Consider the following 72,089-nt stretch of genomic DNA (forward strand, 5'->3'; position numbering starts at 1 on the left):
GCCAATAGGCTCAGGTAAAGATGGGCTGAGGTAAGTGTAAAGACAGCTCAATAGTATGCTCTGTTTGGAGTGGTTCCAAAAGGTTTCTTAGACATCAAAATGCTTCAGTATGTTTTATATTATTTCATATTAAAGAGTAAAAGCACATTTCTCCCAGTTTTCCTTTTACAGAGGTTTATGTGAAAATATACTATGAATGCCAACTTAACTCTTAGGCCTAGAGGCCTTGAAGCTTCACAGAACAGTTTTGGAAGATATGTAGAATTATTGTGGAGCTTTTTCATTGTTCTTGTATGAAGTAAATCCTGTTGGTAGTTATGTAATATGATTTTTTTTTACAGGCAACGATTGAAAAATACAAAAAAAATACCATGTATGAGCTGATGTGGTTTACGTTGGGTTGTAGTCACCACTACAGCGTATGTAGGTGTATTTTAACACCACTTAAATACGAGTATTCCTTCAGTCATCGATATTAATGCAATACATACATTGTATTCTTACATCTAACACTAAATGCAGGCACAGACACTAAGAAAAGAATCCTGTCTTACATAAAACCTTTTACTTTCCATTCTTTCTTTCAGAGGAGGGAAAAAGTGGAACTGCGGTTAAGTCCTGAAAACAAAGTGGTTTTGACCCTCAAAGGATTTAAAAGGATGAGTAAGATGGAATATGGCAACCCATTCATCGTCACAAACTGTAATGAGTGAGCAAGAGTGATTTACAATGAAGATGACATCATAATGAGTGGGCACGGTGGTGATTTGTAAAGGGAAAGGGAAGTGGGAAGCTCAGGCTGCCATACATGACCTTTAAATTCAGCTACTGATGTGATGTCATCAGCTTGGTTTTATTTATCTACGTTTCTCTTTTAAGTGACACTCGGTTTCAAATCTTCACTGTCTACTTCTGGATCTGAACAGTCAGAGTTAACGTGGCTGCATGCAGGACTTTCAGCACAGTAAGAGGAGGAGAAGAAGAGCCACTCATGTAGTTTCACTTCCAAGATTTGTCCAGCCGAAGTAATTAAGCTTTTGGCAGCTGTTCCCAGATGTTTACCTTATATTTATCTAGTGTGGAGCATTGATTGAACCACAAGTTTTCAGATGCTGATTGGAAAAGTAGACAGGTTCTGGTTCAATAGAGGGCAGAGTGAGGCTTAGTCTATTGGCTGGGCTTTTAAGAACTGAATCTAATGTTGTCTGCTGATTAACAGTGCAGACCAGGTTGTAATCATGCTTAACTGGTGCTGATAGTGCAGGTTATCTACTGCCTGCAGCAAGGCTTGTATCGTCCACGAATTTCGTTATTTATAAGCTCCCATTACCCCTGAATGTACCATGTACATGTGCATTTACGACACTGGCAAATTAAATTATTTTTTTGTCACCTTATGTTTTATGAACCTGTTCAGTTAGTACAGTGGTTCTACATAGTCCATAATGCCTCAGTGGCTCTTACCAGGAAGTAGTGCACATATCGGATTCTAGTTTGGTATGTTTTAATCTTCTTTCTGGGAGAATAAGGTAAACAGGTAAACAGGAAAAATGTAAATGTACAAGACTGTGATATTAGCAAGTGATGCCCATCGTACAAACATCTTCAATTTTTATCCTGTGAGGTAATCGAGTTTTAATACATGTACATGAATGTGTTTACAATTTCTGTTTTTGTCATGATTTCTTTGCAACAAACACATTATCTTCCTGGTGACAAAGATGAACCTGCTATGAACAAGTCGCCACTAGTTGTGTAAAATAATTGGACACTGCTCTCTACAGTACCTGCAGCCGCTGTCAGACATATTGAGAGAATGCTTTTAAAGCATGTATCAAAAATGAATTTTAACTCTCTAGATGACAGCTGTGCAAATATTTTTACAGACTATTGATCACAGACTTCTTCCACCTGCTTCCTCCATAAGATTCTGCCTCAGTAGTAAAAGCACATCTGTCCAGACAAATGCTCAGAGGGAGGATACATGACACGCTCCTATAAATCACATCCTGTACATTCATCCTTTAACGCCAATATTTTATTGAGCAACATAGTCATGTCCTACATCCCTTTTTACCATTTATAACCCACGTTAAATGTGAACAGAAAATATACTGTGACAATATGGAGCGATCAGCCATCAGCCTGTTCTGAACATAAATGTGAATCATATGAAATCATAACTCTCCCTTAGAGGCAACACAAGTCCTGTTTGTGAAGACTGACCACTTTTAGTCTGAGCACAGTTGGAAAACCCCGGTCTGAAATGTTCCCAGTGACCCTCACAAAAGCTTCTGTTCATACGCCGCACACAGCGGTTAACTGGGCGGCTGGAGACATCAAACAGTCGGCGGACTGGAGTTCGAGTGCGTGAGCGTCAAAGAGAGTTGTTCAGTCTCGTGTAGCACTGAGAATGGAAGAGAAGGGTCGATCATGACACTACTGACTCAACACTGCTCTCTATCGTTGAGTTTATGTGTTACAGTTGAAATGGTCAAGCTTAGTTTAAAAACAAATCGACCGAAACAAATGAATGAAAGCTGAAAAAAAACATAACCTTCAATACGTTTTTTTTATTTAAATAGTTTTTGCAGTTTGTCACCACACACAGGTGCAACAATCCACAATGAGAACAACTAAGTCTGGATCGGACAGTAACAAATATTGAAGATCAGGGTTTGAGTTTTCCATCCTTTTACATTCCTTATTAAAACAATGGTATCCCACCAGATTTAACAGTACTGGAATATTTAACAGCCAGTAAAGATTAATATATGGGAAAACATAAAACATAATTTTATGGGATACATAATGTCCTATGAGTTCCCAGTATGTTTCCTAAAAAGAGTCCTGTAATTTGGTACTAACTGTTAAGCAAATAGAGATAATCAAACCCTTAGGAAATACACAGTTAGCACATAGAAAGCTGTACCACTATAATCTTAATGACTGGAGAAACTTTCAATGATCCATTTAAAACCATGTAAATATCCATTGACTGTATCGGCAGCTTTATTCTCTAAATTTGTTGAGTTGTATGTTGTAGTGTTGACAATTTTAATATTGGTTCATGCGGAGCAGATCCACTGTCAAGGGATTACTAGAAAATTATCAGAATTAATTGGAAGTGCATCAGTTGAGCACTGCCCACATTTTACTACAGTCAGTGCCAAATGTCATAGTCCTCTTCAGGAACTTCCCAGAGAACTTACAGTGGTGTATCAGTTCTTTTCTAGGACATTATTACAACAATTATAATTTACTTCCTAAAACCCATACAATGCTTTGCTTTTCATCCAGTTACAATCCATTTTCATAGCCTGCATTACTGGTTTTGACTGGCTATAAATTTTTGTTGCCATTTTAATGGCTCATCTACCACAGTTTTATTTAACAGCATGTCTGTAGAGCACCTCGTGACTCAAGGAGCAGTGAGGTTTCAAACACAGTAAGCAGGCAGGAGAGTTATTGCACAATAGCCATGTGTAGTCGCCATCTTGTTTTTCTTCCAGCAGATCTTGAGTTTCTCAGCCCAGCACCTGTCTATGGTGATGGGCCAGTGGGTGTGTGGATGGATCTGATGTCTGCATGGCCTGTTTGCCAACTGCAACTTCGACAATGTGTGACTGTGTCAACACAAATACCACTATGCCTCTCTCTTCCTCCTCCTCGCTCAACCCCCAAAGCAGGAGACGACAGCATGGAGCCCCAGTCAGTGGCTTTCATTTCTTCCTTTACCATGTTGTTTTTTTGCCTGTAGAAAAAGGTGGAACATACTTTATAATAAAATAACTTCAAGCTCTTTAAACTAAAGTTTAAAGTTTACCACAGTCACTCTGCAGATAATGACTCATTGTACTGTTTCAGTTTATGTTAAGTAAAGGATAATCTAATTCAAATCAGTATGTCTATCGGGGAAGGAGTGAAAGGTTTGAAGCTCCCACCTTCAGCCTGAGTGTCAGCTAAACATTTTCTTTAGTTTAGAGAAGAAGCCTCCCTCCTCCTTCTGCTCCTGCTGTTTTTCCCTTCCCTCGTCTGAGCTGGTCGTCTTCGCACCAGTTGCTGAAGTGCTGCTGCCGCTGCTGCTGCTGCTGCTGCTACTGCTGCTGCCCCCTCCTGGACACAGACACAAACTCCATCAGTTCAAATACTGATACCAATTGCAACATAGGCCCTGAGAGCAGAGGGAGGGACTGACTGACTGACTGACTGACTGACTGACTGACTGACTGACTGACTACAGGTGCATCTGCAGACTAGGGTGGAGTGATGTTTGGATTGAATGGTGGAGTTGAACTGTAGCCCTGACCTGCAGAAGGATTGACACCGTTGACGGTTCCCTGCACGTCCGTCTCCTCCTCAGCATAACTCAGCAACAGAGAGCGCTGCTTTCGAGTCAGCTTCCTGCAAGAAGAACACACCACAAACAATTCAGGAACACAAACCATTTATAATTCTTCACATATCCACTTCACAGTGTAAGACATAATCAGATGACAGTTATTTGACTGCCTTTGACTTGCATTGTTGATGAAGACAAACCTGAGACACTTTACACATTACACGGAAAATTCTGGATGCCTTACAGATTAAGTGATACACATATCATGATAATTTAAAATAAAATATTTTCAAAATCTAAAATGAATCACAGTTGTGATTTAACATGCTAATAGTGCAGTCATATTAATCTAGGACAACAAGCAATTACAGCATGTCTTTGTATGTGTGTCTTACTTGGGCACTCTGATCTTGATGTGAACGTAATGATCTCCGTAGCTGTAACTGTTCATCCTCCGAATGCCTTTCCCCTGCAGCCGGATCACCTGATCAGCCTGGCAACTGGCAGGAATCTGAAAACACAGACAATAAACATTGAAACAGAGAACAGACTTAGCTGAAACTCTGCTGGCAGTGAATTCTAGGAAACAAGAGAAAAAAAAGGCAGTTCTCAGATGCTTTCACCTCTGCTGTCATTAAAGCTCCCCCTGCTGGCTGGTCACAAATCAAATTCAGTCCTGGTTTACAATCACAGCTCACGCAGGGAGAAATTATCTGTCCTTGTCTTTAGACTCAGGAAATCACACTATTTTAATTCTCTCTGCTGCCTTCAGTACAGTCGATCACTCCGTCCTCTCGGACCACCGTCAGCATGTTACTGACATTCAGGGACAGGCCCTTCAGTAGTTTGCCTCCTATCTCCAATACAGATCAACCCCTGTTAAAATTGATAATATCTCCACTCTCTCTCCACCTATCTCCATCTCCTGTGGGGTGCAGCAAGGCTCCATATTAGGCCTTATTTTAATTTCCTTGTATATGTTTCCTTTCGTGGTCTATTTTAAGAAAATTTAATACCTCCATGTTATGCAGACAACACCCAGCTGTATCCATCACTGCAACCTGGTGATCCCCTCCACCAATATCTTTAAAACTTTTCGATGTGCTTTTTTTATTATATTATCCACATATTCTATGCTTTTATTAAATAACCTACATCCTCTTATTTGTCTTGTTTTTATTTGATTTTAATCAATCTCATAATTCCACCTCTTTGTAAAGCACTTCGGTTAACATTTTGTGTTTATAAATGTGCTCTATAAATGATCTGACCTGACTTGACTTATCTATCTAAAAGCTGATATTTTAGTGTTCTGAGTGGGAACTTGAGGAATAGTGCTATGTATTATAATCCCTACGCCCTGCTGCTTACTCACCATTATACTGATGGCTTGGTAGAGGCCCTGTGCTGTGGCTGTGCCCCCCAGGATGGCTTGAGCTATGGAAATGGGCACATCTGAGTGGATGTCTGCTCCGTTGCGCCTGAACACTGGGCTCCTCTGGACCTGTACACAGACATTTTTAATATAACACATCAAATACTTTTAAAATCAACCTCCAATGTTATTATAGTATATTTTCTGGCTTTCGGTACTAGCAAATAATTCATTTAATTAAATTCGATTCAAATTTAATCCATTTCTAAATCAGTCACAGACTTAAAAGAACAACTTACCCTGAATGTAATGAGGATTTCTCTTGTGCCTACTGACATGCGTACTGTCTGACCGTTTTCCACTCCTGTAAGAAAATATCAGATACATGATTTTGGCTCAATGTATTTGTCATTACATAACAACTTCCAGATTCAAGTCTGATGAACCTTTTAAAGCAGGGTAAAAACATTCACAGCTTTATTTAGGATTAAATAACACAAAGAATTCCTCAGGATTATTAAATTCAGTAGAAGCTGCTTAAGTTAAGTAGGGTTAAGTTATGCATAAAGACAGATCAATCAAGCTTTTGTCCTTCACTTGTGAGATTTCAGGGTGGAAACCTACCAGCGGGTACAGGTACAGTGACCTTCTGCCTCTTCTTGGTCTGACCTGAACCTCTGCACAGAGCACAGGGCGTAGTTATAATGGATCCCTTCCCACCGCAGCGTCGACAGGTGGTGCGCATCATGAAGGGACCTGTGTTGATCGACTCCTGCAGGGGGCGACACAGACAGTCTTATACTGTGCACAAGCTGATTGATGGTGGAACAGTAAAAACAGCGTGGTAAAGTTCTGAGAGGAAATCCAACCATGGGAGAAATTAAAGCCTGAGGAGCGTAGACCTTGGCTCCACAAGTTAAAGGACAGTGGCCCTGCTAAATACCTCACACACTCATGCTGCTCTGAAACTCACCATGCCAGTGCCGTTGCAGTAGTGACAATGTGACACCTTGGTGCCCGGCTCACTGCCTTTTCCATCACACCTTGGGCAGGCGTCGTCAATGTTCACATTCAGCTCCTTGTTCGCTCCCTTCGCTGCCTCTGCAAATGTAAGCTCCATCACAAACTGAGGAAAGACGAGAAACTTATTTACTTTAGTCCACATTTAATGCATGTATAGTATATTTAATTCTTCATTTAGATAACAATAAAAAGATATAAATATCAAAGTAAAAAACTCACATGTAAAATAATGGTTTAAGGTATAATATCAAAACATGTAGATTCTACAGAGCTGCAAGTTCTCACCTCAGGCCTTTGTTCAAACATGTTGTGGATATCTCCAAAGCCCATTCCTCCGGTAAACTCTCCAAAGATCTTCCTGAAGAGCTCCTCAGGGTCTATACTGGTTCCCCCGGCTCTGTAGTACTGCTGCTGACTTGCCCCAGCTCGACTGGGGTCGAAGCCTGCTGCTCCGTATGTGTCATACTGCTTCCTCTTCACCTCATCACTCAGCACCTAAACAGGAACAGAGCAAATCTGTGGGTTTTTTGCCAAGGTCAGAAGAACATTTGATGATGCTGCTTATCTTCTATCTTGCACATAACTGGAAAAAATTATTCTTGACACCATTCTGCAATCTTATTTTTTACCTCATAGGCTTCAGCCAGTTTGGCAAACTTCTCTTTGGCCTCTGGGTCATCTGGGTTGGTATCCGGGTGGTACTTCTTTGCCAACTGGTGCGAGATGATTAAACATTATGAAGACAGAGCAAAATGTGGGAGAAAAGATAAGGGCAGGGCATCAATTTAACCCCTTTCCAAAGGTATCCAAAACATACTAGATTTCTAACACTTCAGGTATTGGGGCCTCTTGATCCTGTTGTTTTATTACATCTCAAACAAACTCTTTTTAGATACTTTCTGTCTCCATTTAAAATGAGAAAATAGTCATCTATGTAGGTGTTAACAGCTTGGGATCATTAAAAACGTGCGTCTCTGACCTGGTAATAAGCCTTTTTGATGTCCTTTTGAGAGGCAGAGCGGGAGACACCCAAGACCTCATAGAAGTCCTGTTTGTTTGCCAACCTGCTGCTGGTGTGAAAAGAGTGGCAGGTAGTGACATGTGGAAATCGCACCGCTGCAGAGATAAGGATACAAAAAGGGCTTTTTAATCAGGAGTACAACATTCAGATGGTTGGTGAGATATCTGCATTATTCAATGAGGAGTCTTGTCTGTGCCTAGAGATAAAGAAGCATAAAGAAACTAGCTGCTTGTCATAGCAGTCAGTCAACACCAAGGTGCAAACAGCCTTTTCTCACTGCTGTGAAAGTGTTAGACATTTTGGGTGAAGCCTTAACTCTGTCCTTCATCCTATTTCAAACCAGGTCTCGATCAAAACCCACCATGCTCAGACTGGTCAAATCTGCACTAAATTACCCTGGAGAAGTCAGAAACTCAATAAAACATTTTCAGATTTATGAAACATTAATTGTAATGCATTTATTATCATGTCGCCACCACATACACCAGGTCCTGATAAAAAAAAAAAACACTATAAAAGACTAGTCAAATCTGGACTAGATTCTCCCAGAGAGGATAAAGACTGAAAACCAGTTTCAGTTTTATAAAACGTTTGTTCTATTTGTAAAAACGCAAAAAAGGGGAGTTTCATAGCTTTTTCAGGTCTAGAGCACATCAGTCCAGATCTCCCATTTTCACAACTCAGCGTAATAGATGTTCCTAATAAACTGCCAGCTGAGTGTGTTGTCCCGACTTAGATATAAACGTGACCGTGGAAGTCCAAACGATGCTGACACACAGGAGATGTGGCTGCAACAAGGTCAGCGTGCAGACAGGCTGTTACTGATATAACAACACTGCAAACACAGACACGAGTTACATCACTCTGTCATCACGGCTAACCCGCCTCACGGGACTTCGCCAGCTTCACTTTAACTGGCTGTTCACTGTAAAGTTCACATCCGCATCATAACACCAGGGCGACTGAGCTCTGAACCGACTAATGAAGTTATAAAAAAGTGACAAGAGGACTGCTAATATAAGAAACTTTGACTGTTATGCTAACATTTAGCTATCTCACCTGTTAGTCCTTTCAATGTCACGACATTCCCGTGTCTCCAGGAGCTCGTGCTAACCGCTGTCCCACCCCGGTGCACCTGCGATATCGTGGCGGAACAAACTCCAGCATGTCTGGCGGAGACAATTAGAAAGCAGCCGTTACGTTGACGAGGAGAAACTGATGCTGCTAACCAGCGTGTAGTCAACCGGGTAGCGGAGGACGCCATTTTCGCGTCACTACCGGCGTCCGAGCCTCTCTGCGCATGTGCGGGTGATGAAAATTTACCAAATTAAAAGTCGTTATGTTGTGTAATGCGATAAAACTAACTGCACTTACAATTATCAGGCTTCGTGTAGTTTAATTAAGTCTGTCAATCTTGTGCCACTTTATACTAAATTACACTAGAATACAATATCAAAATGCTGCATCATCGTTAACAAATTGGTGAGAAGTCACTCATTTATAAAAAGTTAGTCAGTTAGCATAATAGTCACTTTTAATACTTTTTGTATTTTTCTCATAATAAGTATGTACGTGTATGCTACCTGCAGTAGAAATAAACCACAGGCATTAGCTTTCAATAACTAAAATAAAATTAACATATTTTGCTCTTGAGAGCACAATAAAAATCTCTTTGGTATCTCTACATGAAGGTCAAAGGGCATCAAGACCAAGTACTGATATTTTTCTTTTACTTTTAGAGAAATGATAAAAGAAAAAAAAGTGAGAAACGAATACCTGAAAATAGATATGGAAAATAACCTGCAAACATATTTGTGAGTCAGCTGCAGCTTTTTTGAATGATTTCACTTGGAATTGAATGACCTTACAGTTGGTCTGCCGCCATATAGATTATTAAAAGGCCTTTACTCATGCACTGTAGAGACAGTAGATGGCATCACTGAGCTGTAAATAACAGACACTGCAGTTTGTTGCACTAAATGGACTTTGTTGGGAAACTGATTTGTTTTTGATGAGTGCATATAGAAAAAATATCCCAAGGGTCATTTAGTTCCCCGGAGCCGTGAGATTCTAACGATCTCAAAGCTGTGTTGGGACATTGACCTTTGTGTCCTGGGGCGAGAGTTCAAAGGTCACTGAAAGGGTGTTGGATCGAAGAACAATGTTCCTCTGCATTAGTCAGGTGTCAAGACATGTTTTGTACGGCTGAGTGATTGAAAACCTCCATATAAAATGACAAAATATAGCTTTTTGTGCACAGATATCCCATTACAGTTTCTTCAGCATGAAGAATGTATGTGATGCAGTATATGACAAGCTAAAATGTACTTCATTGGAGATTGCAGTGGCAGCACAAGGCTAAATGGGTCTTTAGCCAACACAGTGTCACAGTTATGAGGTTTAATATTGGCTATTAACTGAATATATATATATAACATATTTGCTTAACCAGACAAAGCAAAGAGACGCAGTCTATTGATCTGACAGGAGGACGGTGTGACAGACAAAAGCAGCGTAGACGGATCAAGACTTTCATGTCTCTGGTTATGTCAGGGTTTTTACGAGGCGGACATGCTGAATGGATGTCAGCGTGTGTGACCCGATGAAAGAGAAGCTCACGCTCCCTTTCAGTTTTCCCCCGCCGTCTCTCTCTCATTCCCCGCCATCTCCATGGTGACCTGCAAAACAGCATCCCAGCTGTGTGTGTGTCTGCGTGGAACGTATTACCAGCGGAGGCTGACATTTGCCACTCAGTAATGTAAATATCACTGCGAGCAACGACTCTTATCTCGAGACTTCCAATATCTGAATGCTAACACAGCATTTTCAGATGTATAATGGTGTGTGCATGTGTGTGTGTGCATGTGAATGTGGACAGGCTCAACACACTAAATGATGGGTTTATGGTCTGAATATTTGACTCATCACATGTGACTGAATACTCTGAGCTGCTGCTACTTATCCTCTTTTTAATCTGTCCAGCTATGGAGCTGAAGGGTTTGAGGTCAAGTCATCAGATCAGTGGGAGGTGGAGCAAGGGTGTCAATCTTCACTCAACTACTTATGCTCCTATAGCCCTGTACCTCTACACACACACACGCACACACACACACACACACACACACACACACACACACACACACACACACACACACACACTTTGTCATAACTTACTGGGTTCAAAGCAGCAGTGCTCATTGCAAGCCTGTGGTTGTAATTAGTGTGTTAGAGTTATGAGCAATGGTAATAGAGCTCCATATATCAGCCCTGCTGCCAGACCTCAGCACGGCTACTTCATACCTCAAGCCAAAACACAGACGCATGGAGGGACACAACACGACTGACCCAGATTGCTCCTGTGCTGCTCAGACAAACCCACAATTGTGAGAAAAACTGACGTGTTTTTGTGTGAATTAACTTTTAGTATAACTGGACAACTATGATGCAGGTGCGCCATCAACTCCTCCCCTCCCCTACTGGTTTGTATTGACTAAAGAGCTGGGGATCATGAGATTGACCCCCCAGTGATCTCTCCCTCACACAACCTCTGCGACGTTTTCGCGTCACAAGTAAACATCGGGCGGAGACGGGAAGAGAGAACACATGAAGCGATTTCATAGCCTCTTGAACATAATCAGTTAGTGTTCTGTGGGCGTCGGTGTCCAGAGAGTGATCTCACAGCCAGAGGAAGCTGAGCATGTCACATTCATCTCTCAGAAACACACAGCTGCTGATATGGCTGGAGGGCAGAGCGAGTATCAACAGCAAGAGAGGGCGAGCAGAAGACAAACCATGTCCAGCATGACACTCCACACTCCCCTCTGTTATGGAGATGATGCGGCTGTTATGGTTACAGACTGTGCTACTGAATTACTGAATGGCCTCACAGTGTCTGCTGTGTTCGCGTTCACTCCCATACAGCCAGCGAGCAGCGTCTGCATGGCTACAATACAAGCAAAGAAAACACCTTTGAATGTTATCTACTGCTGATGACGCAATAGGACACTACAAACCATTCATCGGAATTTGTGTAGAATCTTTGATTGATAATAAACTGCACAGCTTCACAGATTCTGATCTTTAAAAAAGAACAAGTACCTTTAGTTTGTGTCTTGGAAGCTCATAAATTTCCATTCAAATCTAGAGCAAATTTTAACCTAATTTCCAGAATATCTGCAAAAGATGAAATATTTCTTCCTCTGTGGCTATAATGCGCTATAATGCTCCACCGTGCTTCGGTGCATTTTCTCTTTTTTAGATGAAGAACTGTCTTTCAGGATTTAAAATTAAATGTGTAAATGAGAACACAACAAAGCGATCAACCCAGCTGGGATGCGCTTGTTGCTCAGTGCTTTTAAGACTTTTGAAGGTAAAAGCATTGAACAATAAGTGTGCATGAATGTATTATAAAACGTCCTTGTGAGTGCATCCCAGCTGGGTTCATCACTTTTTTTGTGTCCCCTGGAAAACACTCCTGTTGTCGTCTGCCCTACTTGCAGCGCGTTCCTGCATTTGGTTGTGTTGTCAAATAGTGTGTTTTCTTGAGTGGCAGTGCGTTGAGCTCCCAGGGCCACTGCACAGACGGGGGCAGGGCAACAAGCGAAACACGATATCGAATCGAAACTTTATCACCTCATAAAAATTGATATGCTGAGAACGTGTTGCCAAACATAAAGGCATCTTATCATTATCATTAAGATAAGAGGAACTGCAGCCATGTGATATTATTTATCATCATGAGAAACTCCTTTTATATTATTTGCAGTTCATCTATTTCATCTTTTGTTAATGGGAAAATACTGATAACTTTAACCTCTGATCTGCTTGAACTCATTAACTCGTCCTAATCTTTGAAGTATCAAACACCCATGGGTGACTTTGTAAGCCTACAGCTGATAAGAGTTTGATACTTCACGGAGTATCAGCTCTAAATGCTCTTTACTTCTTATCATTTTTATATCACTGTTGAATTCACGGTTCCTTTCATTCTGTTTCCAGTCCTCCCAAATGCACGTAGGTGGTCTCCTCCATCGTTAGATAACATGTTGACTAATAGGAGTCCAGCTCCCTTTGGGAGAACTTGGATCACAGCCCTCTGTCCTTCCCTTAATCACATCATTGTCATGCTTAAGCTGAGCATAAAATGCCAATCAAACAGTGATGAGCTCATGTGTTGAATCGAATTACAGGACGAGAGGAACCAAAGCATGTGAAAGCAAACATGCTGTGAAGAATTGAGGCTTATATACATTACATGGCTTGGGGCTGCTGTTTTGTCTCCCATCAGTATGGTTGATATGAATGAAGGAGTTATTCAGATTCTTTTAGGACCAACAGGAAACAGTGGTGCTGTCAGCGAAGGCCTGGCCAAGGAACTGTGAAAGTCCCTGTTTTTCCCTCAGGACTTGATGCTTGTGGGGCAGGACCACGGCTGTTAGGTCAGCTTTGCAGAAGTGACCAGTCTATATAGCGTGAAACTAAAGTGGACTCCTGACACAGAATTGATAATTATAGGCCGACATGTAATTAAATTCCCTAACCTAGGCATATCTAGGAGGTTTTGTGATTCAAAGTCATTGAAAGATTGTAAACTTTTAACTGTGAAGGAGGACAGAGGGAGCAAGAAGACAAACTTTATTCAAACTCTAAGAACTTTTCCATTCTAGAGGAGCAATTTTCTAAAGGTAAAAGACAGAAATTCATGTGTAAAATGATGCCCAGGTCTTTCAGAATATTTTCATTTGATAAAAAAAAAAACACACACCTCCTTGGGTTTCGATATTTCACTCAGCGTGGATGAAGAGATGGAACAGGCTGATATAGAATATACTTTATATGATACTGGTGGCATACAGTGGAGAGTTAAATGATTTTAAAACTGTATGTTAGTAACAGGAGAATATCTGGATCAATACCTGCCACTATAAAGGTGATATTTTCAAAATAAACACCTTTCGTCATCAGTTGGTTTTAAAGCCACAAAATAAATGCTTTCACAGCATCACTTCAATGAACTGAAAACAGTGAAAACGGGCCGGCATCTTTTCCTGCATTCATTTCAGGTCACATCAGCCTGGAGGTCTGATGTTCACACATGTTCAACAGCTCCTCTCTACGTTTACTTTGCTGTTGTCTTTTATGTCCGCTGTTAAAGTAGAACAAACTGCAGCGGAGCTACTGAGATTGGTGGTAAATGAAAATAGATTATATAACGACTGCGGTCAGTCGTCTGCGCTCCTTCTTCAGCATATTCCCTGAGTGCAGCTGAGAGAAAGGCAGCCTTTGTTTGGATATAAGTCACTAATCTGCGGAGTCAACAGACAAGAGGGTTTCTCTGCCCCTGCGGTTCTGTGGCAGCAGCCCTGTTTGGGTGATGGCTGCCATGGGGCTGCTCATAAATGTCTTTGTGGTTTCCTTTAATTCCTCTTCTTCCCAAGTCAAAGTCAGTGTGTGTGTGTGTGTGTGTGTGTGTGTGTGTGTGTGTGTGTGTGTGTGTGTGTGTGTGTGTGTGTGTGTGTGTGTGTGTAACTGATGTGTATCTGCTGCTTCAATTGAGAGGGTCTCTCCACTGAGTCTAGGGTTTTGGCCCAAAGCAAATTACTGCAACTAATACAGAGAGAGAGAGAGAGAGAGAGAGAGAGAGAGAGAGAGAGAGAGAGATGAAACTAATAAAAATGATGCAAAATTGAAGTCAACATTGTTGTCGTCAGTATTATATCCAATCAGGTAAAACGCTAATGCAGCAATATAAAAGCAGTATACTGTATATACATGACTACACTGAGCACATGTCCAGGCCTGTTGGTTACCACCTCAGGCATCGCTCATACTCGCTTGCGGACACGTACACGCAGAGCTGCATACATCAAAATGGCGACATCCATTCAAGAAGAATTACAACACATTTGATTGTCTGTGTATTCCTTTAAAGATGAACGGTAGAGGTGAAGGTAGTGACAGACCTCCTCACACGGTCTCTTCAAACTCAGCGTCCAGCGACGCACAGTCGGTACCCTGGTAACGTAGTGGACATAACAAACTGGTAGTTACATGGACATCCGTACCAGAAACTCGCACACCGCCTCTGATGATGAAATTTACTTCCCGTGGACCTGGACCCTTACATAGTTTTGCACACTCACAGATGCAGAAAGTGTGACACTGGTTTAACAGCAGGGGTCTCGAATCCAGCTCCTTGTTTGAGATGAATGACCAATGGACAAAACCTGATGATGACTCTTGGTAAGGATTATGTCTACAGCTGATTTAGTTATGCGGCATCAACTTTGGTTTTCACAACCCAGGAAGAATCCCGATATTAAACGATTCAACTCTACAGAGTTTGCAGTGTGGGCCAGAAAACCAACACAGTGAGCTGAAAGACGCTACAATGCTTTGTAGAGCTAAAGAGAATCTGGTGCTAATTCTCTGAGGGTTTGTCAGTATTGTTCATAAACAAGTAGTCTTGTGATTGGTTGATTATAGAAAAGTTTGATCACAGCTGCTTTAGACAGCCTTTATTTGCCAAACTCATGCTCTAAGAAAGCAAACATTTCATTGAACGTGATCTGCAGTGTTCAAAGTGTTCCTGTTACTTTCTCATATAAATATATGATTATTCCCCCCTAAATAAAAATAGCTCATTGACTATGATGAATGAGAACCTTGTGATAGTTTGATGGAAAATCATCTTTCTGCTGAAATCCAGCCCAACTCTCTCCTTCTTTGTTTCTGTTTTTATACCTCTATCACTCTACCAAACCTTATCCCTCTCTCAATCTCAGCCCTAAAGCGCTTTAAACGGCGCTGTGACGTCTTGTGGTTGATTGTTCAAAGCGTTTGCCAGCTGAGCTCCCGGTTTAAGGAGAATTTTTGTGGTTAGCCAATTGGTGGTTTCCACAGGGAAAACATTTTCATATTAACTGATAAAAGCTCTCAATAAGTGGAACACACTGTATTTTTTCTGTATTTTGTGTGTGTTGCCTGTCAGTGTATGCTCATGCGTACTGGAGACACATGGCATATGAAACCATGTGCAGATCTGGAAGAGGCCACCCACTCAGAAACTTGTGGACTGGGCTTTTCCCAAGGCTCTTACACAGGCCAGACTCACCCCGGCCAGTTTGGACGGCTCCATGCTGATCCTGGGAACATGCTGTACCTGCACTAATGAACACTAATGTGTTTTCTCAAGTTGTTTTCATAAGGACTCCCAATGCTATAGTTATGGACTTCATCAAATACTTTTAAAATGCTATGTTGAGAAAATCGTGTTGGCACCATGTTTGGGTTCAGTCACCGCCCTGCTTCATGTCCACACATTTCTACATGAAGGAGCTGCAGCTCAGTCACTCCACTGAGCTCTGCTGAGGCTGCTGTTCTTTCCTCACTAAGATTTCAACATGCACACAGTGTATTCCCTTATAACTGCATTCACAACACAAGATAAGCACTTTGTGAGCAGCAACACACGAGCTGCAGAAGGTGATAACCAGAATTAATTCCATTAACTGACATTTTGGAAACACTGTAGCACAAATAATAAAAATTATTATTATTATTATTATTATTATGATAACATGCTATAAATAGCTTCCAGAGCAATTGGATGAACTCTTTTACAATAAAAATGACAACAGTACAAACATCTATCTATCTATCAATCTTGGATCTACAGGACATGATCCAATAACTGTTTACCCCTGTGCACACTCACACCTATGTGAGAATGGGGTGACATTATGCATTGCAGAACTGCATTGTGGTTCTTGCTGCTTTGCTTTGCTTTGCTTTGCTTGCGTTGCTTGCGTTGCTTACGGTAGAAGTTGAGAAAAGTTAGCCAATCAAATCACATAGACAAGAGAGAGTGGAGTTGGAGCCGGTCCATCCATGCATTCAACCTGTAAATGGAGAAGAGGTTGATTAATGCAGGCCAGGAGAGAGGTGGCCGAGGCAGAGGTATGAAGTGTATTTCCTCTGTACTTCCCTTTAGCACAGTGTGGACAGCTAGCAGAGCAGGTTAGCTACCAAATCAGCATCTATAGCAGACAATGCTTTGGCAGCTTCCTGGAAAGCCAGCTGTGTTGTGTGTCCCGAGCGGAAAACTGTGACTGGTTGCTGTCACTATGGTGATCGCGCCAGCACCAATGGCATCAGGTGCACACAACATCAAGCGTTAACACTAGTGTGTGAGTGCTCTGTTAGACATTTCAGAGTACATGTGCACTGGTTTTGACAGAATCAGTTTCACTAATCTAAGCACTTTCTAAATAAAATGAACTTCAAGCTGCCCAAAGATAAAGATTCTTTCATCTCCTTTGGAGATTTTAAAACTTTATTATCTGATCTTTCTTCTCTGATATCTGTCACTTGACTGTGGTTGTCTGGTCTTGTTCTCGTCTTGTTCTCAAGTCTCTTTTGAATAAGGTCTCAATCTCACAGTAATAGTTTTCTGCATGAAACCCCAATGTTTGCTTGACCCACTTCCTTCTGAGTCACCGCAGCTATTACTGTTATCTGAGGGTAAACTACTACCACCCTCTCTAATTTGTAAAACTGGGTGTGTGTGCGTGTGTGTGCCTAATTTGCACCACTCCCATGCTTCAAACCATCAATTTCCCAGGAAGTCTCTATCTGCCCCATCAGATCTGTAACAAAGAAGCCTGCTGGTTGTTCACACCAAAGGCCCTGAAGCTTGGGGCTCTGTGGTGCTTCATCATTACTACCTCGTCCAGCCTGTCATTTCTGACCTCCCCTCCCCTCAGGTGACAGCTGAACCTTGCAGGGCAGCGGCCCACCTGAGTGCAGCCTCTGGCTATGGGTCAATGACCACCTCTTTGCCGACAGAGGAAGACCTCACGCAGGACAACAAGAAAGTACAGAAAAGGTTAGAAACAAAGCAATACATTGCAGGAAGATGCAGGGTTGAGGTATTAGTGTAGTCTCTGTCTCTGCCTCCTCTTCCTTTTCTTTTCTTCTCTACCCCCTTCACTTCTCAACAGGGACCACCAAGGCTCCTTTTTATCTTTGAGAAAGGTGTCTGACTTTGACAAGTTCACTTAAGTCTCAGACCGAATCGAGCAAGGCTCCATTAGCGAGGGAGTAAGGGAGGGATGAAAGATGTTTGCCGAGGGGAGTGAGGTGGGAGGGTGAACACGGTTGAAAACACAAGACTTGTCAGGATGTTACTTTCTCTGAGCTGTTTTGTCAACAGGTGAAGATGTAATTGCACACTTGACTTGTATTGTTCCTGTTGAAGTCTCCTCACCGCTCCCCGGCCTCTGTGAAGAACAGACATTTAAAAAGAAAAAAGAAAATGGAGTTGTCAAGTCGGCCCGAATGTGTGTTGATGTGACAACACATTACCCTGTCAATTTGAGTTGTTTTTGTGACATGATTCAAACAAAGTCATACCCATAATTCCTTCTGTTTGACCAAGTGTGAAAATGAGAAAAAGACCTAGAAACCTGATTTCCATTTTTTTTAAAGAGAACCACAGAGCAAGTGAAGGCTTCTATAATACCCTGGGAAAACATCTGAAATCTTTGTACTTTAATTTAGCAATTTCACAAGAGAAATAACCCTGAATCAAACTGTTCTTTTCAATGTAAAAGACTCTTCTCCCTCCTATTTTATGGCACTGAAGCTATTTTGAGGGGAAGTCAACAGAGAACACATTTAGCATGAATTGCACGAGCAAGACACTCTAACCATAATGACAGTCTCTCACTCAGTCAGTCCAAACCACTTTGTTTTAGCTGGTAAGACACAGTGCAATCTGTAGATGCAGAACACAGATAAATAAATAAACTACAAGGACAATTTTGGAACAATTGTTGCTGTTTTTAAACATTGCATTGCATGGATATAACATTGATACATTAGTACCATATAAAGCTGGCAAATTAATCGTTTGCACATCCAGCAGATTCAAAGCAACATTAGCATTCATTTGCAGTCGTGTTTCTGGCCAACTGATGAACATAGGTCCAATTTTCACTCTCCTTTCAGGTCTGTTTTGGTCTCTGTCAGTGCCTCAGGGAAATATCTGGCTCTTTAGTAGCTAAATTCTCCACTATGTCCATTAACTTTGTCCCTGATTGTGTCTGTTTGGTGCTGGGCGGGTAGATTTTTCAGTGAAAACAGCTGCCAGTTGTGTCCAGAACCAATATGTGCAAGAGTAAAATCAGAGATTCAAGGAAAATATTATGTACATTATAACTTAATTAGCATACTGGAGAGGAATCTATATTTTAAAAATCATAGTCTGTGGAGTGCACCAAGGCTCAAGTTTGGGCCCCATTAAGTTTTCTATTTAACATGCTTTCACTTGGTAAAATTATCTGATTATGCAAATATTCCATCTATTTGTGTACTGAGGATAACAGCATTTTAATAATATTTTAAAATGGGTCAGTGTATTATTAATGAATGGTAGTTACTATTATTTTTTCTACTACTTACTCTTATGCAGCCAAGGTACAGTGCTGTGCTCTACAAAGAAAAATAGCTTTAATAAATTCAAATTGTTAAAGCACTGCTAAAATGGCAACAGATGTTTGAAAGTGAGGAGAGTTGGGATGATAGAGCAACTGAGGTGAAGATACAAAGATAAATTTTGGAAGGAGGACAAGATACGAGGATCAAGAGTTCAATGACTATCTAGGAAGAGGGGAGAGCAGTGAATGAGAAAGAGAACATGTTAGAGAGATGAAAATTAAGACAAGAGGCCTGCTGACATAGACTTCAAACTCTTACTGCTGTATGTAATCCTTATAACCTCAAGGTGATTTTAATTTTAGTTAAAGGATAGCATGTTGCCATATAATGTATATAATGCCCTAAATACTTTGTTTGATAAAAAATACTTGACCCACAGACAATAAAAATGATAAAAAATTATTTCTTATCCAACAGCAAATGGGAACTTCAGATAAACCCATGCATTTAAACCCTACACATGTGCTTCTCTTCAGAGAGAGGTCAAGACTGTGCACCAATCACCAGGCCCATGCAGTTGGCGCTTCTGACAGATTTAACACCAGCTGCCCTCCAGTTCACAGCTGAAATAAAACTTCCTGTCCGTGATCTTCCATTTATTGGTTTACCTCTGCACCTATAGGCCAACCTGCCGTCTTCACGTGCAGCGGAAGAAGAAGAATGAGGAGTCCAGTACAGAGAGAAGTCTTTAGTATGGCTGTGATCCCAGGTTCACATCTGTGCAGGACTTACTGTGCCAGGCACGTTAGCGTCTGAATGCATGACAAGTCATAACCCGGCATCATCATCCTTCACTCACACAGAGCGCTGGAAATCCCAGCAAAGCCTTCCATAAAATGACCTGTCATCTTCATATAACATTTTCTGCTCCCTCCGTACTTGATTATCTGTGGTATTTTTTTTTTGTTATCATTTTTTTGTTTTATTTATGTCACATGCTTCTTGTAACTATTTTGCTGCTCCACTATCATTGTGAGGAACAGTCCACTACATTTCACACAAATGAAATATGAATGTGGTTTCCTGTCCATGCTCATGGTGTTTTTAATGCACCTGATACTTCTGACCTACAGAACAACATGCTATACATTATATTAGCACTTTTTAAAGATGGCATATAAGTTGTACATACAGGCTTCATGAATGCAAAAACAAATCAATTATTGACACTTTATCGATCATTAATAAGCTATTAATAAGATGCTTTTTTGTACATCTTGATGACCTATTACAGAGTGCGAACCTTAAGACCTGTGTAATTGACATTGACTGTCAACATTTTCTGTTTTTTAAACACTTTTAAAGACTTGAGAGCATCTTCATCATCTGAGCAGAGCAGAGAGGTATGACAATATGAATGAAAAGATTGTATCGCAGATGTATGTAAATTACATGTACATTTACGTCTTTACGCTGTATGATTCCAGCTCATGAAGTAATGACAGTAAGATAAAAAAGAAGAAGAACTGGACAAAAATAACAGGAAGAAGTGGAGTTCCCGGTCAGTTCTGAGATCTCATTAAGACACAGTGATATTAGTGAGTGCACGATCACTGTACACGGTGTCTATGTCGCTAGCTAGCTAGTTCTTCATTGAGTTGAAATGTGTATTGGCAGTTTAGAATGAATAAATAGATAAACTGCAAAAACAGTCCAGAGGTTAAAGTTGTGCAAATAACGTGAGGTGAGAATTTGCTTCTTGTTCGATCTGATTGCAGCTTAATTGTGTAAAAATGAAATACTTTTGTTTTGTGTAACTGACTTGAAACCACGTCTGCTCTGACACCCTTACCCCTCATCCTTTTTACCACTATCCCGATCGTCCCCCTCCTCCTGCTCTCTCTCTCTCTCCCTCTCTCTCTCTCTCCTAAACACCCTGCAGGCATGAACACAGTTTATGACTGTTCCTCAGAAGTCTCCTGGCCTTAATCCTGCCCCGGCTTAGGAGACAGAGAGACACTTTGCTCTTCACTTCCCTCCCGTTTGAACCCACATATTGCGCTCTTCTGGTCAGTGTAAGGAAGAAAAGGGCAGAGCAAGAGAGAGCAAGGTGGAGAAAGAGAGGGATGCAAGGCGGAGGGGACAAAGAACAAAGCGAGAGAGAGAGAGAAAGGGCACTGCGACTTTGCAAATATGAAAACAAGACATAAATTCACCATTGCCAAGATGGATATCTTTTGTTTTTGAAGTCAGGGATGATTCGCCTCAATCCCTGGATTGAAGTTTTGATGCTGTTATTATGTATCGCGATGAGAGAAGGATGAGGAACAGAAGGGGAAGAGCAGGAGGGGTGTATGATGAGATGAATTCCTGTTGGGGAGGACAGCCATATCAAAGCCAGTGGGCAAATATGATTTGTGATGGAACCTGAAAAGTATTCATAAAGAATGATATCTCTGCATGAAAGAGGTAGCGCTTTGATCTCAGTTAGGAGTGACCGACAAGATGCCCGCAAGATGTTACAAATCAAAGAGGAGGGGCAGAGGGAGGCGGAAAGATTTCATATTTCTCTTCAAATGTTTTGATGTCTTAGTCTATAGCATGTCTGAAATTCTCTGGCAATCGCCTCATCATGCCAGGAGAGACCTGAAATTTGATTGGAGAAGAGGAAAAGATGGACAAATGATGGAAACCATGCATGAGTAGTGTGTGTGTGTGTGTGTGTGTGTGTGTGTGTGTGTGTAGTGTTGTTAGGATATGAATAAGGGTGTGTGATTGGTGATTTTTCTTTCTTTGTCCTGGAAAGACAATACTGAACCCCCCCGGGTGAGAGCATCTTGAAGGAATCTCGATCCCTGTGGAAAGCAAGCTGGCACCTGACGGACGGACAAAGCCGAGGTCAAGAGGTTGTGAGTCAAAGGTCAGAGGCAGAGGCCTGATGTGGATGCAGGAGAAAGTCCTGTGAATCACCTCGGATCATTTTGTCCTCCTCTTATTAACTGTCTCGCTCCTTGGGAGGCAGGAGAGCAGCTGCTTCTTTCTTTTTCGGGGGGGGTGTGTTTGGCTGATTGATGCAGTGGCCTGTGGCTTGAGAGAATTCAGCGGCATGTTTCCTGTCTTTGTCAACGTTTCTCCTTTTCTGTCTCATCTTCTCACTTTCTATCTTGTAATTTTATATCTAGTTATGTTCAGTTTTTCATCAGACAAAGGAGATTGTCATCCTGGTCGGAACGATGCGATTGGTCGTCCGTGCAAACAGTTTATTACAACCCATAGTTACATTTTATTGGTGACTTCTAGCAGCTGTAGCAAAGGAGGAAGTTACTGTAGGTGACGTAGTGATGGAGCAGGTTGGACTTAAATCCAAGAGGTCAATGTTCACTTCCCATGTCAAACAAATAGTAATTGTTGTTTCTTTTATCCATGACTGAAACTTTCACCATGTCTTTATTATTGTATCCATGACAACGAGTGTCCTCTAACCACTTATTTTAACCCCAACCGATATTTCCCTAAACATTACAAAACTGTTAAATGTGTTACTGTTATTTACTCTCATTACCTGCACGCAATGAATCTTGGGATAGGTTGGGCCACGAAGGATCCTCCCATTGGCCCAGGTGTAATATTTATTATGTTCACCATGGTATAGATTGTTAGCATGCTAACATTAACTAATAAGTACTAAGCACAAAGTACAACTAAAGCCTATTTGACAAGTTAAAATTTTGACTTAACGCTAGAGAAAACACTAGAAACAGCAAATTTAATGGCAATGCATCTAGTTGTTGAGACATTTCACTTAAAATCACACATGTAAACCTCATTATCGGTGCTGGAGAAAACCATGAAAAGCATGAACGTCTGTTAACAAATTGAAATACATAAATCATATCAATCCATCCAGTTGTTGAGTTATGGCATCCCTAAACAAACACCACTGAGTAATGCTTCTTGGGACTCAGCAGACACATGGGAGGAGAAACGCTAAATATCTCAATCACAGGGAAAACTTGAAAACTGTCGCTTCATACTGAACACACAGACACAAAAAACCAACATATCCTCTGACTTTTCCTTTGCACTCCACATGCAGAGGATTGAAAAGGATGTTTACGGGTAATAAAGAGGGAAGTCATTGTGGTCTTCATTGGGTCACTGCGCGGCTTGTTCTCTGAAGTCAGACCTCCTTTTATCAAGCCTTGAATGAAGCAATTTTACTTGCTTTGTCATGCGATTGGTCATTTACTTCTTTTATGTTGGTTTGTGTGTCTTCCAGAGTCAACGAAACACAGGCGCTGCGGTGTCGGTTCATGGTGTTCTTCTTCCTCTTGTGGTGATTTAGAAACTTCTTTACAGTGTTGAAATACTGATATGTCTTTTTTTTTATTTTTTATGTGTGAGTGAATTCATGTCGCTTCCTTTGAAGACGAGATTCTTGATGTCAGCGCAAACACACCAGGTTAAATAAAGAAGAAAAAATATTACCTTGCCCATTAGTGGTGTGGCAAATCATCAAACTGTCAGGCTGCAGAATGGTTTGAACCTCTTGCTTGTGAAAAACTCTGCTGGTCACTTCACTGAAGCATGTGCCTGTTTTCTTAATGCTCATTCAATAATAAAACCAGATTTACTATCGCCCCATTGGCCCCTGTCTACCCCTGCCTCTATATTCACCTCCTCATAAGCCCCCTTTTTCCTCTTTCAGCCCATTGATGTCGCTCCGTCTTTTCTCACTGCTGACAAGAGTTTAAGTATCCACCCAGAGAGCGCTATAATTCAAATGAGCTCAATACACAAGTGAAAAAAGAGCCCTTATTGGATGGCTTTACAATATTGGCACTTCAACACAAGACTGGGAGCACATTAAAACTCCATACTCTGTACAAAATCATAAGCAAATTAGTTTCTTAAGGGGAGGCTCTTACTCCCATACTTGTGTACGCTGTGACTGTGTGACATGCTAATTTTACACTCGCCCCCTCTATTGTGGAGATTCAGAAAATGTGATGTCAAAACTATTCAGCTAAGCAGCAAGAACCTCCAAATAAACTTGTTTCTGGGTTTGACTGAAGGTAAACATGAAGAGTCGGCCCCCAGATGAGCTGTTGTGTGGCTGCTTATGTAGGGATCCACCCCCCGCCGACTAACCAAATCTCTCGGAGGTGGCAAGTGCAAAATCAGTCAGATTGAACAGGATATGAAAGGAAGCGCCTGGATGCTACTGGCTCTGTGAGAATTGTATTTAAATTCGTGTTTGTATATAAATAGGCAAAGGAGTGCTTTGAGCTAAATGCTAACATCAGCATGCTATCACACACAGCTGATTCTGGCAATGGATGAAAAGTCAAAAGATCATCAAAGTTTCTACCCTCTGGAGAACATGAATGTCTGAACTAGATCTTATGACATGTAGCTTATAGTTGTGATCAAAGTCATTGGGAGACATTGTCTGGGAACCATGAATGTGTGTGCAAAGTTTGAGCCAATCCATCTGGTGGATGTTGAGTTACTTCATGAGGTAAAGTCAGGGGATCATCAAAATCAGTAGGATTCATCCTCTGGGGACCATGAACATCTGCACAAAATGTCACTGTAATCCACAATATATTTTAGCCTGGACCAAGAGAGTGGACTGACGGACTGTTCCTTCGATAGAGCCACACTGCTGTCGTTACTAAAAAGCAAACTTCAGGCACTTCACTCCTTTAACCTAAACAACAAAACAGTTCCTTTCGAAACATATACGACCTGCTCAGTTTAGTTCCAGTTAGCTGCTCACTGTCACACCGTCGTGGCTTATACTGGAACACCTGAACAGAACTGAACTGTGCTTCTCCTCCTATGACAAGTCAAAACTGCTGCTGTGAAAGAGCTCTATTGTCTCATTATCACGCCATGTAACTGAGAAAGGTATTTTATCATCACCTTCACATAGCTCCTGCATTTTTTGCTTCAAGAGGACAATGTTTCTTGAGTGTAACTCGAGCACACCACTATCTTTTTGGACTTCCATTTTCCAAAAGAAACTAAAAAAAAACAACTTCCTGTCAACTTTGTGTCTCCCACTCACCATAATTCCCCTGATTATCATCTCTCGAGTCTCACTCAGTTCATAAACTGACCTCATTCCTGCAAACTCCAGCTAATCCTCTTGTTACAGCAGCGAATGGATTTCATGACTCGGGTAATGTTTCCTCCTCCAGTCTCCTGCTTTTGTTTTGATTGAATATGGTAAATAGTTTGATATGTTGTCTTTCTTGTAATTTAAATATCTTTTCTTTCAACTTAACACCATCATTAATGGGAGTCATGATACAAAAGCAAACATGGGCGAAGTCAAATTGGCTTTTCGATCAACACGACAATTAATAAAAACCTCTTAATTCTGCAGGGGCAATTTTTAAATTCCCATTAAGTAATCTTTATATATTTATTTAGATGACTCCTCTTTTCTTTATTAAATAAAAGTGTAAAACAACCACAAAAATAATCTTTAATTAGGTGAATACTATGTCAAATGACAATTGACCTTCTGAATGGAGAACCCACAGTGTGACAGTTGATGAGGCATTAATGTATCACACATGAAAAGCACAAAGAGAGCTGCAGGTCTCACATGTACAGTAATATTCATCAGCAAAATATATAAATATTCCAAAGGATCTAAATATTATCTTTCATGCAGATGCTCGTGCTCTCCTCTGGCATCACAATGGCTCTTAATGGCTTTGTGGTAAATGAGAACGCATCCGCAGAGGGATTAAAGGGAGAGAACATGCGAGACCGACATAAAAATAACTACGATAGACAGACTTTGCTCACAGCTACATGTGACATCGGGCTTAATCTCCACGCACAGCCGCACTCAGGTTGGAGGAAAGTCACAGCTCTGGATGGTTTGTTGGGTCTGTGAGAAGCCAAAGATGCTTTAAACGTTTGTGTTACTTAATGTTTTGTAATATTACTGTGTGGCCTTATATCAGCCGTGTTTGACACAGGCACAGTGAGTGTACACACTAACACACACCTTAATCCTTTAACAATCCAACTCCCTCCTCCAGTGAGTCCATCAAAAAGCACTTAACCCCTCCCAAGCTCAGCCACAAGGCTGCTTTTCTCTTTGTGGCTCCACAAACTCTCAGCAGCAGCAGCAGCAGCAGGCCTTTTGCTGGGTCCAGCCAAAGACAATGGCGGAGCTGCAGGGGATGGAGACGGAGCTGAGGGGGACGAGGGGTTTTATTTTGTTGAGGGATTTGGAGTGGTTGACAGCAGGACAGCTTTTTTGTTGTGTTTGTGTGTGGTGAGGAGGCTTATGACTTTAAAAAAAAAAGCTGCACCAGAGTCAAACAGCGAACAGCAGGGCAGGAGGTGTGTGGTTAAGAGGTAAATTGGGGGTTTGAAGGAATATGTGATAGTGATCAAGCAGCTGTTTTGCCTGAAGCTGCAGAGTCGTGGAGACCTGCAGCAGGTGAGGACCTCAAACTCAAGGTCAAAATCAAGACATTTTACTTAAAACAAATGGAGGTTGTAGTGTGGCCACTCAAGATGTGACGGCACCAAACACATTTATCATACTACGACAAGCACAGACAAAGATTAGTGCGCTCTCCAGGCTCCTGCTTCTTCTCAGGCTACATCCACACGAATACTTTTCAGTTTTAAAACGCATCACGTTTTCTTTTTTACATCCACACTTCTCTGGAGTTATCGCTCCCCCCGGCTCTGTTTTAGATTGAAAACTCCAGGGTTGCGTTGTATTGTGGATGGGCAGACACATATTGTCCATCGGAAACAATGACACTCCCTGATTGGGTCTCATCAGTCACGACTACCAGTGGTGACTCCAACATTCATAATGAAAAACAAGCGTCGCTGACCTCGTTGTCTTTGGTAGCAGCTGCATTTTAACTCGCTCGTAGTGTTTTTCTGCAGCAAACTGCAGAGTAGACAATCTCCTTCCTTTTTACACCAGCACGTGCACGCGAACGGTCATGTGATAAGCATTTTCAGGTGTGTTAACTCATTATACATTTTAACCAATCAGAGGACAGAGCGGACCGAGGCTTACTGGTCTGAATTTATTTTGAGCTGCTCGTCACTGGCACATTAAGTACTAAAAAATATTCATCATGAGCGGCTGTTCCTTTATCACGTGGCTCTAACAGGGTGGTTTGACCGAGAGTTGCATGCCAGCTAAACATTTATTTTGTAGTTCAGCATTATTGAACCAAGCAGACCAAGAGCCGATCTCTAATTACACCCATTACCAAAAAAAAACCAAAACAAAACAAAACAAATAACAAGCCTGATACGAGGTAAAATGGTCATTTCAGTCACTGGCCTGCCCATTGAGACACACACACACACACACACACACACACACACACACACACACACACACACACACACACACACACACACACACACACAAGGGAGCTAAGGATCAATCACCAAACCCTAAAGTTAATGGATAACCTGCTGCTCCACTTGAGCCACAGGGACAATGAAGACAACAAAAAGTAAACGTATATGTGAAAAGATGAGGACGGATGGACAATGTTGGTTCCCCCAGAACAAGAAGTTTCTGATCATCAGTTTAAAAGTTTGAAAGCAGTTTGAGCAGCAGGTGATCTTACACTTTTAGGACTTCTGACCAAAGCGGATCCACTACAGCGATTATTAAACCATCCATTTGCTGCTTGGGAACTCATCTTGTTACGTAATTGTTCAGATCTGACCCGACAGCCTCCGTCCGCCTCTCCACTGGATAAACTGAACACACTCACCTAGAAAACATCTGGCTACTTTACATTGCATCACATTAATTTGTTAAACGTTAAAAAAGTTAAGGTAAAACTGCAGTGTACCTCACACTTAATAAATTAGATAGATAGATAGATAGATAGATAGATAGATAGATAGATAGATAGATAGATAGATAGATAGATAGATAGATAGATAACATCTAAAAAGTGACTTGTGGTTAAGACCAAATTTCAAATGTTGCCCAAGGGAGTCCAAAAATCTCTTTCCCTCCAATCATTCTTAGAGGTCTGACAAACCAAAAACAGTGGGAGCTTCTTCTTATTGTCGTCTCTCTTAAAGGTACAGTATGTCGTGCAGCTTTTTCAGCCAGTAATTCATCATTTTCTGACTCGCGTGTTCAGTAGATATCTGCTTCTCTCTCATCCTTCTGTTCTGCACAGTTACAGTATTTGGCTTAGGGAGGTGTGAGCTCTTATGTGGACTCAGGTGTGTGTGTGTGTGTGTGTGTGTGTGTGTGTGTGTGTGTATCTATGTTCTGAGAAGAGCCTGGCACTGGTGGCAGCTGGTTCACCTGCAGGCCCTAAAGGAGGAAAACAGGAAGGAGGAGATACACAAACAGAGGAAATGGCTTTGACCATCATGTTGAAATGGATTTGTTCCGCTTCATAACAAGAAGAACGTAATGTCATACTCCTGCCGCACAAAGAAGCAGAGGTTAAACCTGGAGGGACAATATAATAACACTGTTAACTGAGAGAGAGCTGGGATTTATTACAAACATGTGGACACCAGCTGAAAATTAGCATCATGGAATAGCAGGTAATAACCATGTGAGTTTAGAAATTGCTTCTTTTTTTTTTTTTTTGCATCTTACTTTCACAGGAATTGTTCACATCACTGTTCACTGGAAATAAATCAAACCTCTTCACATGATCCAGAGCCAAAACATCAGCCTTGACCACACAGCAGTAAATCTTCATCCGACGATGCCAAACCTCAGCGATCTCTCCGTCCCGCCTGTATCCAGTGGGCACGTCTGATGGTGGGAGGTGGACGTGTTTATCGGAGTGTTCATAAAGCAGACACACTGACACATGGAAACGAGAGGAGGAAATCAGGGAGGAGAAGAGATAGAAAAGGACTTTTCCTCTTAATCAGGACTGAGTCTGACATCACTGCAGTAAAGGCAGACAGTAGGAGGGTGAGAAGACACCGAGTTGATGATAATATCGTACAGGACTGACCTTGAATTCAAAATACTGGGCGCTGGCCTGTCTTCATTAAGGTCGGAGGACCTTCTTCGTCACGGTTGCGATCATAAACACATGGCTAAGGTCACGGGTAAAAGAAACACCAATAACCGTTTCACATGGGAAACAAACTCCGGCCCTGTGTTTTGTTGATTCATCCATCCGCCCCGACCTCCTCCTGACGTGGACTCTACATACGTCACCGCACATAGCATGAATGTGTGCAGCTAAATCCATGCCAAGCCATCCGATGGCTGTGGAGACATTTCAGTGGTGACCAAGCGACCAACAAGTTTTTAATATAATACAAGAATTATCATGAGCGGAAATAATTAGTCAACACCATGACTGAGTTTTTCCACCTTGAACCAATGACAGTCTCATAAGAACAGATTCAGACAGCCAGGGTTTCATACGTCATATGACCTAAGGAACCAATCCTGTCAACTTTGCGGAGACGAGGGGGCGGGGCAAAATAAACCCGAAACCTTTTCAGTAGAGAGAGCGAGAGTCTGCATTAGCACAACAGCTAACACTGCGTCAGCCACTTCCAGTTACAAGCTAACTCACAACATAAAAACAAATAATTACGCTAACCGTTCTGATACGTCTTCTAGTCAGACTCCTCCTCCGTTTCCTCTGAACACTACTCATCTTGATACGCACTGCGTTTTATTTTTTCCGGTTTATTTTAACATTGATTAAAACATGTCTGGAGGGGAACTTTAAGGCTATGTTTGGGTTTTTTTTTCTGCTTCTCTGTGAGAAACTTTACACATTCAAGGACAAACCTCCATAAATGAGTGAAAAACATATGAAAACACGGGATACTGGCAACAGCACCTGGAGGTGTTTATCCAGAAAAAACCCGCTGACCCACAATCAGATATACTCTCGGCTTCTTAATAGCAGAGTGTAGGAACCCTGAGGTTTGGTAATCTGATCTGAGATCTGTAGCCGAGGGGGGCGAGTTGGACTTCCATCAGCTTATATCAGGTTGTACTTGACCTGCAGAGCGTTCAGCATTTTAGCTAGCATGTTGTTAATCTGCTTAACTGAGCTTTAGAGCGAGATGGAGTTCCTCTGTTTCACACACACACACACACACACACACACACAGACCCACTTTTATCCAGTCTCACACACAAAGACACACTTTCACTGTCTCTGTTACACACACACACGCACACGCACACACACACACACACAGTGTTTTCATTTCCTCCCTCTCACCTTTCAGACCCTGTTACACAGTCTTATCCCCATCTGTCTCTTCTCTCTCTTTGTTCCCTCTCTCACAAACGACTGGTTTTTCAGTGCATTATTTCTACACGAGACTTTCTCTGTTTCACATTTACATGTTGGGTATTTAGCTGCACGCTGAGAACACGACAGATGAAACTACCGCACTACTACCTTTGTGTTGCTTCTGCAAACTTCAAAAAACCAAAAACCAAAGCTTTCATTTTTTATTTTTTGGTTAAGTCTTTAAACACAGTGTCGTCTTTGTGCAGCTCGCAAAGAACCATTCAATTATGAAATTTATGTATTTAAAAGAAAAACCCACTCTGGTTATAGTGTTGGCAAGCCGTCTACAGTTGGTTTTCACGGGTTCTCCAAGAGCAATATGCCAGCAAAGTGAGTTACGCAAAGAGACCTCAAGCCTGCATGAAGTCATCCGACCGTCTGCCTCGTCTGCTTTTTCACCACCGCAACAAACAAACATTTGTTTTGTCCTCAGTTTGTTATGAATGCATTCGGCTGTTGAAACACGTCCTAATAAGTGTTAAACGTCTGAATCATAAAGAGCTGATTGAGGCGGCTGCGAGCTGCGTGGAACCGCAGGGTAATAGCCCAAACTGCAGGTCTTGTGAGATGCCAGTAAGAGGCTGGAATGGCCTCATGGCTACGAGGTTCGGCTCCGTGGCTTCAGGTTTGGACGAGGGAAGAAAAAACATCATGTCTTCACCACCAAAAGAAACAAACCCGACAGTCTTCTCTTTATTTTGCTGTTTACTAATTGGCTGCTTTTCCCAAACCAGTGCAGTTGTTACGTAAAACCTATTTTACTATTGCCAATGCAACAAAAGCGATACTGTTCTGGTGTAAACATTTTATAACAGTTAACTTCATATGAATTAAATATTTATAGCATTTGTCTTTTTTTCATGTATTTAAGGTTGTGCATCATTATTATTTTGTAGATGAGCTGCATACCACCGCTCATTGTCCTTCACCTGGTGCCAAGGGTGCTCAATGCAACAGTGATAAAAGTGTCTTTATGAGAAATGTCTGCTACATTCATTACGGACTTTTGTGACAAGTTGTTGTGCAGGAAACTGTCACAGAAAAGCCGGGTGAACACGATGTGCTGTAAAATGTAAATTACATTTCGATATCGTTTTCATGGAATATCTTTCATTCTTTTAATGTCAAAGAACAGTGGTGGATCTAAGACAGACTTTCCTGCCTGGCTCTCTTCTTTTTATGTGCTTTTCTATGATTCATCATTGTGGCAAGACAGGACTCTTTCCTGCATCTAACTTCTTATTGATTATTTTCATTCAAACATATGATTACAATGCAATATTATCCGTACTGTCAAAGACTAGTTAACACTACCTGCTTCTTTCTTTTTGAGTAAGTAGTTGGACTTCTAGTCACCTGTCACTCTAATTTGATGTTAAGATCACATCAATTATAATCAATAACCTCTCCTGGCAGGAAATATTTATGCATCATTTTGCATCATTACATGGGATTGTGCCTCATGGAAATATATGTTTTGTTTTTTTGTTGCGTGAGAGAACTTACATCCAAACACTAATGAAAGTGGACACTAAATGAGCAGCTGACGGATGTGTCGTGTTTTGATATGAGGTCACTTTCTCCTCCACGTCAACCAGTGTTCGCGAGTGATGGGATGAGGTCACCTTTGAAAACATTTACCTTCCTCTTCACCGAGACCATTGTCATTTCCTTGACCCCGGTTTGGAATAACAACAGTAACTGTGCAACAAGAGTGAAAAAAAAAATCACCTGTTAGCTGTTAGTAATTCCACTGTGTGTCCACGCGTCTCTCGTTTAAGTCGGGATTGTGTGTGACGGGTTTGTGTGTGTGTGTGTTCCTCTCACTTAGAAATTCACAGGGGTTTTAGCTTCAGTATTATGATCCGCCAGATAATCTCTCTCTTTCTCTCTCTCACACACACACACACACACACACACACACACACACACACACACACACACACACACACACACACACACACACACACACACACACACACACACACACACACACAAAGAGAAGCCTGTTCAGGTCCTCTTTCTGTTTTAAATGAAATCTTAAATCCTTCAGTCACACAAGCATTTTCTTAATTTTTTTTTTTACAATCAACACTCCCACTTTGTTTTCATATAAATAGTTTATTAGTATCAGTAACATGTCAGGAGGATCTTTTCCCCTCCATTCTTAATGTGGATAACATACCTAAATAGAAACAGACAGCGATAGAAAATGAGAGGTTATAAAAATAAGAGGATATACTGTAAGTGCATATGCGAGTGTGTGTGTGTGTGTGTGTGTGTGTGTGTGTGTGTGTGTGTGTGTGTGTGTGTGTGTGTGTGTGTTCTGCTGAGGAAGAGTAAATCTTGGAGTACAAAACCTAATCCCAGTCACTGTTTGAAGAAAGGATTCCATCCAGTTTATAATCCGAGTCACTGAGCGGTTTATACCCTGGAGAAGGAACAAGACGCAGACAATAAGTCCTCCGGTATCCCAGAATCCACCTCACTTCTGCCAGTGTCCTGCATTTTCAGAATCTAATCTTTTTTCTGTTTTTTCTCTCCGTCGAGGAATCACAGCGAGGAAACCTTCTTGGTGTCTGTGGTTCATTTCAGTTTGTCTTTTTGTTGTTTGTTTTTTTGTTGGTTTTTTTTTTTTTTTTGCAAAAAGCTTCCAGGTACTGTTGAGCTTCACATGAGTCAAACCTCCCAATCAAACCTCACTGGTCAAAATATATCCCATCAAACCTTTCACAGTCACTCGCTGCCAGGTGGTGACGATGTTAGAGGCAAAAGGTGCTTGTTGTTTCCTCTCCTCCACTCCTCCATCTATCCTCCTCTCTTCACCTGATGCCTGTTGAGAGAAAGGTCGAGGTGAATACGAGGACAGATGAACTCATCTTTCTTAAACACCCATCACAAGATATTTTTTAGTGCTACATACAAAAATATGCAGATTTCTGTTGTAATTAAGCTCAGTTCACCTTCTTTACTCATCTAAATTGTGAAGATTGGACTGTTTGCTCAAACACTGCCAGCCAATGTGAGCTGTGCTGGATTCAGTATCTTTAAAAGTTTCAAATAAATGACGGAGCGATTCTTTGTTGACCAAGTGAGGCTGATAAAAGTCATGAATTACTTATTGTTTTTCCCATTTAAGTCTTGATTAATGCTGAATACTGTATAATGTCCAAGAGTGCATGAGAACAGAAAGTCACGATATTAAGTTTGGGCTTCCCTTTAATGTAAAGCATTTTGCTACATATTCACAATTTCATGCAGTTGTTCTCAGTGAAAATCAAAAATATAGAGAGACAGCTGGGTGTGATTATTACTGTATGTCTGAATTGGGATCATCTTAATTTTAAAGTGGCTCATTCAGCACTTTGTGGTGAATTAGTCAGATTTTTTTTGTGTGCTGCTGCAGCCTTTACGTTAACTTGACGACGTTGTTATTTGAGAAAGTGATGTCATTCATTGTGTGATTTACAGTCAGATTTGCTGTAAAAAAAAAAAAAATGTTGCTATTGCTATGAATGGATTTGTGCATTTTGTTCAGAGTGAGTAGACAAGTTTGTATTTAATGTCACAGATGCAAAGCTTCAATTAATGACGATGCTACAGACATTTCTGATGTCGGTAGCTGGCTGAGGTCCAGGAGAGAGATTTGTGTAATAGGGAGCAAGGTGTGTCGGTGTGTGTGTGTGTGGGTGTGTGTGGGTGTGTGTGTGTGTGTGTGTGGGTGTGTGTGTTAGTGTGTGTGGGTGTTTGTTGGCCTGAGGGAGGACTTATTCAGGCAAAGAGGAAAAACACAGTAAATACTTCAGATCTCTTATCAGCTTATTTTGGTGTCAGTAGACACATTCAGACAGGAGCAGCCTTCACATGTGAAATGAGCCAATGCACAAGCATGCACGCACGCGCACACACACACCCACACCTACACACACACACACACACACACACACACACACACACACACACACACACACACACACACACACACACCCCCCCACACACACACCCACATAGCCACACATACAAACGAAGCAGCTGTATGCTCACCATTGTCTGTGTCTGAGTTTGGGCTGATGTGGCGTTTGTTGGTGCACATGCAATCGAGGTGATCCTCTAGCTTCACCTGCACCTCCCTCAGCTTGGGACGCCTCCGCACGTACTCCACCTTCGCCACCTGAAGAGAATGAGAGAGAGAGAGACAGAGAGAAAGAGAGAGAGAGAGAGAGAGAGAAAAAAAATCAGATGAAGGATGCAAAAAAGTTTCAAATACCGAAAACACCAAAGTATGAGGAATGGAGGAAACAGTGTTTTTATCTGCTCCAACGGGAGCTGCAAACGCCTGGGGAAGTTCCCGCTCCAGCATGAGACAGTGTTTTCAAAGAACTCATTAACCAGCTATAGCTGATGAAATCCACCAGCAACCGTCAACTCAGACAGCAAAGTCAACGGTCGCTGGCTACAAATGAGAAAGCTGCTTCAGTCTACCTCTGTCTGAAATCAACAACCTACTCTGTCAATAAAAATCCCTACTCATTTCAGGAAACTGCATGTGCACTGTGCCAGAACAGACAGCTTGACCGACCTAGCAACAGTAACCAAAGAATGTGTCAAATAAAGATATTGACTTGGTGCAGTTTGGTGATCCTGCAAGAAATGACTAAGGGAGCATCGAACGTTGAGCAGCATTTCAAACAGAATGCTAAAGATGTAAAAATGTATTACATAAGCGCTACAGACAAAGTGCCTCTTGAGCTTGATATTTACAAAAGACAACTATTCTCTACTGTACCTGTGTAAACACACAGGTGAGTCTGCTCTTGTTTGGATGAAGTAGAGCATTAACGCTGCCAAGAGGTTTGACTTCACTGACACTAAGCGAGGCGTGTTTTGTTTTTGTATCACGACACGTCACACTCGCTGCTAACTCAGAATGTCTGAACCTACTCAAGCAGCAGCAGGTCTGTCTTCATCTTCATCACACACACACACATTTATAAAAAGAAACCCGTGACCACATGCAATCGTCCTGTAAACATACAGAAACAATGGCATGCGCACACACACACAAACACACACACACACACACACACACTACATGCTGATGCTCACATGGAGGACAAGGAGCCAAGTCAGTGGAGCTTCAGGTCTGATTGCAAAACATCTCTGCTTCAAGTCTGAACAGACTCAAACACCGATGAGCAGAGACTGAAAAACACGGAGGTTCAGCTGAGGTGAGGAGCTAAAGCACCCAGCAGGCTTTAACATACACAACTGCGTTTTAAAGGGGAGAGTCCTGAGACCCTGTGAGGGGCTGCTCGAATTCAAAATCTCATTCTTTTATTATCTAAAAACCCCTAAATGTGTTTACAGCTGTTCCCTTGAAGGTGGCAGAGGGGCAGAAATCTTGCGCAGACAGGGAGAGGGAAAAAAAGCTGGAGAGTGTAAGTTGCCTTACACACCTGTTCCATCACTGGATGAACTGGGCCGTCTTTTAGTTTGTCGGGTTTTAGAAAGTGACAAAAATATTTGAGGGAAACTCAGTCACAGTCTGACATCGGACAAGGGGAGAATCCTGAGCCCTGCGTGTTTAAAGTTCAGGCACCAAGACATTTGCCTAAGATCAGGGAAAATTTGTGGTTTTGTTAAATGTCCCAAAGACTTGACCAGCAGGCTTTGTATCAAAAGGTCGTCGGTTCAATCCCTGCAGCAGCAAGATACATCTGGGTGGGGAAAGTGAAAGAGCCCCCCCCCCCCCCCGAGCTGCCGTTGAATAAGGCCCTTAAACCCCAACTGCTCAGTAGTTTTACTGGGAAGCTTCTATGTGTGTGTATATACAGTGTGTATATGTGTGTAAGTATGAACAGGGAGTTCCTGAAAAAGTCAGTCTCAAACTTCGTGTCTGCACTGACAAGACCATGATGCTTCAGTAGCCAGGAGAGCACAGTATAGGGAAAACAAATGAAATACATTAACATACTAGCTCATGCATATTGAACTGTATATGAAAGTATATAAGGGGACAGGGCCGCTGGGTTGGAGGGCTGGATGCAGATCAACTGACTAACCAAGAGCCTTCCCGTCAGGTTCAGGTCACCAAGACAACACCCGCATCCAGACCAACGTTGCAACAACCCGCTTGTCTATCACACACTCCAACTTACACTTGCATGTGCAAGACCTTGAGACACTTGAGGCAGTAACTTGCTCCAACCTGAAGGGCCAATCCATCATTATCCAGAGTACAACAGCCTCAGATTTGGAGGTAAAGACTCTCACCTCACCTGCTTCACACTCACAGCCCGATACGGTAGCAGTGAGGTTAAGACTCTAACGCTAATGTTATTTTTCTTTCTCTCTCTCTCTTTGTCTCACATATGGACACCCCAGCTAAACCTTAGCCCTGCCATATCCCCTCTGGCTGTGTGCGAGTCCATCTTGCAATCGTGACCGTTTACCCTCTGAACGCTGGATCTCAGCACATGTGAGTGACTTTATTTTTGATTTCCTCTGTAAGCGGACGAAGGACGAGTCCTTTCATCTCAGATTGTGTATCAGCAGGCCAAAGCACAGAGAATCAAGTTCGCCCTCTCCTCCTCTTTCTCCACTTTTATACCTCTTGACCTCTAGCAACACACACTACCTATTCTCATTCCTCCATCATTCACTCTTCTTATTGTCCACTCACTCACTCTCCACGCCTGCTTTTTAATCTTACTTATCTTTTACATGTAGGCCCATACTTCAAAATGTCTTTTCCATGAGCATAATTGGAACTTCCATAGTAGTGATGGTGAATCCAAAAATCAGCTTGTGCAATGACTGTGCATCATCCTGCGCAGACACATGCTACATGCACTAGTTAATGTTATGTTCAAGATTTAAAAGTGCATCTTGGATACCTTTCCTGTGTGCAGAACAGCCCCACCTACCCAACCCACACACACACACACACACAAACACAAACACACACACACAAACACACACACCTTGGGTCGGCTTCCCGTTGGCAGGGTGTGACTGTGAACCAGTTGGGATTTAGTGAGTCTTATTTCCAGCTCTGGCAGAGATCAAAAGGAAGCTATTATGTTCTTGAAGTAACTCACTGCCAGACTCTCCGTCACCGACACACACACACACACACACACACACACACACACACACACACACACACACACACACACACACACACACACAGCAACACAATAGTCAAGCTAGGGAGAGTAATTGTTTTTGGCAGGTGTGGAGTGTATACCTCCAGTAGTAAGTAGTTGTGTGTTTACATGCCATCATTAGTTCTGTGTGTGTGTTCAAGGTCGAGGCCACTAAAAGACAAATAACAAAGGGCTTTTACAAAATGTTTGTAGAGTGATTAACAGTGTTTACGAACAACATGCCAACATGTCGAAATAGTGAGAATAAAAGTTTAGAAAATTACATTAGCTTCCTCTACTGTCTTTTTTTTTGTTTTTGTTTGGTACTTTCATACTATTTATGTTTGTATGTATAAGTTTATCTCACCACAATAAACATATCATCAGATTTATGATATTGAAGTGAGCAGGGCTGTCAGTTAAAATTGTCTCTACTGCTGGTTGGTCACAAGAATCTATGTCAGAAAAAGACTTAGGTATGATTGCTCATATTGGTATTTTTGATAGGAGGTTCTTCCTGCACTGGAACAAGCTTCAGATGAAAATAAAGTTTGTTTTAAAGCTACAACATGCAAGTTCTGGAAATCAAACTAGCGCTAGAATGAGACTCGAAAGGAAACCACTCTGTTCCTCCCACCCTTCCTTCTCCTGGCTCCATTATAATCGTTGTTGTGTTGCTGTCTCAGCTAGTGCAGGACTTGGGAGGTTGCTAGCCTGTAATAGTAATATTGTTATATTAGTTATAATACTAGCATGAAGCTAGTATTGGCTAGAATTTTACTTATAAGTGAACTCACTTATATGATTCTTGTAAGTTTGTACCAAACTTGACCAAAGTCCCTCAAGGTGTTACTGAGATATCACGTTCACAAGGCCAAACCCATGTTTTGTGAGGTCACCATGAGCTTGACCTTTGACTTTTCACCAAATTTCCAAAAGATTCTTTCGATGTCAACACATTTTCAAACATGTAGAGCAGAAACATCTTTTTGTTTTGTACCTTGACCGTGCGGTGGTGCTTGCGGGATGCCTGGCACCGCATGTTGCTGGTGTTGCAGCAGCCAGTGCAGCGTTTCACCTCGACGCAGGGCGGCCAGATGATGAAGTTGGCCGAGGTGGGGTCCACCTGGCTCCTGGGGATCTCATAGATCGTCGTCCGCACTTTACACACCGCTGGCAAGGCCTCTTCCACCACTGGAGGGGAACAAAGAGGTCAAAGGTTATAGAAGTTTGACAGGAAACAAATATCACTTTTAACCACCTACTGTTCCATCTGTTGGATACTAGAGCGGTGAAGAACTCATAGTGATATGGTAAAATACAAATCAACATGAAAATGTACGACTTATTTTTATTATTAGATTCTCATCGTTTTAGTCATTTTTAATTCACATAAGATTATACAACTGAATTCTAAAAAACATGGCGTCTCCACGGCGATGGGTGTTAAAGGGTTAACATTTTATTACACAGGGTAATATGCAAATGTAATGTCAATGTGAAATAAACCAACTTTTATTCCATAGATAGACTCTACGTCTATAGAGTGACACTTTATTTGTGTGTGTGTGTGTGTGTGTGTGTGTGTGTGTGTGAGTGTGTGTGTGTGTGTGTGTGTGTGTGTGTGTGTGTGTGTGCGTGCGTGCGTGTCTTACCAGTGCTCCTCCTGTGTCTGGTGGGCGTGTGTGCTCTCTTCAGGTCAGGGAAGCTGTGAGAGAAGTCCTTGTGGTAGCGGTGTTTGGTCTCCTCGATCACCTCGTTCTCTGAGCAAAGACAAAACAACACACACACATTCAGACATCACACACGCTCTCACTGTTAACAAAACCATTCAAGAATATTCCCAGATCCTTTACGTCAAACTCACCCACACACTGAGACTTGTTTGAAGGAACAATCACATGTACGAAGTTCATTTGCTTGGAAGCATGAACACTTAGAAAATGCCAAAGATATATCCTCATAAAACTGAAAGAAAATTTGGTGTAAAAGAAGATGAAGGGATCTCCTGAAACATTAGATCTCCTCCTCTTGGGAACATTCATATCCACATTAAAACTATGAAAATCTTCCCATAATTTTCAAGACATCTTGATACAGACTAAAGTGTTGATCAAAGCAAAAGAGGAAATGGTTATCGAGACGTTGCGATCACTGACCGACCAACAACAAACAAACAAAAAAAAGTGAGAAGAGTAGGATGTTTAAGTTGTTTGTTGCAGACGTCTTTCAAGTCTCTCCTGATCAGAGCTTAACCTGGTTATTCTAACTGAGTTATGATGTTTATACGTGTCAACGGGTTACTGGGTTCTCTGCATGTAAACGTAGCCGGTGAGAAACGCAGCATGTCAGTGCGTATATCAGGTACATTTGAAATCTAATTCACATAAAGACACGGATACACACACACACACACACACACACACACACACTGCAACAGGAGTTCACTGAGGTCACTCGTGGGTCAGACAGAAATCTACAGCAGAGAAAACGTTGTTTTGTTCAGCCAGGACTCAAATCACTTTAAATCAGAGTCTTTGCTTTTTTTAAGTGTTTAGAAACCTTCCCTCTTTCTGAGCGTTTGTGTGGAGAGTCAAACTGAGCTTTTATCTGAGTTTGATGCATCTGTGTTGCTTATCTCTGTGGTTGGATGTTGCCTATCCAGCTTTAGCTCAGCTCACATAAAACAGTAGTGGCAGCATAACATAAAATGTATTATATAAGTAATATATGGAAGTCTGATGATGAACAGTTTGTTTGCAGTTTCATCTGTTTTTTTGGGGGGGTTTTTTGTTTTATCTAAACCAGAAATATTTATCTATAATCTTAAAACTCACGATAATCTAAACTCAGTCCTCACAGTTTCTATAATACCAGTTGACAGGTTGTGTTTCACATTCTTCCTTAGCATCATGATGCGACTTGAGTGTTTGTGGTCACATAATCGTATTATGAGGACAAAAACCTGTTCAAACAGTCACATTGTGGAAGCTCCCCTCCCATCTGGGGACAGAATGAAACCTTTTATTTTAGAGTTAGGACTTTGTTATAGGAGGATGAATGTAAGTGGCGATTGTGTGTATTTCACAGCATAAATAAACAGAAGGAATCTGAGTAGTTGTAGAGTGCAGTCTCTGGTGACGCTCCCAGTCCATTTATTGACTATTATGCTTTAATTAACAGCACATACACGAATAAATTAATCTTCAACCTCGACAGGTTGTAAAATCCAAGCTGATGCTTATGTTTCGTTTAGAGATGGTTTAAAATCAAACAAGGGTGGGCTGATTTTACCCATGACAGCAGGCACGTTTTTTTTTAAACCAAGCTCCGCCTCTGTGTGTCTGTAAATCATGAGATGTTCTATTCAAGTGATTCTTTCTTTATGGTGTTCGCGGCTTCATCAAACCATTTCAGTCCTCAACGCTGCCAAACCAAACGATATCCACAGACTTTTCAGAGGAAATAAATTCTGACCAAAGATTATCTGTGTGTGTGTGTGTGTGTGTGTGTGTGTGTGTGTGTGTGTGTGTGTGTGTGTGTGAGAGAGAGAGAGAGAAAGATCCCTGGAAATCACCATAAACGAGGTATTGGCAGGACTGTTTTTATTTGATAGTGAATACCAAACCTCACACTTCTTTTCGAGATTGTGTGTGTGAGTGTGTGAGTGCACCCGTCACTCTTAGTGCCTTGTGTGTGAGCAAGCAGTCACGCACACACGCCTGCCTACATACACAATGTGCTTCTGAAACACAACAAAGTCCTCCTCCGACATCTCCGTCTCTCCCTCTCTCTCAGTCTGTGCATCTCTCGCTCGCCCTGACATGCAGGAATTTGAGCATGAATTATACATAGCAACACAGCAGCCTTCCAGCGAGCCCTGCTCTCAAACCAATAATGGGCAGCATGACAACAGCATAATGAAGTGAGCCACTTGACCCCCACCGAGCCGGGGAGCCGTCACACTCGACATTTGCATCTCAATGATGCCAGGATTAATGGTGGCACCACTCAGGGCCGCAGACATTAAAAAAATGAATCAACTATTTTTCACAGGCGACGAGTTCAGAGCAAAAGACAAGTTTCTGTGGCAGAAATTTAAGAGTCTGACTCAAGACATAGATGCAATTAAGCCTGTTTTATGCCACAGTTATTTCCTCCTTTTTCACCTCGCTGATTCAGTCTGTTCTGATTTATTACCTTGATAATGAGAACTGGCATCTACTGTTTAATGAAGAGTTGCAGCCAATTCACTTTTAAATAATGTTTTTTTCATTTTACATTTTTCCCTTAACTTGAACCTAACTGCTCTTTCCAGCTAACTACAAAGCTTCAGATGAGACGGACAGAGATGTCACATTTTTTAAAATTAAAAAAAAAAGAGAAAAGTTTTTCAAGGAATTTTTTAAGGTTCAGACTCTTTTTTTCCTTCTGTGAGTGTCATGTATTTCACGGGCAGCAGAGGAATAATGTGTACGTTGATATGGAAACGTTTATGGGAATCAAAAATACTGTTTCGTGTAAGCTGTTTCTTAAATTTTAACTGAGTTAATGGCAGTAAATGCGTTCGTTTCTCTGACTGAAAAAAATTAGGCAATTGCTCTAAATATTCAGACTCTCTGCTGACACCAGCAGGAAGTTCAGATACAGAGTGAAAACTAAGACCATCAACACAAACTAACGGCTAAAGTTGCAGCATTGCACTTCCATAAAGTTTGAGGACTGTCAAGGCGCCGTTTTAAAAAAGAATGGTCAAAATCAGTGCTGCAGTTGTCCTCAGTATAGGTGAAGCTCCAACACACTATGCTCACAGCTTTAAAACTCCATACCGTCTGAGGTTTCTAATGCAGGCATCCCTTCAAAAACCTTTAGTTTCCAAGTCCAAGACCTGACACCTCTGCTGACATCACTGTGACATCATGTTGTTTTTTTTTTACTTTAACCACAGAAGATATTATGCTATTATTCTGACTTCAAATAACCAATAAATTGGTTTTTAAGCACAAAACTGGCAAAAACATTTTCTTCACAAATGTACAACTCATTCCTCACTTACGATTAACAGCATCTGATGAGTCAAAGTAAACTCAGAGGTCAAGGATGGTGCAGAGATCAAGACTCCAGTGATGAGATGAGAGGACAGCATCCTTTCACTATGCAATCAACCAGATGCAACTAATACCTCAATTCAGTCTTTCAAGAAACAGACAGGAAGGGAAGCAGCAGCCCTGACCAGCACATGCAAGTTTGTCAGCCAGTGACCCACTCTGCATCCACCTACACCGCTTTATGTTCTTTCTGGCTGCAAGATGACTTTGCTGCTACACACATTTTATCAATGGGCTTTTACTTTGAAAAACAGCGGAGTAGGTACTTGTACATTATGCTCATATTTTACCACAAACGTCATATGAACTGAATTGTCTATGCTTGCTGAATAACTTAATTTTACAGTAATTCTCTAATCCAGCTCTTAGGAGTGAGAGAGTTGTATTATAATGAAGCGCTTTACCTACGGAGTCTATCTCTAGCAGCCGCTGGAGGTCGCTGATGCTGCGGATGTCGCTGCGGGAGAGCCGCTCCAACAGCTCCCGGGGGAGAGGAGACTCCTGCGGGGAGAAAGTCAACGTGACAGCCGTTTTACTGGGTATGGAGTTAGGAAGCTTCGCCTGTTGGTGCGCAAAAGGACACAGATACATACAGTCATCACTAATCTGAAAACAACTCCTCAAAGCCGGTTAAACCGACAGCAACGATGCCTAACTGCGCCAAGGATAGTAGAAACACGTGCGTAATTACGCAGACATCATTTTAATCCGTTGCATTATTTTTCTCTTTGAGTTGCAACAAATGTCTACCACATCTGACTGCAACCAGCAGCATCTATCAACCACCACATACTTTCGCCCGGCTTACCTCAGCAACGGTGCGTAACAGGCAGAGGCAGCCGGCGAGGAGGTGGTAAATTGCGGGTCTCATCTCCTCTCAGATCCGCTGCATAGGCACCAGGACGAGGCGATGGTCCACTGCAGGAGCTGGGCTGTCGCTCCCTGGCCTCGGGAGCCCAGAATCATCCCTCGGGAGAACTGGCCACCACCACAGCCTCAGTAAAAGTGCGAGCCAGGAGCTTATAAAACTTAAATGATCTTTAAACTCCTGAGTGAAATGCGGTTGAGGCAGAGACTCAAGCTTATTCTGCTCCTGCATTCAGTGTAAATCACTGGAGGTGTGAGAGAGGTTGATTTCCAAAGTAATATTAAAATGACCATAAAGCAGGTTTAAGTCCAAGTCATCGAACAATGAAACCTAACTGAGGTAAAGTTGATGTCCAGCTGCTCTTCGTGTTGGAACAGGTGTCCAGTGGAAGAACGAAAACTTTTCTTTTACATTCAAACATCCAACAATATCCATCATTTTGTCCTCAGTATAATCCGTTCCAAATCAAATATGTGTGTATCCTGCAGCGGTTGAGCATCTTGGCACTTTGTCTGGGCAATTCATCAAAATTTGTTAAATCCTTTAATTTGAAAATTCCAGAAATGACCTGGGCCAAAAAAAACGAATGGCGTGAAAGAGCGAGAAAAAAAGAGAAAAAACTCTCAGACCTCAGGCCCAGAGGAGTTTGATGTCCGCTCCCCGCGGTCGTGTGATCTCCGGGGTGAATGAAGTCGAGATGCTTTCAGTCACAGGATATAGCTGTGCGCGTCCCCGTGGCAGTACACCGAGAACGCGCTTTGCATAAAAGACGACAGAACATTGTAGACAGGCAGCAAACTACAGGAAACAATCACAGCTGTATAACAACTGTAAAAAAAAATAAATAAAAAAAATAAAAAAAGTCCTGAAGATAATGATAAACTTTAATCTTGTACATCACTAAGGACTGAGCCACAAATAATAACTAATAATTAACTCTCTTTGTGGAGGTTAACATATAGCCTACCTAAAAAAACATTTTGTGAATAAGTTGCTCAGAAAGTCAGTGGCCCCACTTCTCCCCTAAATTATCCTCCTCTCCTCTGTGTGTGTGTGTGTGTGTGTGTGTGTGTGTGTGTGTGTGTGTGTGTGTGGTAGATTAGTGACCGTGTCAGTGTTTAATTGCTGTGTAATAAAGCTCATTAATGAGTGTCCAGACAGGGAACTGACTGCCCTGAGAAAAAGAGGTAGAGAGAAAGAGAGAGAATTTTGTTGGAGTTATATGCAAGGGTCAAGGGTTCACCAAACTAAAATTCATCATTTACAACAGCTTTTCAAGTGGTGTGTGAACAGGAATCTCTGGAACCCACGAAACAAAGAAAGGATGGATGCAAAACTGCGGACTAAATGTTGGCGGGTCACACACTTCTGAGCCAGCTATTGACAGCGTGAATAATGACTGTTGTTTCTGAGAAGCAGAAGCAGACAGACGTTGACTGTTGTTCGCATCCTGACTTACACCAACAGTAAACTTTGCTTCTTTTTTTTTTTTTTACCATGACCAAAAACTTTCCCTAACCTTAACCATGTCGTTTTAAGTTGCCAACCCTTCCAAGCCTTTTAAACTGAAGAGGTGGTGGAGTGGTTGCCAAATTAGACAAAGCTTGCATTGGTCGCACTGGAAGGTAATTATTAACAACTTGTTTTGTAATGTAGTTTTGGGAACTTGTTGGCATCACCACTCAGCATAATAATAATTTAAAGAAATGAAAGGAAATCAATATCTACATCAAAAGTAGTGTGTCAATCTAAGGAGTTGTGGTACACTTTGTGTGGCTATGGATGGTAGTGGTTTTATGTACGTGCAGTTTGTAGTTAATGACCATAACCATGCAACACCACCGGTATGGTCCGTTAATGTGTGAGAATCTGTGACACGAAAAGCAGTTTGCATTCATCCATTTCTTAGTGAAGCAAATTGCTGAGGGAATGTAAACGACTTCAACAGAGCTAAAGCTTCATAAAGCGGCGCTGGAATCTGGAAATCCAGCCTCAAGCATTCAAACAAGCACGTACACATTTACTCTCCCTCTGTCTGTCTCACTTTCTCATGCACAAACACACACATGCACGGCTGTTTACACAATATCCTTAATTCAACCATACACATGTGGTTATTTAAAATGAGTTAATCTGACTCAGTGTTACAGGTTCCTGTGAGGACACATAAACGAGAGCCAGGGAGGGGAAAAGGCGAGAAGGGAAAGTAGGAAGGGAAAGAGGAGGGGAAAGGAAACTGGGAGAGAGTGAGAGCAAGAGAAGCAGAGATAAGAAGCTTGTTGATACCAAGATGAAGCCTATTTGGATGAAAGAAGATGACAGTGGGGCGACTGAGCGCATGAGTGTGTAGAAAATCCAGCCTGTGTTGGACCAAACACTCCCCCAATTAAAGCCCATTTATCCTGACAGAGGCTAATACCATCACAACAGAAATCCACCTCTGTCTTTCTCCCTCTCTCTCCCTTCATTCCCCCTGAACAGCTTCAGTGTACCCAACACACACACACACACACACTCACACACACACACACAGAGACACACACACAGACAAAGAACCGGAATGATGGAGGGGAAATGGGTCAGAACCGATTTGGATTTTGAATGGCCACACTCGTGCCGTGACGCTGCTGTCACTTCCTCCTGGCAGCAGCTTCTCCTGTGATGCATCCAACTCGTTCTGTTCTGTCTTCTTTTTTTCTTCTTCTCTTCTGTTGTTTGTTGTTCTTTGGGCCGGTTCCAGCTCCCTGCTATCAAGCTAAAGTGTGACAGTGTTACAGACAGAGAACAGAAACATTTAGTGCAACTTTGAAAATGCACCGGTAACATTTTATGGGAAAGTCAGTTTTTCTTTAAAGCCCTGGTCACACCAGAAATACATTCTCAAGACAACGTCCGATGGTATGAAGCAGGATCCACAGGTCAGTGTTCACCAAGGGGTTAATGTGAAAAATTTGTGCAGATTTATTTTCTCCCAGCAAATGTATCCATTGATTGTGGCCATTTAAATCTCCAAATCACTCCTTCACAATATACACTCAGCAGATGAATCCATAGTAAGCAGTAAATTAAGATTCTAGATACTCACAGGTATAGAGTTGCATGACTGTTCGTTTTTTGCATCTATAAAATGCAAGACATTGCATTGCTGGATTGTTACCAAAAAACAAAAACATACTATTAAATTCAGTGGACGCTACTTTTCTGTTCCTTTTTCGGAATCTGTCACAGTTTGACACTCAAATACTGTCAAATTGTGGATAGTAAATATATTGCAGTATATAGTAAATAGTGGGTGATTTCTGATGTAGCTTCTGTGAAAAAAATTAGGCAATCCCAGTAAAAATGTTTGCATCGCACGTGTTGGTGTGCATTGCTCTCTGAAACATTGTCCTTTTTGATGTTCCCACTCGAGGTGTCAAAGTTGTCAATTCAACACATATGGCCTTTAAAAGTTTTGTTTATGCTAAAAATGTTCTAAGTGTTTAGATATTTCAATTTTATTGTGTAAGATATCAGTCATCACTAACTTATTTGTTTTTTTTTTACTCTAAGTGAAAATTGAAACTATGTGAGCCTTTCATTGTGTTTAAAAACCTAATAGTTACATTATGAAACACTCCATATGGTCGTCAAGATAAAAGTAGTTTTCATCCAAAAAAAGCTTTATACAGTCTCCTCCTCTTCCTCCCCCTTTTTCTCCCACATAAATTTCCAAGTGGAGTAGATATTTTATAGTAGTCTATTTATAACAAGCCAGGGAAAAGCTTGCTGTATCACATTTTGTTTCTGGTACAACTTTTCCAGCTCCTTTCCTGGAAGCACACTGACATACACACAGTTTGCACCATACTGGGGTTTGGGGACCTTGCTCAGGAGCACTTCAGCAGCGTCTGGCACAGTCTATGCCAGCAAAAGCTTTCCCACCAAACATACTGTCCTGTGGGAGAGGGAAATGCCACCAATGGGAACAGAGTAAGATGAAAATATAACAGTCAGATTTTGGGAGGAGGGTGTGGGAGATATGAGCAGCAATAGAAAAAAAGAGTGTTTAAGAGACGTAGAGGCAGTAAAAGTTAATCCAGCAAGGGATAAAAAGTTTTACGAGCAGGGTGGGGGTTAAGGGCTATCCCCGAATTAATTCACAAAACCAAGCACATGGTGGAAAAAAACCCTTTATACACAATTTTCCCTCCCCTTCTCTATTCAATCCAGCCAACATTAATTATTAAAGCCTTTTCGAAAGAAAGTCAGAATGGATTTCACCGTTAAACCCAGAGTAAGTCCACTATTGGACACCTGCCAAAACCTATTGTGCGAAGCATGAATGTTTGGTCATCGGCCAACTGCAGATTTATCCTGGATTACCATCTCAAATATGCTGGCATTTACCTATATGTAATGCTACCCCCCACCAACCCAACCAAACACCCCACCCGTCTGTTCATCACAGGCCACAAGGCTCGGAGAGAATGCTTTATTTAGGTCTGTTTGGGAAAGAGAAAACACAGGACCCTTGTGCTGGTAGGACTCATAGTAATGAAGACAGAGAGTCACCTTAACGGGACGGGGCATACAGTAAGTGCCGGACCTCCCACCAATTTCATTCAGATCTACTCTGCATTAAACACTGGCCTGGAAAGCACTAAAACAGCTCATTCTACCACAAATGTTGCACAAATTTCTAGTTTTGATACTTAACTAAAAGATATAATATTGCTTCTCAATCTGTATGTTTACTGAAAAACACGTGGAGATAGAGAATCATGATACAAAAATATTCTTAGATTTTACAGGAAAAAGAAAGAGAGGGATTTAGTTGTAAAAAAAACATTGAATAAAGAGTTTTTGACTCATTGTGCATATAAGGAGATAAATGAATGACTTCACCATGTAATATCAAAGTAGGTATTTCCCCTAGCTTTTAAAAGGCAAAAACATTTCTGCAATAACACTGACTGGTGCACGGGCATCCGATAAGTGAGCAACAGGCCGGAGGATGTCGTCCTTCTGATCGGATGATTAACCAGTTACATTCCAGAGTGGCTGAGCTCAAGAGAAACTGAACTGTGTGATTCAGCTTCAGTGTTAAACTCTTATATTAAAGCTTACCTTAACTATACACTGGATCGTTACACACTTTGATGGAAACATTATCACCAGTGACAGAGGACCAGGCCTGGGACCACAAGGTTGCGTCTGTCAGCCAGCTGGGAAACTGCAAGAGAGGACAATAACTCAGTGAAACTCCTTCCTTTACAATGACCAGTGAGATGACCTTGAGCAAGGCGTTGGTTTTACAGGGCAGCTCTCTGGTGTGAATGTGTGTGTGAATGTGAAGCAGGGCTGTGTGACACTGATAAAGAACACATGGTTAGTTAGTCTTGACTGGAAAAATATTTTTTTTTAAAAATTGTGGAATAACAATGTATTCATTATAGAAAAATTATGTAATATGCGAACTAAAAATATGTGAACTAAACAGAGGAATGTTTCTATGAGGTGACAGACATGTCTCTGCCTCCTTATCAGAGGCCTAAGACAAAACATCACAATGCTGATCCTGCCTGAGTACTTCCTGCACTGTTACCAGGGTTCCCACATGTTCTTAAACATCAACTTCAAGGAATTTCCGTCAAATTCAAGGACCCAACATGGCATACTTTGACACACGTATCAAGGTTAACCACTGTTACAACACTAAGATTTTTTATAATGGGAAATAGCAGGCTATACAAAAGCTCTTGCACATTATGAACATTAAGTAAGAAATTAAAATATCAACCAAACTTTAATTTAAATTAATTTTACCTTAATTTTCAAAAACTTTCAAGGCCTTGATTCATTCATTTTCAAATTCTGCTGCTTCCACAGGTCTAGTTCAGTAAACAAGGCAGCAACAGCAACAAGGCAACAAGGAAATGACCCTCACACAAAAGATTAACACTCCACTTACTGGTTAACTTCCCGCCATGTTTCAGACAGGAAATATTAAAGTAATGATCCATGACATTAAGGAAGCTTTCCTGATATCTGCCTCTGATTGACAAAACACAGCTCAGTTTGGTTCAGCCGAGTTAACATGACAGAAAACTGTCATAATCTCTCTCCACTTCAGATGCTCCATCAAGAAACTGAAAGAGAGAAAAAATTTTCCTGGAGTGAGGAGCACTACAGAAGCCAAAGAAACAAAACGCCTCATGCCAATGGCAAAGGTTAAGCTCATCTTAAGTTTTGGAGCTTAATAAACCTAATTGGTATTGTTGCCAAATGGATTAGATTTCTGTTGACTTCGACATCGAGTAGCGTTTTGCAGGAAAATTATATACTTAACACTGCAACCACTGAAAATACATGGACACAGATGTGGCAGAGATGAGCCCCATTTATCTTAACAGTAATAGCAAGATCTTTTTCATTGCATCACCATATCTATCACTACCCAACAATTTAATAAATGTGCAGTATTTTAAAACACATAATCTTTTTTTTTAAATTTAAAATGGAAAATGAAATTGAGTCTTTCCAAACCATTTTAAAACGTGTAAATCTTTAGACTTCGTAAAGAGCCACAGTTCAGTGACATAATGTGGGTAGAGTATCACCTGGCCCTCTGAGACATTTACCTCTGTTATCTATGCAGATTCATCTTCTTCATCCAGGTTAGTACGTCAAGTCAAAATGAAAAGTTCCTCTGGACTATAGAGTTGAAGATGTCCCACTGGGTGTCATCAGTTCATCATCATCACCGGCTGGTGGGGATTGCCATGGTGTTTCATCAGTTCATCATGGCTGATGGGGACAACCATGATGCTACATGGAAGACAGCAGAAGATGATAATGTTCACACAAACACACGGTGCAGTTATTAACACAGAAGGATCAAAACATAGTTAATTGCAGATCGCCAAAAGCTTTTGACCAGCTGATCACTAGTTTGATTCTGAGGTAGGTCAGGAAAGTTTGAGTGGGATGGTGAAAAAAGAAGAATTTTCTCATCCGTTCCTATGAATGCTGAGGTGCTCTTTGTTAAGGCACTACTTCCCATTCCTCAGCTGCTCCAGTAGAGCTGCTCGTACAGCAAATGGATCCGAATGTGGCCGCTCTGGACAGTTTCCATGTATGAATGTGTGCGATTATCAGGGAGGTTATTCCTTAAACACAGCAGTCGTATTCAGCTAATCCCCTTTGGTTTCGATTTTTTTTTAGGTCAAACACGTTGTGATGTTAAGATCATGATGTGCACAACCCTACATATTGATCATATCTGTCAAGCCATAGCTAAATGTTTTCCTTCATTTTGTCAGTCCAAATACTTTTTGAAATGGATGTGATACTCCAAAATATTTATAGCAATTGTTTGTCTTTTAATTGTCTGCTAATGTGTCCCCAGACTGATACTCTCCCACTTCCAGCCAGCTGCAGCAGAAGGTTAACACCTCTTCCCTTTTCCTCTTCCTCCAATTCTATCACCTCTCCTTCTGATCTTTGCCAATTGATTTATATGATAAGGTGATGATCAACATACCCGTGGTCGACGCAGCTGGGGCTGAGTGACAAACAAAAAAACAAACAAAAAAACAGAAGAAAACAAGACAACAAAAAACACTCTTATTTGGATTGACAAGGCCTGTCCAGCTGACAGCTGTTAGGGAACTTTGACTGTGTGAGAACAGGCGCCGCTGGATCATTTGACCAGTGGAACATTTGATTCAAACGTTCGTCCGTCCCCAATTGTTCATCGTTTCAGTTGGGAGACTTTAATCTCCTCTGCGGAAATAATTGGGAGGCAGTGAGGGAGTTAATTGTGTTTTCCACTGATGAATCATCAGGAAGTGTTGGTGAACCCCGCTGACCACACACACACACACACACACACACACACACACACACACACACACAGATGCATGCTCACACACACACACACACACACACACACACACACACTGTATTTCACACACTTACACACAGATGAACAGATGCACACATATTCTGACCACACAGTCCTACACAGGGAAAACCCTTTCACATCCACATTCACTTACACAGACCTCACACATACTATACACTCTCTCAGATACACTCTAATACATAAGCACAGATTGTTAGTGTCAGTGTGGACGACCCCCCCCCCCCGCCCCCTCCCACCCCCACACCCACCCCGGTGTGCGCACAAACACACACACACACACACACACACACACACACACACTCTCTCTCTCTCTCTCTCTCTCCATATCATACTCATTTTCAACCTCTCTCACCCTCTATGCTGCTCTCTTTCGCTGCTGTTTCAAAAGATTAAGAGGCCAATTAGTAAAGCTCTCACGGCAGTTATTTCCATGCTGGGAACTGGAGAGAGAAGAAATCCCCTTCTCTCCTTTTCCAAAAGAAGGATTTCTCCCTCATTGTCGCCAGGTTGAGAGCGAAGGATGTGGGGTGTATTTGGAGGGCTGCTGATGTGGTAATTTTGGCTCAGAAACAATGCTACGCTGTCTAAAGAGGGGTAATGGAGGGAAGTAACGGAGGTAGTGTTTGCCCTGTGTGTGTGAGTGTGTGTGTGTTCACATGTGATAAACACACTCACAGTGAGGTGACATCATGGCATCATTCTGAGGGCCACACTAGCTTCCAGATGAAGGAGGAAGCATCGTATTAACTCCAAATCAGGACGCTGACACAGACGCTTTGTGTGATTGTAATGAGCCCCAGGAAAGAGTGCAATAGAAAGTGAGGCTGTTCCTGTGTGAGTGTGCTTGAGTTACTGTGGAGGTAACACCCACCTTAAACACCTACAGTATTTACTTTTACATAAAGTTCTCAGAAGAATCAAATACTTGGTGTTATGAATCAAATCTATTTTCATTCATGCATCATAGAGCGAGGGACACCACTGCACTGTCAGTTGTTCTCTGTAAAATGGGCTTCAGAATGTCTGCTTTTATACTGCCATGTAAACATGAACACGCATCAGATCTAACATGTTCACTTTCCACAGTCCATGCCATTTACATAGATGAGGCTAAATAAAACTCTATAAAACTCTCTATAAAACGCAATACAGTTGAGCAGTTCAACAAACTGCAGCCTCCAAAATTATCACACGGTTGTATCAACACCACTCTGAAACAAAGTCAACAAAAACGTATTAGGCTGTAGTAGTTTTAGCTAGGTGTACCTAATAAAAAGATAGTTCAGTGTATTTTACTGAATATATTTCAGTACTCTTTGAGATATCCTGTGAACTTACAGAAAAACAAACAAACTGGACTGAAAACATATCCCTCTTAATAATATTCACCCTTAATTACCTGCTGTGTAACAGGACTCCAACAATGAGAGACAGAGACATGTCTCATTTACCTCAGTAAGACGGAAAATGGATATAAAGTAAGATAAAAGTGGCCAGACAGGAGGGAGAGCCAGCTTGTTACACAAGTATGTGTCTTCACAGTCAACATAACATCTTTGATGCAAAGCTGCCACTAATGGCTTTTTAATAAAGCATAAAATCACAGGTATTTCAAATAAAAAAAAGATCTCATAACCAATGCCAAAGCTTACACAGGAATGAAGGAATGAGACTGTATTATTTTGAAGGAATTTTTGGCAAAGTGAACAAAACTCAAGCATACACATACACACGTGTGTTTATATGTTAATTATACAGTGTTATTACCTGTTTGCCAACTCGCCAGCAGGTGATGGTGGGGAGACAGAACTTGTCTTGTGTTGAGACATGAAGCAGCCTGGCTACACTCTCCTTTTCATCAGCCCTCATTATTATCCTCCATATCTCTGCAGAGAAGACATTAAAAGTCCTCAACAAGTGCTCAACAAGCCCTGAGCCGGCAGGGCTCCACACGAGTGGGTGGAGGCCAACCACAGAGGGAAAACTTATAAAAGCTGATGAGGTTTTGCCCTGGTATTAAGAGGCACTACTTACTAGTTTCTTATTAAACTGTCTGGTTGTGTTTGGCACTGAGAGCTGCTTGGAGAGTTGCCTCTATTAAAAGTTGATAGTACACTTTAATGATATCTACACTTAAGAGCTGAATATTTCCCTAAAGAGTTGTTGGAGAGCAGAACAAGGCTAAAAGAAGAGCAAATATTGACCTTACATGGTCACACAAACACAAGTTCAAACATATGTTAACGTTGCTCTGTGCATAAATAAACTACTTTTTGTAAACAAGTTCATCATATTACCTTTAGAAGGCGATTGATTATGGGTCAATGGTGTGTTATAGCCTGTTGCACTTCTCCCAAGTTGCAAAAACCTAGAAACACAGTTTTAACAAATCAATATTTCTTAGTCAGTGATATGTTATGCATACACATGTACTATATTATTTGTGGTAACAAAACAGAGAGCTTTCAAAAGATCACAACACAGAATCATACAACAATTTAAGTGTGTATACATAATGGTATTTCTGGAAAGGCTTCTGAGAAATAATTACAACACTATCAAACCTCAGTTTATCTGAACGAGTTATTACTTGGCCTCTTGGTTAGATTGAGTTCACCTTGAAACACTGATTAGACACAGGAACCTGATAAACTGTATAAACACATGCAGATGTGCTATTTCAATTTCATGTTCTTTTTCAATGTGCTCACTTGCTGTAAGGCCAGGACGGGCAGCATGCATAATACCTGGGTCCTAGCACTGACACACTTAAATATGATACAGTTTTTGTTAATAATATTAGTATTAATGTTATTCATTTTCAAGAGTTTGACAAATGAAAATGCTGCTTCCGTAAAATATAGTGTTTATGTTAGCAACAATTAAGAAATATGTAAATGGATAATCTACATCAAAATTTTGCTGATTGAAGGAATTTGCCTTGATACTTGTTTTTAATTGGTCTAACAAAGGTGCGTAAATATAGAATGCATTTACATTTTCTCTCATGAAATTCTGATTCAACCAATGACATGAAACAAACATCATGAAGTGGTTACAGTGTCTATAACTCATATTTTTGTAATAACAATGTATTAAATGACAATGTCAAACAATTTGTCGCTATGAATTATCACTCATATCTGCAGCTCCACTTGGCTTTATGGAGCTTTATAGGGTGTTTCAGCTCATTATATGTCTGTCTGCCCCACAAAATTACTGTCTTTTCTGTTTACTGTTTTCAGTGTAATGGCTCTCCTAAGCATCAAACAGCAGACAGACACACTTAGAGACTAGCAGGTGAGCACAGTGAAGCATTTAGCAGCTAAGAGCAAGACATTTCCCTTGGGGGTTTTGCAGAGACCAAAAACAGAGCTGAAAGAGTGAATGTTGGACTTACATCTGCCAAATGGCCAGAAACATGACTAGAAAAGAATAAAACTATTGGTCCATAATTGCTGGATGTGTAAATAAGCAACTGTTTGCTAACAGGTTTTTGTGTTCACAATTTGTTTCCACTGCCCCCTGGTGGCCATAAAAGCCATGTAATACAGGTTTAGGCCCAACTTAATAATGATCACAAGAAAACTCCACTGGTAGCTATAATAATAAATATGAACATCTCAAGATAATAGCTACAATAATAAAGTTGTGTGTATTTTCAGCAATAATAATGAAATTTCTCTCAGTCTCTTCTCACCAGTTAGGCGCAGAAAGTTAATCCAGTGAACACATTTAATACATTTCATTCATTTTCATTCATTATTACCCAGAGAACAGCAACATGCTTGTGTTAAACAAAGAACCACTAAAGAACTGCATTAGGCTTAACCCCAAGTAAGATGAACCTTAACCCAAATGCTGAATACTAACAACTTCTCACATTATTGCCAGTCATATTGAACTTAGTGGACTTCTTACTCACTTGATAGAAAGCTGATTAATAGAAATAGACTGTCCAAATAAAGTGTGATGTGCAACTGGAGCAAGATGCAGGCAAAGCATCTCTTGGTCTCAGGTTGATACAGTCTGGTCTTCTCACACTGAGCAACATGAGAACAATCAGTCACCCTTTGTTGTCTGTCTCACATCTGCTTGGTTAGAGCATGCTAATGGGTTATACTGGACTACCCACGGTTAACACACTTGAGTCATGTCAAAACAGTAGCAGGCCTATAGTGGCTGGCTGCTCATACATGACAGTTCAACTTTTCAGCTGCTGAGCTGCATTAAGAAGTTTGATCCATTTTACTGGGCCTCATTGTTTTACAGTGTTTTCCATACGTAAGTGTCACTGACATGATGTTAGTAAAATCAAGGTGATTAATATGGATGTAATTATTGTCTTCTACACAACATTTATAATGGAGTATAAAACGGCTCATAGTCACTTAACTAAGTGCTCCATCTCCACATAGCTCACACAAACACACATACACAAAGACCATGGCCTTCTCGTTTCTTCATTATGTTATGGCTGGGCACCGGGCAGTTCTGTGCAGCTGGCTGTTAACTATTAACCGACTCACACATGCATACAAACACACACACACTGTATCGAGCATTTTCTCATATTATCTGTTGAATTTTCCCCCTCTGATAAACTGAGGGATTAACTGGGCTCCACAGGAGAGATCTCTGGTCTTAAAACACATTTGGCATAAACTGCATCATACTAGCTAAACAGAAAACAGAGGACATTACTACTGAATACACAACTGTTGAGAAAAGATTACCAAATGCCTAAGAGGCATTGGACTCTGAATTCGTCTCAGTGACTGCACAATCTCCTGCAGAGACTGTGTGCTGCAATGACGGCGCCCTCTGAAGGACATACTCACACTGCTAAAGAGCAGAATGACGAGTCAGTGCTCTTACTGGATGTTTTATGAGAGCAGATGTATACATGTCATCGTTTTGTCTGTATTTACACTCGAAAGCTGAACAATAAAAAAAATCATTACAATTATTTTCACAGATATAATAGTCACCATTTTAGTGGTCATGGTCATTTTTGTATTTTATTTTCACTGAAAATGATTATTGTGATTATTATGATTATGTGATTTTTGCAGTGGTCTGCACTAAACGTGCATGTCCTCTTACGTAACTAGTATATGATTTCAATGCTTCATTTCTAATGGTACGCTGTGACACATTTGCATTTAAAGATTACAGCTCTTGCAATTTGGATATTGCACTTGGCCATATTGCAATTTCAATACTTTTTAAATTGTTCAACCTAATACACTCACCGAGTACTTCATTAGGAACACATGTGCACCTGCTTATTCATGCATTTATCCAATCAGCCAATCAAGTGGAAGCAGTGCAATGCATAAAATCATGCAGTTACAGGTCAGGATGCTCTGGTCACATCGAACCTTGAGGTGGGTGGACCACAAAGTCTACATCAGGTTCTACCCCTGCCAGCCAAGAACAGAGATCTGAGGCTGCAGGCACAGGCTTACCAAAACAGTTCCAGCTGAAGACTGGAAAAACGCAGCCTAGTCTGATGAGTGGATTTTTGCTGAGACACAGATAGTCAGGTCACAATTTGGCCACAATAGCATGCAACAGTCCAGACTGGCTGCAGCAGTGGTGTTATGGTGTGGGGAATATTTTCTTGGCACCCTCTGTGACAGCCTACCTGAATATTGTTGCTGATGGTCAGCAACAATACTCTTTATGGCCACATTTTACCATCTTCTATTAGCTACTTCCAACTACTGTTTTTTTATTTTTAACTGTATTCCAAACGCCTCGCAAACCAATAGAAAACCTTTGGACTGTGGTCGAACGGGAGATTCACAACAAAAATGTGCAGCTGACATATCTGCAGAAATGATGTGATGCAATCATGTCAACACGGAGCAGAATCACAAAAGAACGTTTCCAACATCTTGTGGAATCCATGCCACGAAGAACTGGGACTGTTCTGAGAGCAAAGGGAGGCCTGCTCCAGTGATAGTATGGTGTTCCAAATAAAGTGCTTGGTGAGTGTTTAAGAAAGAGACAGTGATACAAGGAGTGATTGTTTTTATCCGTCAAAGTACATAGCAACTACAGTACATACATCTTTTCCCTTTTTTTAATAATGACTTAAAGAGGGAGACAGTTTGCTTTTGGCTTCATGTCTGCATTGTCTATCAACTACCCAAACTGACGGTTTGTCAAATACTGTGATACAATCAACTATAGTTGAATAATATAACAATAACACTAAAGTGAAGCAGTAAATTGAGATTTGGGACACTAGGGTTTTTAATGAAAAAAAAGTTTTCATTCTGTCGCAGGAATTTTTGTCTTAGTCTTCTTTCGACCCACATGGGTTGAAACCACATTTCACAACTAAGTCGTGAAACAACCAACTGAGAATGGAATTCAGTTTCAAGAGTTTGTTTTTTTCAAACCATAAACCAACCAGATAAGACTTTCTTCTGATTGCTTCACTTTCCAAAAAGAATATTTTAAGAGTATGATGATGATGTGTAGCTAAAAAACAGAAGCACTCTCTCCTCAGTGACTTCTAACACTTGCTACAGTGGGCAGGGTGTCTGCACATCTTTAAAAAGTCTTAAAATATACTAAGCAGTAAATTGAGATTAGAGACAGTTATAAAACGTGACTCATTGGATTGTGGGGTTGTTAATGGAAAACACTTTTCATTCTATTGTGGGAAACTTTGAAGACACTACATTGTGTATAAATTTCACACAAAATAATTGCACTGTATGGTAAACAGTAATCAGATAATGATTTTGAATACAGCCTTCTTTCAACCCACATGGGTCTAAAACATATGTCACATCTAAGTCGTGAAAAACAAAAACATCATTCCAACATACTGGAATTCAGTTTCATGAGTTTGTTTTTTCAAACCATAAACCAACCAGATAAAACTTTCTCATGATTGCTTTACTTTCCGAGACTCTCACTCTGACAACAGATACAGCTGATTGTATCGTTATTTTTGCATGTTTCATGAAAAGCCAATGCACTAAAAAGACATTTTTTCAAAGATTGAAATGATAGAAACATGAGCCTCACTTATGCTTTCCTATTAATACTCAGTTCGTCATCTCTTGTGGAAGGAAGTGAAGTTACCACATAAGAGCTCCATGCAAGCTGCACTCCAAGACAAATGGTAATCTCCAGTCTTTGGGCTGTGAGTGAACTGTTGTTGAATTTAAATCACTGGGTTACATTTTGCATTTTTTGAATGAGTTTTTATGAACGTAGCATTTGTTATAAGACTGATACATATACCCTTATACAATCAACGTTTTTACTGGAAACTGAAGGACCACAACAGCCATGTTGTTGGCAGGAGCTGGATGTGTGCTTATGAGTTTCATCCTCTACATCTCAGGTATGATTTCTTCTTTATCCTTCTCATCATACACTCATTAACTTTAAAGTATTAAAAATTTGTTTTACTGGGGTGAGTTAAATTGAAAAAAAAGCTGAACATACTACTGAACAAAAAGTTTAACTGAATTGAAAATGTGTTACAGTTTAACTCTCAAGATTATGACCGGTTACAATCAGCTTTTGAAATACTATGAATCTGTCCAGATGTTTGCAAATAAAAACTTCTGTTCAAGGGGTTCATGGACGAGCAAAAAGCATCTGTGCCATAAAAGGTTCATCAGTTGATCTGCGCTGCTCAGCTAGAAATCCCACTTCAAGCAACAAATGGTACACTGTAGAGGAGGATGGCTACAAGTATGTCATGACCGAGATCCCTGTAGATGGACATCGTGTAACATACAACATGTCCGACAAAAATCAACCCACTCTAACAATCAAAGATCTGAGAGAGAGCGATGCAAAGTTTTACTGCTGCAGTGAGAATACAGGCCACTCATATCCCTGCTGGCTAAATAAAATCAACCTCCAACTTGCAGGTACAGTGGCTGTCACTTATTTTTGCATTAAAATGACATGTATATGTGAATGCCTGTGTTATCTACTGTATATTCACCATTATCGCAGATCTGCAGGTAAAGGTATTTCCTACCACAGAGGAAACGTCAGTGACACTGATGTGTAGCACCAGCTGTCCTCTGACTGAAAACCCTGCAGCCTACATCTGGTACAAGAACAGAAAGCATCTCTATCAGCACTGGTCTCCCTGGTACAGAGAGCTGGTCTGTTAACATGACCTACATGTGGTACTTGAATAGTCGACCTCTGATCGTGCCACAAGACCAAAACACATACCTGGTTCTGGACCCAGTCAGCAGTCAGCATGCCGGAAACTACTCATGTGCTGTCAAACCCGGCAAAAAATCCAGTGAGAGGACTCTAACAGTCCTAAGTATCAGCAAGAAACACATATCAGCAGCTGCTATAGGAGTCCGTGCTGCTCTCCTGGTTATTATACCTGTAGTATCTCTAGTCGTCCTCTTTTGGATAAGGTGAGCAACACTGTGCTCTGCTACAGATCAATAACATTCAATTTCTTATCTGAAATACCGTATTTATGTACATTTCTTTCACTAACCAGGAGAAAGAGGACTTCAGGTCAGTGTCCTACAACTGAAGCAGCAGAGAACACTGAGCAGGTAAAAAACACTTTTTTCAACAAACTTATAGCACAACATTAAGCCATGAATACAGGCCCATAGGATTTAAAAGTCTTGACAGTGATGGAGCTAAAAAATCCCACACATTGCAGGCCACTTGCACTCAGTTTCTTAGAGACAATTTATCACTGTTCAGTACAATATATACAAGTGAATGGATCTTTTAGCTTCTTCCCAAAGAACAGAAATTTTGAAATTCTGCTGCATTAGAAAATATCATCCTCATCTATCCTGTTTCCCTTCAGTTAGAGTGATCGTTCAAGTGACACTTAATCAATCATCATTTTACTGAGTACAAGTCTAATTTTTATAATGTAGGATGTAACATTTCCTCTACTGCAGTCCACATGTAAAACATTGTATATGCACCAGTAACATCATTCATCATTGATATAATTAAAAACTTAATCAATCCAGTTTTCAGCGTAGAGAATTATTGTCCCACTGTGTGAACTAATATTGTTTGTCTTGTTTCCTCATTAGTTAAACCTTGGTCGTGTGTATGAAAACACTTCAGCTCAACCAGCAGAGCAGGCTGACCTTGACAACCTTCACCTTAGCAGAGTCCACTTCTCTGAGACCCAGACAGATCCTCTGGACTCCACCGTCCAACCACATCAGCCTAAAACAGAGGACCATGCTGCTTAAGCTTTTGCCAACTTCTGACACAACATGACCCCTGAATGAGCATCTCTTACCATTACAACTATTTCAGGATCCTCTCAGTGACTTTGCTCATCTTTAGCATAAGAGATACTGTAATAAAACCCTCCAATACACAGTGGTGTGTTGTGGGTGCCCTCTCTGCCTGATTTGACAGACTTAACTGTCAGATATTAAGCTTCTTCACCTCTATTTCATTTCACCCTAAAAGGAACAAGCCTTGCAAGCAACTCACTACACACTTTAAAATATCTGTCAGAAAAGAGTGTTTCTGAAGAAGCAGTAACATGGAACACTGCATGTGCTAAAAAGGCGTACAACACAATCAAATGTGTGAAAAGGATCCTCAGTGACACACAAAACGCCCAAAACAAAAACTCCAGCAACACTTGCAGTTTTAAGAACTTTGCTGTGTTTTTGCTTATAGCCTTCATCAGGGTCACACATTTAAATAAGTATGACACAAAAAAAACATAAAGCTACTAAATGTAAGAATGTGAAGGTATTTACATGTTATTGCAAATTTGTGAACAGACTGTAACGCAACTTAAAAAATGACGACTTCCCAGACTCTTTCTCTTTTGCCTATAACAACATCTCTGTGCTCTCATTCTGGCAACTTAGTGAGGAAAATATAATGCAGTTTAACACTGCTGCATGATGCATGAGGAGCCAACATATGATGTGAAAATTTAAATCAACAACAATTAGAAAAATATTTGTGAAAAAAATGAGGACACGTTTTATTAGGTTTGCTGAGTCTTTGGACTATTTAAAGCAACTCCTAGTAACTAATTTTATAGGAAAGACTTTTCACAGATGTCCATCTCTGTTTTGTTTTGGTTCATTTTAGTTTGGTTTGCCTCTAATTGGGCTCTATTCCAACAGTCCAAAGTGCATGGTCGAAAGCCAATGACTCAAATGTATTGAGACTGTGTCCATATCACTTCAGCTGTTTTAACGTTGGAAAAAAGGGATATCTTTTATATCATGAGAAGTGTAAATAAATTTTCGCCTCATTATGAAACTGTAGTGGGACAAATTTAATCTAGGTGAAGAATTTTAAGACCAACACGCCCATGGGTGCTATTTAAACAACATAAGACCTGGATGGGAAAATGACAACTGCATCGGTCTGAAACTAGCAAAGACACTTGCATTGAGCTTTGCGTCTGGTGTAAGATCAGACCTATTATGTTTTATATTGCAATGTATTCTTACTTTATTTGTTTTATTTTTTTCTATATTTTTCAAGTGTGTGGGTGAAGCATTTTGTAACTATGTTTTCAAAAGTTCTATATAAATAAAGCTTTACTTACTTATTTACTCTCTTTTTCTCTCACTCACAAAAACATACTCATTCATATTCACACTCACACAGAGTTATCAAGCCTCATCTCACATTATCTGTCGAATTTTTTCCTTTTGATAAAATGAAAACAGAGCAATCGACTAAGCTCCAGAGGAGAGAGGTCTTTTTCACACATTTTCCATGAACTTAATCACATCAGACGGTTAAAAATATTACCACATACACGACCTGCAAGGGTGTTGTGGCCAAATGCATCAGAATCTGTACTATCTGACATCATGTGGTGCAATGATGGTGCTATCTGCAAGTCAGACTCCTAACTGCTAAAGAGCAGAATAATCATTCAGGTGTTTTCTTTGCATGCTACGTGCAAGTTGGATGCATGTTATTTTGTCTCTGTTTGTTAGAGCTCCACGTGTACTGTGGGGAGAGGAACTTGTGCTCTTCATTTCACAGCTCCCCTCTATTGAGTATGTTGTGGGTGACGTCCCAATAAAGTTGGGACATTTTGAGTGCTTTGGGTGATGTTCTGAGATATTTATAGCTTTATGTAAAGAGTGTACATGGCAAGAGTGAAATCTGAAAAAAAAAATGTATCAAATAAGAATCAGATGATTATGATATAAACTACCCCTCTCTGTGATAGAGAGACAACAACAAACATTAAACCATGTAAACAGAGACGGTGGTCACACTGAAGATCGTTACAAAGACATCTTTTTACCATTATTTTTCAGCCATTAACTACAGTACGATGCATTGTAACTTAGATGGCTCAGTTTACAGCAACCATCAATATTAGGGTGCTAACTAGATACAGTAGTTTGTCTTGACTTACTTCCCTGAAATGTTACAGAAGATGCACTCTCTCCTCAGTGACTTCTAACACTTGCTACAGTGGGCAGGGTGTCTGCACATCTTTAAAAAGTCTTAAAATGTACTAAGCAGTAAATTGAGATTAGAGACACAGTTATAAAACGTGACTCATTGGATTGTGGGGTTCTTAAGGGAAAACACTTTGTAGCTGACCCTTGGTACCAGTAACTGAGGCGGAGAGTTTCATACAGGTGCGTATATTTTATTCACGTCGAGCACCGTGAAAACTACAAATAAGAAATACAAAAGAAAAAATAAGGAACATTAGTCAAAATACACAAGCAAAAATTCATTAATACATTTACAATGTTGATCACAATCAAAAGAAACTTCGCAGCACAAATTACCAAATACTATAAAGGTGCAATTAACTAAATTAATTAAAAAAAAGAAAAATACATTCATTAGACAAAAGGTGATAATTAAAAATTCGCACGAATAATTACAGCAGCACCATCGCTCAGAAACATCACTCAAATTAAACAACCACAGGATTAATAATCACAACAATTCAAATTTACATACCTCGTTCCACAACCAAGGGGGCTAAAATATTAGGGGAACATCAAGGTACGCATCTTCTAAAGGATCGTCTGTTTCCTAACAACCCAATAGTAAAAACTTAACATTAACAGCAAAGACAAGATAATTAGGATGGAACCAGTGCGTCATCAAACAACAAACTTACTCCGAGTACATCATGGACATCTTCAACAAAGAGAAGGTGAGCAGCACGCCACACCGCAGCGGACAACAGGTGAGCAGTACCAGCAGTGACAGGAAAGCACGGGTGGATCATGTCGTCTAATTAATCACTTCCTCCCCTTCCTGCCACCGCATTTCCTCTGGTGCTACACAACAGTGACCCGTCCCCAGGCAGCAGCACGAACCAACCCGCTGTCATTCACACACTTTTCATTCTATTGTGGGAAACTTTGAAGACACTACATTGTGTATAAATTTCACACTAAATAATTGCACTGTATGGTAAACAGTAGTCAGATAATGATTTTGAATACAGCCTTCTTTCAACCCACATGGGTCTAAAACATATGTCACATCTAAGTCGTGAAACAAAAACTGGAATTCAGTTTCTTGAGTTTGTTTGTTTCAAACCATAAACCAACCAGATAAAACTTTCTCATGATTGCTTCACTTTCCAAGACTCTCACTTTGACAACAGATACAGCTGATTGTATCGTTATTTTTGCATGTTTCATGAAAAGCCAATGCACTAAAAAGACATTTTTTCAAAGATTGAAATGATAGAAACATGAGCCTCACTTATGCTTTCCTATTAATACTCAGTTCGTCATTTCTTGTGGAAGGAAGTGAAGTTACCACATAAGAGCTCCATGCAAGCTGCACCCCAAGACAAATGTTCATCTCCAGTCTTTGGGCTGTGAGTGAACTGTTGTTGAATTTAAATCACTGGGTTACATTTTGTATTTTTTGAATGAGTTTTTATGAATGCAGCATTTGTTATAAGACTGATACATATACCCTTATACAATCAACGTTTTTATTGGAAACTGAAGGACCACAACAGCCATGTTGTTGGCAGGAGCTGGATGTGTGCTTATGAGTTTCATCCTCTACATCTCAGGTATGATTTCTTCTTTATCCTTCTCATCATACACTCATTAACTGTAAAGTATTAAAAAATTGTTTTACTGGGGTGAGTTAAATTGAAAAAAAAGCTGAACAAACTACTGAACAAAAAGTTTAACTGAATTGAAAATGTGTTACAGTTTAACTCTCAAGATTATGACCTGTTACAAACAGCTCTTAAAATACTATGAATCTGTCCAGATGTTTGCAAATAAAAACTTCTGTTCAAGGGATTCATGGACGAGCAAAAAGCATCTGTGCCATAAAAGGTTCATCAGTTGATCTGCGCTGCTCAGCTGGAAATTCCACTTCAAGCAACAAATGGTACACTGTAGAGGAGGATGGCAACAAGTATGTCATGACCGAGATCCCTGTAGATGGACATCGTGTAACATACAACATGTCCGACAAAAATCAACCCACTCTAACAATCAAAGATCTGAGAGAGAGCGATGCAAAGTTTTACTGCTGCAGTGAGAATACAGGCCACTCATATCCCTGCTGGCTAAATAAAATCAACCTCCAACTTGCAGGTACAGTGGCTGTCACTTCTTTTTGCATTAAAATGACATGTATATGTGAATGCCTGTGTTATCTACTGTATATTCTCCATTATCGCAGATCTGCAGGTAAAGGTATTTCCTACCACTGAGGAACAGACAGTGACACTGATGTGTAGCACCAGCTGTCCTCTGACTGAAAACCCTGCAGCCTACATCTGGTACAAGAACAAAAAGCATCTCTATCAGGACTGGTCTCCCTGGTACAGAGAGCTGGTCAGCAGTGAGGAAGCAGTCAGATACTCCTGTGCTATCAAAGGCTACGAGGATCACAGAGCCCCTGAAGTCTCTGTGGGTGAGTCACAACATTTAGTTCCTTATCATGTTACACAACCTGAACTGTAAAACATACTGTAATTTCTGGTATGAATTTAAAAATATAAGTGTAGGTGCAGGAATATTTCTTTTTTTTATTCAATAAAAAGCATTTTTCCTTCTAACACTTAATCTTGATTTTATCTTGATTAAATATTGTCTGTTGAATAAACTGCTGTCTTAGTTTGGTTGATTAACTGCTTGGGAAGTTGTTGGAACTTGCTAGCCCATTTCAACTCCATTAAAATCGTCTGTTGTGTAAACCTTTCCACTAAATTCCTATATGATGTTTATAAGTGTGTGGTTTAACATCTTACACTTTCAAAAAACAAGGAATGATTCAGGAACTTGTTCACTAATAAAAAAACTAAATCTAATTTCTCTTTGTTCAGATTCTGTCACACCAGCCTGCATTAATGTGACCTACGCTCAAGGGAGAATTTGTTCTTACAAGCAGACATCAGTGAATGAGTCCTGCTCCCTCACATATCCCACAGGTTAAGTTACACAAACATTTACAAACCTCCCACCCTCAGAGCTCTGATCTATTTTTTTAAAATAGAGATCTTTTTTTTACAATCTATTATTTATTTTGTGTTTACACTGTCGATATTTGTGTTTTGTTTTCTCACTTATACTTATTCAGCAACTTATTCAACTGTGCAAATCACACTTTGAGAGTTTATATCCAACACTTGATGATCCTTGTTTACTAAATGTAACACAGCACACATTAAAAGTGTATTCATCATCTTCCAACAGAAGTACGTCTTCAGAGTAGTTCTATGTCACAGCGTACCCTGACCTGTACCACCAGCTGTCCACTGACTGACCCTCAAACTGCCTATAGGTGGTACCAGAACAGACAACTGTACAAAAACGCTACGGGACAACAGGTTTTAGTTTCCACCTCAGCTGACAGCTACTCCTGTGCTGTGAAAGGCTTTGAGGATCTGCTGTCTCCTGAAGTCTGTGAGTATGGACCAACTTACAGACTATGGTCTGTTTAAACACATGAACTAAGAAATATGATGATCTGAGTAATGACACAGCATCATTGGAGTGGGTAAAATAAGTGAGTAGAGTTTATTGCAGTTGTCCTGAGGTGCAAACTTAATGATCTGATCATGTATTTGCATGTTTAATTATTCAAGTCAACAGAATAGACCACGGAAGAACTAAATAAACTGTATTGTCGACTTGTGGCCACTAGATGTCCCTGTAGAGTGTGAGCATGTCAAATCAGTCATCAGAGTCCATCAGGGAAAACAGGAGATAGACCTCCCTGTAAAACTATTCATAAAACTACAATTCGGACAAATCTGGATACAGAAAATGTAACTATTTGAAAGAAACAGCCTTAAAACATTTTCCTATGACTTTGAACTTGCGTTGGTACATGTAGCTGCAGCTGATTAACTGCATATGTTCACAGTAGAGAAATGAAGAATTCCACAAATATCAAGACTGGATCAAAACATAGTATATGGCTGGACTGTTTATGGTCAATATGTGAAATTGAGGACATAGATGAAAGTTGATTTGGAACTGCTGTAAACAACTATTGTCAATGGAGAGAAGCTAAACCCAGCTCGAGAACTCACTAAATGTTGTTGCTGGATGACGTAATATTCTGATTATCATATACAAGACGTCATTGTGTGGTATTTGCATGGTGTAGGCACGTTCCAGCCCTTTATCTGCTTGCTTCTCACCTACTCTCTGTGCTCACATTAACAGTATTTTAATACAGCCAAAATCCCAATCAAGCTGTTCTCATTACATGTTTTTCAGTTTCTGTTGTCAGACATCAACAAATATAAAATAGTCACTGAAATGTGGCCTATTGAGACTACATGTTAATCAGCAGTCACTTGCGAGCCATTCGCAGTGCAATACTTGTGACTCTGCTCTACAGAAAATAGATAATGTTTGTCCATAAAGTCACTAGTTTTGTTGCTGAGTGCTTTCATGAAAAAAAAAGTTGCTAACAGGGTCTGAAAAGTTAGTAAATGTAGCAACAAAGGCACAAAGCTGGCAACACTACCTGTGAACACCCTCTGATGATATAATAGAAACCGTTAGCGCCAATACATTTCTAAAGAGCAACGGCCAATGGGGAAACTCCAACATTCGGCCGACCAATCATGTAATCTTATCACTCAGTCAAACGACATTCGGCTGACCAATGGTGTATCACACAGTCAGTAATTTCTAAGGCGGTCCAGTCAAAAAAAACAAAAACACAAATGTCAGTCCACTAGACTAACAATTCAATGAATAGTCATCCATAGGTCAAGAGCACTGAATTCAATGTAAAATATCACTTTTCCTTGATGTAATTAAGTCTCAACATTTTTCCTAAAACTTGCAATTTTTTTTATATATTTCAGGTTTTGATAATGAGAGCTGTTGGACTGTGGATTATGCCATCAGGAGAATCTGTGCTCTACAAGGCTCTTCAGTGAACATTTCAAGCAAATACTCACATCCCTACGAGCAGCAGCCCAAGTACAAATTCTGGTATAAAATGAAGATAAATGGGGAGAAGGATACTGAAGAGCTGATCAAGGCTGAAGGTCGTATGAAGTATAATGAAAACAGGAAGAATCACCACATGCTGACAATCATAAACCTGAAGAAGGATGACTCTGGCGAATACATATTCAAACCCCTGACAGATACATCGAAAATGCTTTATTTTCCTGGAGTGACTTTGGTTGTCACAGGTAATTCTGTATTATAAATAAAATAACTCTGTAACTGTATGGATGTTACCACAGTGTCTTTGACCAAGTTTGTCTAAAAAAGAGGAACAAAAATGTCTCATGAACTGAAATGTTTATTTTTAGTCTTTGGTTCAGCTTCACTCAAACTCATGGACTTTTCAGGAACATGTGTCCAACATTTTGAGGCTGGATCTGGTTTCAGAGATTTCAGAGATCATTGAATTCTTTTTTTTACCTTAAAAGGTGATCTTGCCATCAACATTGCCTTGATTGCTTAATTTAAACCAAATCTAAAGCTTTAGGGAGAGTGAGTAATTTGTGGAGCATTGATGTGCAGAGAAATGCCAAATGAGCTATTTTGCCATACAGATATTAGGAGTTGTTATCCAGATTTGAGAACTTGTGGATAGTTTTTTTTTTTCATTTACTGACCCATCTAAACATTTTTCAGGTGTGAAAGTGAGGTTGCACCCTGCAGTGGTGACAGAGGGCCAGAGAGTCACACTGACTTGCATCATTAGCTGTCCTCTTTCTGTTAACATGACCTACATGTGGTACTTGAATAGTCGACCTCTGATCGTGCCACAAGACCAAAACACATACCTGGTTCTGGACCCAGTCAGCAGTCAGCATGCCGGAAACTACTCATGTGCTGTCAAACCCGGCAAAAAATCCAGTGAGAAGACTCTAACAGTCCGAAGTATCAGCAAGAAACACATATCAGCAGCTGCTATAGGAGTTGGTGCTGCTCTCCTGGTTATTATACCTCTAGTATCTCTAGTCGTCCTCTTTTGGATAAGGTGAGCAACACTGTGCTCTGCTACAGATCAATAACATTCAATTTCTTATCTGAAATACCGTATTTATGTACATTTCTTTCACTATCCAGAAGAAAGAGGACTTCAGGTCAGTGTCCTACAACTGAAGCAACAGAGAACACTGAGCAGGTAAAAAAACACTAATTTCAACAAACTTATTGCAGAACATTAAGCCATGAATACAGGCCCATAGGATTTAAAAGTCTTGACAGCGAAAGAGCTAAAAAAAATCCCACACATTACAGGCCACTTAGTACAAGTCATCTATCCTGCTTTCCTTCAGGTAGAGTGATTCTTCAAGTAACACATAATCAATCATCATTTTACTGATTACAAGTACATTGTGCCATTAGCTATATGGGTCTAATTTTTGTAATGTAGGATGTAACATTTCTTCTACTGCAGTCCACATTAGACAGCTACATTAGCTTTCCAATACACTAAAAGGCCAATTAATCATCTGTAAAAAAAATTGAAATAGATCAATCATGTAATTCATTATTGATATGATGAAGATTAGACTCAGCTGCAATAAAATTAGTTGGTGTATACACATTTATTTTTATAAAACAAATTTCGGGGAGAATCATTCTTTTTAAGGCTGTCAGGTATCAAAAAGTTACTCCTGTCAATGAATACCTACTGTGCTATGATGTATTTAAACATCAGTAAGGCCCCCAAAAACTTAATCAGTAGAGTTTGCAATGTAGAGAATTATTGTCCAACAATCTGATATATTATTTGTATTATTTGTAATATATATTATTATTTGTCTTGTTCCTCATTAGTTAAACCTTGGCCCTGTGTATGAAGACACCTCAGCTCAACCAACAGAGCAGGATGACCTTGATGACCTTCATTATAGCAGAGTCCACTTCTCTAAGACTCAGACAGATCCTCTGTACTCCAGCGCCCAACCACCTCAGCCTAAAAAAGAGGACCATGCTGCTTATGCTGTTGTCAACTTTAGACGCAAAATGAGCCCTAAGTGAGCATCTCTTACCATTACAACTGATTCAGGATCCTCTTAGTGGCTTTACCCATCTCTAGCATAAGCTCTAGACACTATGAGAGTCAACAGTTTTCATTTTCCAGATCTGTGCTGTAAAGGGGCCTCAAGGATCTGCTGTCTCCTTAAGACTGAGTTTGAACTAACTGACAGACTGCATGGCCTGTTCAAACTTAGGAAACGGTTTTGGGGTCATAAATCTAAATAGATAAAAGACAATAACAAATATGATGATTTAAATAAAGACACAGCATCATGGGGGTGGGTAAAATAATAATGTACATCACTTTAGTAAGTTCTGTTTATCATCCATTCTTCAATATTTGATTGAGCCAAGACCAAAAAATAATAATTCAAGAATTCGTTATGTTGTTATTTGTGGGTGTCAACAGTGGAAATTGAGTGTGTGCTTATACAAAGATTTGTAGTATAGTGTGATAACCCCCTGGTGGTGGTCTAGCTGTGTTGCCCTGTCTTTATGTATGAGGATTGTTTTGAATGCAGCATTGTGGGAAGCCCAAGCCAAATTTCCTAGTGTGGGATCGTAATGATCAGTCAAACCTATGGGCTACCTAAGCCCATAATTATTCAATACACCATTGATCTGATTTGCATGACACATACTTAACAGGGCTATGCAATATTCTGAATGCAGTCAACTATTGATAGCCTTATAGTTAAACTGAAGTGAAACCCATCTCAACTGAGAAAATTTGTTTTTTTCTTTTTACATTTTTCAAGTGACCACAAGTCTACTAACACATTCTTTTCTTCACTTTCAGGGGTGATGGCCAGGTAGTGGGCCTCTAAAAATTTCAACAACAAAGTAAATGAATGAATGCAACAACCCACCTGCCTCTGTATGTATGATGATGGTCTGTGATGTACAGAACTTGAGTATTGTTCTGTTCATTACTTACATGTTGGGAGTTCAGTTGATGAGCTTGTCTACAGGTGCCTACTGTAAATGAGTAGGCAAATGTCCAACGTCACTTCAGAGGCACACTTGAGAGCACTGACCAACACCCACTACCTGTTTTATGAGAAATGAGGACCTTTTAGTTACTGTGATTAACCACAGTCCTGCCTGTTAAGTCATTTAGCCAGGACTTGCTGTGTAGACTTTCACTGTGACAAAATTGAAGTGGACTAGTACTCCTCAACACGCAGTAACAACCCTCAAACAAATACTATTTCTGTGAAACATCTGTGAAATGTTCAAATTAATCTAAGTTACAACAAAAAGTTCTGCAGGACTATGTCCAACATCTGTATTTCTTATAATTTGTTGGCAAACTGTACCGTTAGAGGCTGGGACACCGAATTAACGGTTGGTTAGAAAAATCATGGCAGCAATGCCGCAGGCTAACGCTAGCTGGCGATAGTTAAGTTACTTCTTTCTCTAAAATAGAATAAAAATAAAGAATTGAAGTCACTGTTTTTCGTTAACATTTAATTGGGTAACAAGTGTTATGTTACAATAAGCTAATATACGGCTAATTAAACAAAAAAATACTCACCAAATGTCCTGTTGACGCCTTTATCCAGTGACTGCTAGCCCTAACCATCTCAGCTAATGGTCGTCTCTTGCAGTCACTCAAAGAAAGACAGGCAAAAAAGGGATTGAGTTATAGTGTTTAACGCCCACATTATTTATGAAATTGCTGGCCAGGTGTAGATATGCTAGGCCACTGAACCAACGGCTTTAAAACGCTAAAGTGTTGCTAAGCAACCAGAGCAGTTCATGGTAGGTTTGCAAAGTCATGCTAGCAATCCTGTCGGCTAAAGCTAGCTAAGCTAATAACTTATTTCTCGAATAATTAATTAGTAAACATTTATCGTTTCATTTTTACACTTTTTTTTTGTATCACCTCTTATGTTGCAGAGAGCTAACGAACAGCTATTTGAGAAAATACTCACCTAACATGAAATGATTTGTCCGTGTTGATGTTTTTGTTGCCAGTGCCTGAGGCCAAGCATAAAAACTAATGGCCGCCTTTTGTTTTCTTTTTTTGTATTACCGGTAATGTAATATGGGTCTGTGC

The 72,089-nt window shown here is 40.6% G+C and overlaps 3 protein-coding genes across 4 annotated transcripts in view; 1 reads left to right on the top strand and 2 right to left on the bottom strand.

Moving 5' to 3' along the window:
* Positions 1-2,555: 2,555 nt before the first annotated feature.
* Positions 2,556-9,044, bottom strand: LOC130167091 (dnaJ homolog subfamily A member 3, mitochondrial-like). The gene is made up of 12 exons (XM_056373060.1): positions 8,821-9,044; positions 7,720-7,856; positions 7,370-7,453; positions 7,026-7,235; positions 6,691-6,843; positions 6,342-6,489; positions 6,017-6,081; positions 5,718-5,846; positions 4,738-4,853; positions 4,310-4,404; positions 3,945-4,116; positions 2,556-3,754 (listed from the first exon to the last, which is right to left on the bottom strand). Exons 1-11 carry the CDS (start codon positions 9,023-9,025, stop codon positions 3,959-3,961), a joined length of 1,500 nt encoding a protein of 499 aa, XP_056229035.1. The 5' UTR covers positions 9,026-9,044; the 3' UTR covers positions 2,556-3,754; positions 3,945-3,958.
* Positions 9,045-32,634: 23,590 nt separating this feature from the next.
* On the bottom strand, positions 32,635-44,559 carry LOC130166952 (platelet-derived growth factor subunit A-like). Of its 2 annotated transcripts, none has more exons than XM_056372817.1 (6): positions 43,592-44,559; positions 43,188-43,344; positions 39,331-39,438; positions 38,676-38,869; positions 34,572-34,698; positions 32,635-33,360 (listed from the first exon to the last, which is right to left on the bottom strand). In XM_056372817.1, exons 1-6 carry the CDS (start codon positions 43,652-43,654, stop codon positions 33,350-33,352), a joined length of 660 nt encoding a protein of 219 aa, XP_056228792.1. In that variant the 5' UTR covers positions 43,655-44,559; the 3' UTR covers positions 32,635-33,349. The 2 variants fall into 2 exon arrangements, with proteins under 2 accessions (XP_056228792.1, XP_056228793.1); XM_056372818.1 differs by having other exon boundaries at positions 43,188-43,284; positions 43,592-44,557.
* A 19,760-nt stretch (positions 44,560-64,319) lies between these two features.
* The window catches only part of LOC130166951 (uncharacterized), an 8,421-nt gene continuing 651 nt past the window's right edge, over positions 64,320-72,089 (top strand). The window contains exons 1-10 of the mRNA XM_056372816.1: positions 64,320-64,608; positions 64,844-65,146; positions 65,235-65,468; positions 65,881-65,985; positions 66,251-66,460; positions 67,882-68,217; positions 68,669-69,017; positions 69,107-69,164; positions 69,824-70,023; positions 70,827-72,089. The exon at positions 70,827-72,089 is cut by the window's right edge and continues 651 nt beyond it. Coding sequence (XP_056228791.1) covers positions 64,554-64,608; positions 64,844-65,146; positions 65,235-65,468; positions 65,881-65,985; positions 66,251-66,460; positions 67,882-68,217; positions 68,669-69,017; positions 69,107-69,164; positions 69,824-70,023; positions 70,827-70,854 — 1,878 coding nt within the window. The 5' untranslated portion in view covers positions 64,320-64,553 and the 3' untranslated portion in view covers positions 70,855-72,089. The remainder of the gene's footprint in view (positions 64,609-64,843; positions 65,147-65,234; positions 65,469-65,880; positions 65,986-66,250; positions 66,461-67,881; positions 68,218-68,668; positions 69,018-69,106; positions 69,165-69,823; positions 70,024-70,826) is intronic.

Source organism: Seriola aureovittata, chromosome 3 (assembly GCF_021018895.1).
Source record: "Seriola aureovittata isolate HTS-2021-v1 ecotype China chromosome 3, ASM2101889v1, whole genome shotgun sequence".
NCBI classification, from domain to species: domain Eukaryota; kingdom Metazoa; phylum Chordata; class Actinopteri; order Carangiformes; family Carangidae; genus Seriola; species Seriola aureovittata.

Bases quoted from the DNA above. Each gene is read 5' to 3' on its own strand.
- LOC130167091 (XM_056373060.1), bottom strand. From the start codon at position 9,025: ATGGCGTCCTCCGCTACCCGGTTGACTACACGCTGGTTAGCAGCATCA. The intron at 6,844-7,025 runs GTGAGAACTTGC...GTCTTTCCTCAG, and splicing joins TGTTTGAACAAAGGCCTGAG to TTTGTGATGGAGCTTACATT. The intron at 4,117-4,309 runs GTCAGGGCTACA...GTCTGTGTCCAG, and splicing joins CGGTGTCAATCCTTCTGCAG to GAGGGGGCAGCAGCAGTAGC.
- LOC130166952 (XM_056372817.1), bottom strand. From the start codon at position 43,654: ATGAGACCCGCAATTTACCACCTCCTCGCCGGCTGCCTCTGCCTGTTA. The intron at 43,345-43,591 runs GTAAGCCGGGCG...GCGCACCAACAG, and splicing joins TGTTACGCACCGTTGCTGAG to GCGAAGCTTCCTAACTCCAT. The intron at 38,870-39,330 runs GTAAGACACGCA...GTTCCCCTCCAG, and splicing joins CAGACACAGGAGGAGCACTG to TGGTGGAAGAGGCCTTGCCA.